This window comes from Heterodontus francisci, chromosome 10, assembly GCF_036365525.1.
Source record: "Heterodontus francisci isolate sHetFra1 chromosome 10, sHetFra1.hap1, whole genome shotgun sequence".
Classification (NCBI taxonomy): domain Eukaryota; kingdom Metazoa; phylum Chordata; class Chondrichthyes; order Heterodontiformes; family Heterodontidae; genus Heterodontus; species Heterodontus francisci.
In genome coordinates, this window is record NC_090380.1 from 95,141,283 (window position 1) to 95,193,710 (window position 52,428).

Consider the following 52,428-nt stretch of genomic DNA (forward strand, 5'->3'; position numbering starts at 1 on the left):
TCCCACTCCCCCTACTACCCCTTCCCTAATGTTATCTGTACTTGCAAGGTTTAACAGTCTCTTAGATTAATACAAAGGTAAAACAAAACATATACATGTGTACAGGTATTCTTAGCATTACAGGGTAGCAGTATTCTAACAGATACATTTCTAATTAATCAGTTTTCCTAGTAAACTACCAGAGAATATACAGGAGGATCTCCAGATATCCTAGCAGCAGGGAGAAACACCAAAACCCCGGACTCACATCAGGAATGACGCTGATAGAGGTATAGTATCGGATCTGCTGCAGTCCTTCACAGCTGGAAAATTATGCAACTGTCTTCGGCGACTTAAAGAGGGAGAAAACTTAAAATAAAAGCAGCCGGTTAAAAATGTGGAAAGTGTTCAATATGACTTTAGCCTGGATTTTTTTTTTATTGCAGTAGCTCGAAATCCTTTCTGAAGTTGCTGCCTTTGTCTATGGTATTGTTTTTCAGGACAGAGTCTGTTCCAGGAACAGTCAAACACATACCGCTCTGAAAGCACAATTTTGCATGCACCTTGGTGTTGACCTTACGGTTGATTTGAATTGCATCGAATATGAGTTAAAGATATTTTAAAGCACAAAGTTCGCGATGCAATAGCAGTAATATCGCTGGCACAGGCGAACGGCCTCCTTTGCTGCATCATTCTCTGAACAATAATATCAGTTCTGTCTTTAAACCTCCAGTAGATGATTTACCTAGTTTTTCCACAGCTATTTCTGTATTTAAATTAGCTGTGGCTTTCTGTGTTCCAGCAATTAGCTAACAAATGCATGAGCCAAAGGGCAGACTGTCATTGCATAATTCTGGGAAGTGCCATTGCAGACTGTTCCAGGTAATCTCCGCCCAGTATTGTAACCCTTGTTCCACGTTTAGTACCTGGTTTGAAAGAATGAGGAAACACTGATGTCAGTAATCGAGACAGAGCGAACAGAGAGAGAGAGAGAGAGATGGCTGTGGACAGAATCTTGCTTCATTCCGTGTTCACATCAGCTTTAATTGTCACAGGTTAGTTACTCTATATGTCATTTCAGGAACTATAGACCGGGGAGAGTTTTAACCAGCCTGGCGTTGTATCAGACTTGTACTGGCAAACGAAATCTCGGGAATCAACAAAGCTGGGGAATTAGTTTCAATTTTCCAAACCTTGTTTCGAGTTGGATGGTTTTATTTTGTTTACGGATTTGTGATGGAAAGGCACCGAATAAACAAATTCAAGGCTGTGAACCATTTAGGAGTAGGAATGGTAACTTCCCGTTTACTACTTTTCAATCCGATCCACAACGAATCCTTCGAAATGGCCTGTTAGGATGTTTGGAAAGCTTATTTAAAGATCTGACGAAATACCCCAAATGATATGGCAATCTACACACAAGTGCTCTGCATTCGTGATAGATGCGATAGTTGCCTAAAGTTGCCACTGAGGGCCCCACATTTATTTTTTAACCAAAACCGGTGAATATCCACTTATCTCCTTAAGTAATCCACCTACTAAATCGTGGGACCCTCCCGTTTCTATGAACATGACACTTTCTATTTCACAATAATCATTAACGTTATTTTGATAATGCCCAAAGCATGGAGTCTGATGGCCTTTTCGGTTTTACCTCTCTGATATGGAACATTTACCACCTTGGGGAGAAACAGCAGACTACTCAAATAAAATGGTCACGACCTGCAACGTTAACCCTGTTTCTCTCCCAATATATGCTGCCAGACCTGCTGAGTCTTTCCAGCATTTCCTGTGTTTTTTTATTTGTTTATTTTATTTTTATTTAGAGATACAGCACTGAAACAGGCCCTTCGGCCCACCGAGTCTGTGCCGACCAACAACCACCCATTTATACTAACCCTACGGTAATCCCATATTCCCTATCACTTCCCTACACTAGGGGCAATTTACAAAGGCCAATTTACCTATCACCTGCAAGTCTTTGGATGTGGGAGGAAACCGGAGCACCCGGCGAAAACCCACGCAGACACAGGGAGAACTTGCAAACTCCGCACAGGCAGTACCCAGAATCGAACCCAGGTCTGATAAAAGGCCATGCAGTCCATTTAATTCTATCCCTTTAGTAGCTTAATGTTCCCAACCTAGCATCCAACTGTATTTTGAACGTTTGTGTCTTTACTATCCTAACGGGAACCTTATTCCACAAATTTATTATCCTGTGTGTAAAATGTTTCCCTAATATAAGCCTTTAATGAACTTATGCTGAAAATGGTCTCTGTTCCAATCATTGCCCCACTATTAATCATTGCTTAATCCTAAATACAGTATCAGATTTAACATAAGAAAATATATTTATCACAAGATTTTATTGATTTAAATATATAATCATCAGGCTCGCACATGTCCTTGGGATTGCTTATATCTACTTAACACTGCAGCAATACTTGTTGCTTTGTGTATAGTTACTGAATAAAGCTATGTCTAGAAAACTGACAGCATAGTATCACCTAACTAATAGACACATCACATGCAGGGAACAATGATAACTTATTGATGAGTGCCAAACGTACATGTGATTTGAGAATGAGAGGAAGTGCACTTGAACAAAATAGCTGCAGTATTCAAATGCTGTATGAAATTTGACTTTGAAATGTTGAAATGTATTTTGATAATTAGCTGAGCTTAGTTAACAGTGTTTTCGTTATAGTCTGGCTTAATACATGTTCCATAGTTCCTATTTATAAATGTGGTTCTCTTTTCCTTCCTATTTTCTCTTCTGTTTTTAACCATAAACAGGATATTCCATTCTGGTTGACTGTTGATTCATTTTGAGCTTTAATCCTGTTATTCTTTCACTGTTGCATTTTCGGCATTTCTCCCAATGCTTTTAATTCACCTTCACAGTGAAAAGGAGGTTTCTATAAACTGAGTCTCCTGTCAGCCAAAACCTGCATGCTTATGTGAATTAGATCATTACCCCATTACCATGCTTTAATACACATGGGGTATGCTCACCAGAAAATACAGAATATCAGACCAATATATTCATGTTAAAATTAGCATTTTCAATTTATTTACAAGCATAATATTACATAGAAGCAGGAGACATAGTAAGAACCTATTATAATATCTGGCTGACACAAAGTTCCCAATTGCTAAAAAAAGAAAGTAATATCTTTGTAGTTCGCTTCAGTTGCTTTCAACTGACCCTCAGTTGGAATGTTGAGAGTTCACTCCACAGACCCCTTTTGGGTGGCTCCCATGGGATAAGCAATATGAAATAGAAAACTGGGGACCACAAGGCTTTTCCCCAGTTGCATGTTTGTTAAAGCAGGCTCAATTGATAATCAAACTAATTTTCTCTGTGACAAGCCAAGCAAAATATTTACCATTTCTAACATTTTAAATAAATAACAGTAAGTGTCCTGGGCATATAATCATTTGCTTTCCTTTGACATTTGACAGCAATTGAAATATCATCTCTTGTATCAGTTCTCCCGTACCCATCAATGCTTTTACATTTTTAAATATATTTTCCCTAGAACAAAGTCTCTTGATTGTTCATCCATATGAGATTTAATGTAGTTGGCTGTAATCTTTCATAATTGACACTTCCCAGCAATTGAAACCAGTCATATCCCTTCATCTAAAAATTTCCCAAAGTGTTGCACACAGGTTTGCTGCTTTATGCAAGTTCATGAATAAAAGGGAATCAAAGAACCTCCCGTTCGTCTTTTTCTTTACAAATAAAGATGATTATTTACTGCAGACCATTATGTTATGTTAAAATACAAACTGCAAATGACTTGCATGGCACATCATGAGGGAGACACTATTTCTCACCACAAAAGCAAAACACTGCGGGTGTTGGAAATCTGAAATAAAAACAGAAAGTGCTGGAAATACTCACCAGGTCAGGCAGCATCTGTGGAGAGAGAAACAGAGTTAATGTTCAAGTCAATGACCTTTCCTCAGAACCGGAAAAAGTTAGAGATGTTGCAGATTTTAAACAAGTACAGAGCAGGCAAAATGGAGATTGTGGGCAGTTGGGGGGAGTGGGGGGGGGGGTGGCGGTGGGAAGGGTAAAACAAAAGGGAAGGTCTGTGATAGGGTAAAAGGCAGGAGCGATTAAATGACAAAAGGGATGATGGTGCAAGACAAAGGGAGTTGGTAATGGAACAAGTAAGGGAACAAAAGATGGGTCAAGAGGAGATGTACCTGGCAATAGCCGAATCATACCAGCAGTTGCTGTCTGAAATAATGGGGGCAGAGATTGTGCTGTGAAATTGTTGAATTCATTGTTGGGACTGGAAGGTTGTAAAGTGCCTAATTGAAAGATAGGGTGCTGTTCCTCAAGCTTACATAGAGATTCATGGGAACAGTGTAGGAGCCTGAGGACAGAGAGATCAGAGTGGGAGTGGGGCAGAGAATTAAAATGGCAGGCTATCGGAAGCTCAGGGTTATGCTTGTGGGCTGAACAGAGGTGTTGCACAAAGCAATCACCCAATTTGCGTTTGCTCTCCCCAATGTAGAGCAGCGAATACAATATATCAAACTGAAAGAAGTACAAGTAAATCACTGTTTGACCTGGAAAAGTGTTTGGTGCCCTGGATGGTGGGAAGGAAGGAGGTAAAAAAGGCAGGTGTTGCATCTCCTGCACTTGCAAGGGAAAGTGCCATGGGAAGGGAAGGGGTGTTGTGGAGCGTGACTGAGGAGTGAACCAGGGCGCCACAGTGAAAGCAGCCCCTTTGGAATGCTGAAAAGCAAGAGGAGGGGAAGATGTATTTGGTGGTGGCATCATGCTGAGGGTGGCGCAAATGGTGGAGGATGATCTGTTAAATACAGAGCCTGGTAGATTGGAAGGTGAGGACAAGGAGAGCCCTATGTGGTTCTGGGAGGGAGGAGAAGGGATGAGAGCAGAAGTGTGGGAAATGGACACAGTTGAGGGCCCTGTCAACCACAGTGAAGGGGAATCCTTGGTCAAGAAAAAAGGAAGACATATCCGAAGCACAGTTATCACTATCCCCTCTCTGCCCCACACAATCAGCATAATCCCCTTACATCCCCGGCTCAATGAACTTTAAGCTCAGTACACTGTTGAGCTTTTCTTCTGTGCCCATTACTTTGACTAGTAGTCTTCCCTCTGCACAGCCCCTGTCTTCAGAATTTTCATTCCACTTGGACCCCTCCTTGTGGCCTCTTACCCTTTTCACATCTTTTCATTGGGGACTCCACCTAAGATTAGTGACTCAACACAGGTCTGAACCTGAGATTGCCCTCAGCTATATGGCTCAGCTACTCACTTGCTTAACCACCTGAGTTTTCCTTTATGATGGACGGTAGGACAGACATTAACAGTCACTGATAAAACTTCATATTTATGATATTTCAAATTTAAAAATGGAATTCTGCACAAGATTCACCATTGTTCAATGAAATATGTCCAACTGTCATTATATTTTTAATGAAGAGCTGGAAGAATAGTTGGCATTTTGCCATCATTAAAACCTTAAAATTAAGTTCAAAACACAATCTAGAAAGTTTTCAAACATTACTTTACACCTATTGGAACTTTACTGGCGCAACGTCAAAGTAGTCAGGGTGTACCTCCTTAAGGCACTCTCACACCGCCTTCCTTAAACTCAATTTGAGTAACTTTACATTGGACCAACTATACAATTTGCCTCAGGACAAAGCTGCAACCACTACCCAATGACACAAGGTGTGTTGTAAAGCAGCCCATTACATAAACCAAAAACAAGGAGGTGGTTTATGGGTGAATTCTTATCATTAATTGAGTCATCTCTACTTTTAAGTGTGAGCTTCTGAGGAACTGGGGTGTCTTTTTTGAGTATTTTGGCACTAAAAGTGACTGGGTTATTGTTGCTTTTATGCCAGGCTACAGAACACTGCAAAATAGTGAGGAAAATTGTAGACGGCTTGAGGGGCAGGGAGGGTGGGTGGTGCTGGTGTGGGGGGCATTGCATGTCCATAATGGAGTCCACTCAATTTTCCATCCATTAAGCTAAATATATGAAAAATCCCAGCAGGGGTCAACTATAAGCATGCAATCCTTTTTGCCTGATTTCCTTTCTGCACTCCGAGGGGAAAAGCTGAGGAAATATAAAGCATTTTCTATAGTAAAATAACAAAAAATGTTTGACCTTATGTCAGTTGACCAAATATATAACAATAGAAGACTCTTGTTTGACATGAAATCCAGAACAATACTCCCTGTAGTAAACATACACATAAAACCTTTGTTTTGTCATCAATATAGTTTTTGGAAAGCTACCTGCACCACAGAATGTAAGAATGTATTCTATCAACTTTAAGAATCTACTTCAATGGAACCCAGTCAGTTACCACAAAGGCAATGTCCATTATTCAGTTGAGTATCAAAGGTGAGTGATATTACATAGCAAATGTACATTATAATGATAGTATTAATTGGCTACTGTCTCCAAATCCAAAACTGTTGGCTATGAGTGGCTAACAAGTGAGAAGTGGGCAGATGGAATAAATAAAGAAGATGCTTCCTGAATGCTTACTGTTCATATTAAAACTACAATGAGGCCATATAGCTGTCAATATTGAATGAAAAAGCATGCTAACTGGTGTTAATCTACTGTTGCCTCTAAGTGTCAGCCTTGGCTCAAGGGTAGCACTTTCACCTCTGAATTAGAAGGTTGATCCCATAATCTAGGTTGACATTTCAGCACTGAGCAGGCACTGCACTGTCAGCTGAGACGTAAGCTGCTTTCTCAGGTGAATGTAAAAGATTCCATTGCACGATTTGAACATCAGGGGTGTTCTTCCCAGTGTCCTGGACAATATTTATCCCTCAACCGACATCACTAAAACAAATTATCTGGTCATTATCACATTGCTGTTTGTGGGGCCTTGCTGTGTGAAAATTGGCTGCCATGTTTCCCATTACAACAGTGGTGACACTTCAAAATCAGCAACAACAACTACTTGCATTTATGTAGCAGCTTTCACCTGGTAAAACGTCCCAAGGTGCTTCACAGGAGCATTATCAAGCAAAATTTGACACTGATCTACATAAGGAGATATTAGGGAAGCTCTTTCAAAGCAGTAGGCTTTAAGAAGTGTTTAAAAGGAGGAGAGAAGGGTAGAGAGGTGGAACGGTTTAGGAAGGGAATTCCAAAGCTTAGACCATTGGCAGCTGAAGGCATGGCCACCAATGGGGGAGCAGTAAAAATTGGGGATGTGCAAGAGGTCAGAATTGGAGGAATGCCGAGATCTCAGAGGATTATGGGGCTGGAGGAGGTTACAGAGACAGGGGTGGCATAAATGTATTTATAAATTAAATGTTAAGTATTCAAGCACTTACATTTCTGGCTTCTCTATTTACTCTTCTAACTGTGATGTGCTCATCATGTCAAGGAAGCTCAATACTGAGACGCTAAAGCTGTAACATGAAAAATAACAAGTGTGATAAGAATAAAGATAACATGCTTTGCATTTGTACTCAAAGCCCACTTCGCTTTATGAAATTAATCTAAAGGGAAGCATGCAAGTGCCATAGCTCTCCAATCTGCTTTCACAAAGTTACTTATTCACCAAAAAAAGGAATAGGTTGTTACTGAATTATGATTTACAGCTGGTCACTGCTAATCAGTGCTTGGTGAGAAGGGGAATTGTCCACATATTTAATTTGCTGAGATACGTAAATAGGAATTGAGAAAACATACACCACAATTGTATAACATGTCTGCACTGTCCATCTAGAACTATTTCTTTCTTTTGGGCCTCCTTATCTCGAGAGACAATGGATACGCGCCTGGAGGTGGTCAGTGGTTTGTGAAGCAGCGCCTGGAGTGGCTATAAAGGCCAATTCTGGAGTGACAGGCTCTTCCACAGGTGCTGCAGAGAAATTTGTTTGTTGGGGCTGTTGCACAGTTGGCTCTCCCCTTGCGCCTCTGTCTTTTTTCCTGCCAACTACTAAGTCTCTTCGACTCGCCACAATTTAACCCTGTCTTTATGGCTGCCCGCCAGCTCTGGCGAATGCTGGCAACTGACTCCCACGACTTGTGAACTATAATGAACATCAAAACACTAAAGTATTGAACTATCAAGTTCGCTGCACTGTTGATATTCAGTTGTATTATATTATTGATTAATCAGGTTTCATGAGAAGATATGGTTTTGTACTGATTTTGTCTATATTATTCTCAGTCTTCCATCTCTAGCACACATTTGTCACAAATCGAAATATCACACATCGTACTTTATCACACATACAAAATATATATCGCACTCACCTGATTGGTTTAAATATAATATTTGTAAAATAGTAACGTCACAACTGAACATTTCTTTAAAGATATTATGAAAAGAAAGAAAGCAAGTAATTTCCCTTTGGCTTGTAATGACCCCAAGGGAAAGGAGTCATGGATTTGCAAGCAGCTGCCAAATTAGAGAAAGGACGGGCAGCAACAAAAAGTAGCTTCTGTTTTCTTTATTTTGTTATGACCAGGTGAGAAAGGGGTCTAGAGATTCCCTCTCAGCCTTTGACTAGTTTAACCATAACAGGGTTTAATTTTAAAAACACTGTGTTTTAGCTCCCCTCTCAGTGAATCCTCGTTCACTGCTTTCTAATTGTAAAGCACAGAAATCAATCAGACAGATTTCCTTAGATTTAAATATGAAAGGTGGAAGTTTATTAACCTTAAACTCTAATCCGGTTAACAACTGTGAATGCGCGACACGACCACACTAGCATGCATACGCGATAACACACATGCAGATAGAGACAGAAAAAGTAGAAAGAATAAAGGGGAAAAGTTTGAGGCAATAGTTGGGTTGTAATTACAGTCCTTTAAGTTTGATGTGGAGTCTTTGGTTGCCGGTAAGTTTTGCCGTTTGTTGGGGCCGAGTGTACGCTTTAACTTGTTTTGACGTAGGAGTCTTCTCTCTTTTGATGTTTAAACGACTTCAGTGGGTCCGGAGGCTTGTGAGAAAGCAAGAGAGAGGCAGCCAGGAGAAAGGCTCTCTTGTTCCAGGTTCAGTTGCAATCTGCAGTCTGTCTTCAAACTTTCCTGTGTCTAGTTCAAAAAAGTCTGGACCAGCAGGTTAGTCACGTGACCAGCTGGTTTAACCACTCCTGCGTTTGTGGAATTTTATCATCTTGGCAGACACTGGAATGCGAGCTTTCTTTACACCTTCAGTGTCTGGTGATCAAAATCCATTTGGGTTAATTGAACCAGGGAGTAGTTGCTTTGTCTCCACAAGCACCCTATCTTAGTATGCAAATGTCCTCCAGCCAAATGTCTGGTGATAGTTTTAAACAAGTCATTTCTTCACTCCAGCAACAGTTTAAAATTCATGTTCATATGATGAAATTAATATGCCTCATTCTTGGCAGGTGGAGTCTTCATGACAATTTATTCATTCATGGGATTTGAGCATTTATTTCCCATCCTCAATTGCCCTTAGAATGTGGTAGTGAGGCACCTTCTTGAACTGCTGCAGTCCCTGTGGTGTAGATACACCCATTGTGCTGTTAGGAAAAGAGTTCCAGGATTTTGACCCAGTGACAATAAAGGAATGGTGATATACTTCCAAGTCAGGATGATATGTAACTTGGAGGGGCATATGCACATGGTGGTGTTTCCATCTACCTGCTGCCCTTGTTCTTCTAGGTGGGAGAGGTTGCGGGTTTGGAAGGCACTGCCAAAGGAGCCGTGGCAAGTTGCTGCAGTCCATCTTGTAGATGCTATGCACTGCTGCCACTGTGCACCATTGCTGGAGGGAGTGAATGTTTAAGATGGTGGATGGAGTGCCAATCAGCGGGGCTGCTTTGTCCTGGATGATGTGAGCTTCTTGAGTATTGTTGGAGCTGCACCCATCCAGGCAAGTGAAGAGTACTCCATTACACTGCTGACTTGTGCCTTGTGTTAGATAGGCTTTGGGAAGCCAGAAGGTGAATTACTCACTGCAGAATTCCCAGCCTCTGAGATCTCAGGATGTGCCTATTTAGACAACTTCCTCAGCGAGTTGCAAAGCAAGGTCTTCTAGAGACACGCCAAGGTAACCACACCTCCACAAAGCCAACAAACATCACAGCCTTACTCCACACCCCAGACTGCAGTCTGGATATTGCTGAGTTAATCGGGACATCCGACGTCATACTCAGTTCCGAGTCAGGAACCCAGAGGTGGTCGTGACAGAACGTTTGTCACAATCTTCCCGGAGACAGCTAATTAAGAAACCACCTCCGGCAGCCCAGTCCAATTTCAAGTGGCCAGCAGACCAGACAGGCCCAATGGAAGGGCCCACAGCGATGTACAGCCAGCAGCCACACTGGGAGGTGTGGGTGCTGCCATTATAGGTAGGAGATTGCGAGGACGCCTCTGAAGATTTTTAAATGTATACAAAGTAAGTGTGGCCACAGCTGACAGGCCATCAATGTTGAGGGGGAGTCACTCCAAAGGATGGTCTGCAGCCCCCTGATACAGCTGTGTGATGGGGGATTTTAAAAGAGGCCTTGCTCCAGGCGAGGGCCAGGATTCAGCCTCTGCAGGGAGCTCATCCGCTATCAGGAAGTCCCAGCAGCAGCACCAATGTGACCCCAAGTGGGGACTTGAGGAAGCCTAATTATCTGCCCTCCATTACCAGGCAGGTAACTGGTGCTGGTCAGACCCCGCCTCCAGCAAGATCACTTGGACGCAGGATTGTGTCGGGGAGACGCCATAACATCAGATTTTCTAATTTTGCTCCTGGTCCTGTCACCAAACCTGTCTCAGCAGGACCAGAAAATTCAGACATACTTATGAGCAACACCATGGGAAATCAGGCAGTACTTCATTGCATATTGACCAAATCATTATCATATGTTAGCAATACAGACTATTGCTGCGGTGGAAGAACAAAAGTGCAGATTTTCTGATTGTACACATTATGCATGACATAACTCATAGAGTTAGCATTGAGGTCCTGCTCAGAGTTTGTGAATCTGGTAAAAGCTGGAAGAATGTGAGCTTGTTACGAACATTGCAGAGTATAGGAACAGAAAGAGCTATTTTAATCCATTTGACCGGCCCCAAAGTTAAGTCAAGGCTAATTGAAAGAATTTATTCCTGCTTTTCATCTATTGTACACTGCTAGAGCTGGCGCAGGTGATGTCAGAGGCAACACTGCATATTTGACATCACTTTTACCAGGTCATCTTGGAATTTTTCCAGTTCCTGTGTGTTTCACTGAAAATGCGCACATGGTTTTGTCTGCCTAACTGTTTTTTCAGAATGTTGTGGACAGTAAGGGACACGTTTGTTGATTATCCTTTTACCTCTTATGGAAGCAAAGAACAAAGAACAGTACAGCACAGGAACAGGCCATTCGGCCCTCCAAGCCTGCGCCGATCTTGTTGATTGATTTATAAATTCTGTGAGGTTGAAATGTCTCAACTGAAGCTACCCAACAACTGGGTGCTGTAGTGGAAGCTCAGAATGATACCATCATGGCTGCAACGTCTGATGGCCGATGTCTCAGCTTCCATTGCAACACAAGCAGAAGCAACCCAACATCTGGGTGCTGTAGGGGAAACTCAGACTTCTGTCCTATCAGGTCAGCTTGCTTCCAGGCACGTTCAGACCGCTGCCATCATGGCTGCAGATACTGGTTTTCAAAGGAGCTTGCAGGGTGTCACAGCAGTTCAGCAATCTGTCCTCCAACAAATTTCTAGGATTGCTGAGGCACTGCCCCAGGGAAGTAGCAGTGACTCTGTGGAACATAAGCCTGCTTTCCTCTCTCCGGGTGACAATATTTGTCCTCTCACCACCGCCGCTCCGCCACTGCCCTTGCTGTTGCCTGTCAGCCAGCCAGCCAGCCCATACTGCTGCCGCCCATAGTGAGATGGTGCAGTCCGAAGTCAGGCCTTATAGGCCCAGAGCTGCTCAAGGTCATGCTGCAAGGTCATCAGTAGTCTCCTCCACTGCAAGTCAAGAGCCTTCCACCAACCATGCTGCAGCCACTGGAGAGTGCTGTATCGGAGCAATTGGAAAGGCAAAGACAGGCACTAAAGCAATGCACAAGGGTGATTAGTTGACTTTTATATGCAATGTGGTATAATTTGATGTAGAAATTTGGGTTGGAACATTTATTCTGTGTTCGCCAATTACAGTTATGCCTTGTTTTACATTCAGAGTTGTTGCTGAATGTTGAAGTAACTTATCCCTCCAAGTCACCACCACCTTCTCAAGGGCAATTAGGGATGGGCAACAAATGTTGGCCTTGTCAACGATGCTCACATCTCATGAAACAAATAAAATAAGTCACACCCCATCCCAACTTGGACATGTATCACTGGGTCAAACTTCTGGAACTCCCTACCTGATAGTGCTGCTAGAGTTTCAGCAGCACATAGACTACAACAGTTCAGGAAATGGCCTTATCTTAGTGATGGGAAATAAATGCTGGACTCGGTAGCAAAGCCCATATCCTAAGAATGATTTTTTTTATTAAACATAGCAAGAGGTATGCTTTGTTACACCTAACATAGACTAGTACCATGTTATTGGCATATTGAGCATAATAATTGTCATTCTCTTCTTAATGAATAGAAACCTATTGCAAGTATACTAGTATCTAACAAAAAGAAGAAAAAGAAAGATTTGCATTTATATAGCACCTTTCCTGACCATCGGCTATCCCAAAATGCTTTACAACCAATGAAGTACTTATAAAGTTACGTCACTGTTGTAATGTAGGACACATGGCAGCCAATTTGCACACAGCAAGCTCCCAAAAACAGCAATGTGATAATGAACAGAAAATCTGTCTTTGTGATGTTGATTGAGGGATAAATAAGGACCAGGACACCAGGGATAACTCCCCTGCTCTTCTTCAAAATAGTAAGACCTGGAGGAGGCCATTTAGCACCAGGAATCTATTCTGCCATTTAATGAGATCATGGCTGATCTGTGGCCTAACTCTATATAATCACCTTTGCCCTGTATCCTTTAGTACCTTTGGCTCACAATAATCTATGAATCTCAGTTCTAAAATTAACAATTAATCCAGTATCAACTGTCATTTATGGAAGATAGTTTCAAACTTCTACCACCCTTGGCATGAAGAGGTGGGGCTATGGAATCTTTTACATCCACCTGAAAGGGCAGACTGTCATTCTTAAGACAAGCATCTCTGACAGTGCAGCACACCCTCAGTACTGCACTGAAGTGTCAGCCTTGAATCTTGTGTTCAGGTCCTGGAGTGAAACTTGATCCCAGAAATTGCTAACTCAGAGGCAGGAGTGCTATCAATTGAGCCTCTGCTGACACTTATACACAATGCATGCGATGATGACTAACTTTATTACTCATTTTCTTTATAGTTACTATGACATCTATTATAAAGAACAGGAGCCTTTTGAGAAAGGCTGCACAAGCATCAGAATCACAGAATGTGATTTGTCAAATGTACTAGCCAAGATGGTTGGTTATTGTCTTCGTGTAAGGGCTGAATACGAGAATGAAACATCTGAATGGGCCGAAATCAAGGAGTTTGAACCTTTTGCAGACAGTAAGGTTGATTTTTTTCAGTTAATTTGCCTTGAAATTAAGTATTTGTCATGATTTTCTAAACACAGTACCAATGCAATGTGTCTTTACAGCTGAAATTGGACCTCCTTTAGCAGTGGTTGTGAAGCCAAGGTTGGATATGCTCGATATTGACATCTCTGAGCCTGTAAATGAAAATGATAATACATCAATGCATGAATATTTTTTGGACTTGACTTACAAGGTGTCCTACTGGAAAGTTGGAGGGGAAGAAAAGGTAAAATTCACAGGACTGAGAAAAGGAGATAAATATATTTTTTTGTTTGCTTTAAAGGACAGCTTCCTTGTAATTGTAAATTCTGGTGAGCTAGAAAGCCATTACAGCAGTCTGGTCAGTTTATCTTCGGGTGCAGTTCAGTTGAAGTGTCAAGACTGGCAAGTGTGCACAATCTGCCTAATATCCAAAAGTCATTTTACAGTCAATGACTATTGTGTAAAAGGTAATTTACTGGTATCCATTGGTAAAAATTCTTATTACAATGTTAAATAATGTCATCTTCCTGCAGGCTTTTTATCATTTTTAGGCATTTTCTCTAATGTCATGTCACCTTAAGGACAATTTCCCTATAAGAAGTAAAATGCCTATATGACAGAACACAATAGTATCTGAATTTAAAGCCTCATTCTACTAATGATTGTGAACTGCCGATAGTTCATTTTCATAGAATTATATAATGGTTACAGCAAAGAATGAGGACATTCATCAATATTTTGCTTTTATTATAAGGAGGACATTCAGCCTGTCGTGTCCATGCTGGTTCTCTTCAAGAGCAACCCGGCTAGTCCCACACCCCAGCCTCTTCCCTGTCGCTCTGCATATTTTTTCTCTTCAGATAATTATCCAGTTCCCTTTTGAAAGCCGTGCATTCAAGATCCTAACAACTCACTGCATAATAAGTTTTTCCTCATGTCGCCTTTGACTCCTTTACCATTCACCTTAAATCTGCGTCCTCTGGTTCTCGACCTTTCTGCCAATGGGAACAGTTTCTCGCTATCTGCTCTGTCCAGACCCCTCAGGATTTTGAACATAGCTATGAGATCTCCTCTCAAACTTCTCTTCTCTAAGGAGAACAGCACCAGCTTCTCCACTCTATCCTCGTAACTTTTTAAAATTCATTCAAGGTATGTGAGCATCGCTGGCAAGGTCAGCAACTATTGCCCATCCCTAATTGCCCTTGAGAAGGTGGTGGTGAGCCACCTTCTCGACTGCTGCAGTCCATGCAGTATAGGTACACCCACAGTGATGTTAGGGAGGGAGTTCCGGGATTTTGATCCAGTGACAGTGAAGGAACAGCGATATAGTTGCAAGTAAGGATAGTGTGTGACCAGGTGCGAAACTTACAAATAGTGGTTTTCCCATGTGTCCGCTGCCCTTGTTCTTCTAGGTGTTAGAGGATGTGGGTTTGGAAGGTTCTGTCAAAGGAGCCTTGGTTAGTTGCAGCAGTTAATCTTGTCAATGAGATACATGGCAGCCATGGTGCACCAGTGGTGGAGGGAGTGAATGTTTAAAGTGGTGAACAGGAACCTCATCAAACGGGCTGGATGGTGTCAAGCTACTTGAGTGTTGTTGCACTCATCCAGGCAAATGGGGAGTATTCCATTACACTCTTGACTTGTGCCTTGTAGATGGTGGACAAGCTTTGAGGAGTCTGGAGGCGAGTTCCTCGCAAAATTCCCAGTCTCTGACCTGCTCTTGTAGCTTCTCTTTCCACAGATGCTGCCAGACCTGCTGAGTGGTTCCAGCATTTCTTGTTTTTATTTATGGTTAGAATCTCTCTTGTTGGAGGTAGTCCATCACCACTTCTGACCTTATGTTGAAGGGAAAGTCATTGATGAAGCAGCTAAAGATGATTGGACCTAGGATACTACCCTGAGGAACTCCTGCAGTGATGTCCTGGGACTGAGATGATTGGCTTCCAACAACCATCACCATCTTCCTTTGTGCAGGGTAAGACTCCAACCAGCAGAGAGTTTTCTCCCTGATTCCCATTGCCTTCAATTTTGCTAGGACTCCTTAATGCCACATTCAGTCAAATACTGCCTTGAAGTCAAGGGCAGTCAATCTCACCTGATGTCTGGAATTCAGTTCTTTTGCCCTTGTTTGGACCAAGGCTTCAATGGGGTCTGGAGCCGAGTGCCCCTGCAGAACCCAATATAAGCATCAGTGAGCAGGTTATTACTGAGTAAGTGCTACTTAATAGCACTGTGGACGACACCTGCCATCACTTTGCTGATGATTGAGAGTAGACTGATGGGCCAGTGGTAATCAGTAGGAGGTTTCCTTGCCCATGTTTGACCTGATGCCATGAAACTTCATGGGGTCCAGTGTCAATGTTGAGGACTCACAGGGCAACTGTATGCCACTGTGCTGCTGCTCTGGTGGGTCTGTCCTGCCGGTGGGCCAGGACATACCCAGGGATAGTGATGGTGGTGTCTGGGACATTGCCTGTAAGGTATGATTCCGTGAGTATAACTATGTCAGGCTGTTACTTGACTAGTCTGTGGAATAGCTCTCCTAGTTTTGGCACAAGCCCCCAGCTGTTAGTAGGGAAGACTTTGCAGGGTCGACGGGGCTGGGTTTGCCATTGTCATTTCCAGTGCCTAGGTTGATGCTGGGTAGTCCGTCCAGTTTCATTCCTTTTCTTAGACTTCATAGCAGTTTGAAGCAACTGAGTAGCATTTTAAGAGTCATTGCTTTGGGTCTGGAGTCACATGTAGGCCAGACCAGGTAAGGATGGCAGATGTCCTTCCCTAAAGGACATTAGTGAACCAGATGGGTTTTTCATAGTTTCATAGCACCATTACTGAGACTAGCTTTCAATTCCAGATTTTTTATCAATTAATTGATTTTAAATTCCACCAGCTGCCATGGTTTAATTTGAACCCCTGTCCCCAGGGTGTTAGCCTGGGTCTCTGTATTTCTAGTCCAGTGACATGACCACGACACCACCATCTCGCCAGCAGTGGTTTCATGGTCACCATTGGACTAACTTTTTAATTCCAGATTTATTAATTGAATTCAAACTTCACCATGCGCCATGGTAGGATTCGAACCCATGTCCCCACAGCATTAGCCTGGGCTCTGGATTACTAGTCCAGTGACATTACCACTATGCCACTGCCTCCCCATTCAATACAATCATGGCTGATCTTAGGCTTCAATTCCACTTTCCCACCTGTAGCCATATCTCTTGATTCTCTGAGAGACCAAAAATCTGTCTATCCCAGATGTATTCAATGTATTCAATGATGGAGCATCCACAACCCTCTGGAGTAGACAATTCAAAAGATTCACAACCCTTTGAGTGAAGTAATTTCTCTCCTCATCTCAGTCCTAAATGATCTCTCCCTCATCCTAAGACTGTGCCTGTTTATACACAGATTAATTGCACCCATATCTGTGACTGAGTCAATAATTTTGTCAAATGTCCATGGTGCAACATGTTGGTGCCTATTCCTTCTGGGGATGTATGTGCACAAATCATTGAAGGTGGCAGGGTAGGTTGAGAAAATGGTTAATAAGGCAAATGAGATCTAGGGCTTTATAAATAGAGGCATAGAGTACAAAAGCAAGGAAGTTATGGTGAACCTTTATAGAGCACTGGTTCGGCCTCATCTGGAGTATTGTGTCTAATTCTGGGCACCGCACTTTAGATTAGGATGTGAAAGCATTAGAGAGGGTGCAAAAAACATTTATGAGAATAGATCCAGGGATGAGAGAGTTCAGCTTTGCCACACCCAGTCGTGAATGGTGATGGACAATTAAATATTAACCAGAGGAAGAGGTATGTCAGTACAAAAGACAAGGCTGAAGCATTTGTAATCATTTCAGCCAGAGGTACGGAGTGGATGATCCATTTCGGCCTGCTCTTGAGAACCCCAGCATCACCAATGCCAGTTTTCAGCCAATTCGATTCACTCCACGTGATCTCAAGAAATGGCTGAAGGCACTGGATACAGCAAAAGCTATGGGCCCTGACCACATTCTGGCTGTAGTACTGAAAATTTGTCCTTCAGAACTAGCCGTGCCCCTAGCCAAGCTGTTCCAGCACAGTTACAAAATTGGCATCAACCCGACAATGTGGAAACTTGACCAGGTAAGTCCTATCCTCAAAAAGCAGGACAAATCAAACCAGACCAATTACCGACCTATTAGTCTACTCTCAATCATCAGCAAAGTGATGGAAGGGGTCGTCTACAGTGCTATCAAGCAACACTTGCTCAGCAATATCCTGCTCACTGACTCTAAGTTTGGGTTCCCCCAGGGCCACTCAGCTCCTGACCTCCTTACAGCCTTGGTCCAAACATGGACAAAAGAGGTGAACTCCAAAGGTGAGGTGAGAGTGACTGCCCTTGACATCAAAGTAGCATTTGACCGAGTATGGCATCAAGGAGCCCGAGCAAAACTGGAGTCAATGGGAATCAGGGGGAAAACTCTCCGCCGGTTGGAGTCATACCTAGCACAAAAGAAGATGGTTGTGGTTGTTGGAAGTAAATTATCTCAGTCCCAGGACATCACTGCAGGAGTTCCTCAGGGTAATGTCCTAGGCCCAACCATCTTCAGCTGCTTCACCTTCCCTCCATCATAAAGTCAGAAGTGAGGATGTTTGCTGATGATTGCACAATGTTCAGCACCATTCGCGACTCCTCAGATACTGAAGCAGCCCATGTCCAGATGCAGCATGACCTGGACAACATCCAGTCTTGGGCCGATAAGTTGTAAGTAGCATTCAGTCCATACAAGTGCCAGACAATGACCATCACCAACAAGAGAGAATCTAACCATCTCTCCTTGATGTTCAATGGCATTACCATCACTGAATCCCCCACTATCAACATCCTGGGGGCTACCATTGACCAGAAACTGAACTAGACCAGACACATAAATGCTGCAGCTACAAGAGCAGGTCAGAGGCTGGGAATTCTGCAGCAAGTAACTCACCTCCTGTCTCCTCAATGCCTGTCCACCATCTACAAGGCACGTCAGGAGTGTGATGGAATACTCTCTACTTGCCTGGATGGGTGCAGCTCCAACAACACTCAAGAAGCTCAAAACCATCCAGGACAAAGCAGCCCGCTTGATTGGCACCCCATCCACCACCTTCACCATTCACTCCCTCCACCACAGCTGCACAGTGTGTACCATCTACACGACGCACTGCAGCAACTCACCAAGGCTCCTTCGACAGCACCTTCTAAACCCGCGACCTCTAACACCTAGAAGGACAAGGGCAGCAGATACATGGGAATACCACCACCTCCAAGTTCCCCTCCAAGCCACACACCATCCTGACTTGGAACTATTTCGCTGTTCCTTCACTGTCGCTGGGTCAAAATCCTGGAACTCCCTTCCTAACAGCACTGTTGGTGTACCTATACCCCAAGGACTCCAGCATTTCAAGAAGGCAGCTCACCACCTTCACGAGGGCAATTAGGGATGGGCAATAAATGCTGGCCTAGCCAGCGACACCCACATCCCATGAATGAATTTTAAAAAGCAGGCACGATGGGCCATGTGGTCTACTCCTGCTCCTATTTCTTGTGGTCTTGTGTTCTCCCTTTTTAGTGAGATACCGGGCATTGTTTTTGTTTGCACAAGTAGTCAATGTCTGCCCGCACACTTGAGCTGGAATTTGTGTTCATCGCAACCATGGGTTACATGCCGGGGGGAGCCGGAGAATCGGAGCAGAATTGCCCGCCACAGAACCCAATGCAGGGAATCCCGGTTCCGATTCACCCCGGGACGGGAGAGGCCAAAGACAGCCTTCCTGCCCAAATAAGGGCCTCTTCCTGCCACCGTTGGGATCATACCAGCAGCGGCGGGAGGCCTCAATCGCGCAGGGAGGACACCTAAGATAATAAGGCACCCTCCCTGCAGCCTTTGGGAGGGGTGTCCCTCCTTTGTGGGCAATCTGTGGCCCACAGAGGACCCTCACTGGGAACAAATGTACCCCCCAGGACCTCTCACCCGCGGGACCGAACGTCCACTCTGCTTCGCTGGGGCTTTCCGGACTGGCTGCAGCAACCCCGGCTCACTTACCTGAGGTCTAGGGCCAAGGCCTGTGCGGTACCAGCTGTATCCACCACTCCCAGTGACACTGCTGAGCTGCCAGCACTGTGATTGGCCGCCATCTTGATTAAGTGTTTAAAGGGACAGGATCCTGCCTCCTTAAACTTTGACCCCAAAAGACTGGAGGATCTCTTCGGGGTTCAGAAAAAATGTAGAGGTGGGGATCCCCCGACTTTTTGGCCCAGCACCGGGAGCCCCGCCTTCTGCATAAAATTTGCCCTCGATGTAGGGATGTTGAGAATTCCATCTGTCAGTAGTGATCTTGATCTCCTTCTCTCTCAACATCCCTCTCCCCTCTCCCTCTTTCCTCCCCGTGTCCATCTCTCTGTCCCTCTCTGTGTCCATCGCTCTCCTTTTCTGTGACCATCTCTCTCTGCTCTGTGTCCCCTCTCTCCCCTCTCTGTCCCACCTCTCTCCTCCCACTCTACCCGTGTGCCTCCCCCATCTCTCCCCACTCTGTCCCCCTTCCCCCCTCTGTCCCCCTTTCCTCCTCTCACTCTCTCCTCCTGCCCCCATCCTCTCCCCCTCTTCCCCCCTCTGTCCCCCCACTCCCCATCTGTCCCCTCCCCCTCCCTCAGGTCCCTCACTCTCTTCCTTCTCTCCCCCTCTCTCTCCCCTCTCCCTCTCTCGCGCCCTCTCTCCCTCCCACCCCCCCCCACCCTCACCATGCACCAGAAGCGGAAACACATTGGGTTCAGCACTGGCCCCACATTCTGAGAGAAACCAGGACCTTTGGAGAGCTGAGAAAGTTGACTGTCTGCCTTAAAAAAAAGCTTGCTCTGGCTCAAAGAAGTCTTGCCTTTCCAGTTCTATCATTGCTTTCCTGTGCGCTATCCTATCTGTTCTACTCACACCAACGCACTCCATGGTTGATTCTGCAGGTCAGACATGAGCAGGAAGCACTTGATTGATGGCACCAATCTTCCCAGCTAGTCCCGTCTCCCCCGCACTCCAATTTGACGGAGGTCTAAGCAGGCAAACCATTCATACTTTTGATTGGCGGGCCAGATACAAAACTTCAGTGGGCTGTAGGACCTAGCCCGATGCCCCAATGATCCCAATTCTTTGTAATTGCTTTCGTTGCTGATAATTTTAAATGTCTTGCTTCAAGCCTTTAAACTTGTGTTTTAAAACACAGGTTTAAAAGCTTGGAGCAAGACATTGAAAATTACCAGGGACCTCAAAATTTTTACCACGGACATTGATGTCCTTGTACGGACACGTTGCCGACCCCTGACTCCCAGGTCCCTCTGCTGCTGCACCCCATTTAGAATTGTATCCTTAATTTTATATTTCATCTCCTCGTTCTTCTGACCAAAATGTATCACTTAACATTTCTCTACATTAAATTTCATCTGCCATGTTTCTGCCCATTCCTCCAACCTGTTTATGTCCTCTTGAATTCTATCACTATCTCCCTCACAGTTCACAATAATTCCAAACATTGTGTCATCAGCAAATTTTGAATTTGTGCCCTGCACACACAAGTCTAGGTCATTAATATAAATCAAGAAAAGCAGTGGTCCTAGTACCAACCCCTGGGAAACACCACCTATATACCTTACTCCAGTCTGAAAAACAACCATTCACCACTCCTCTCTGTTTATTGTCGCACTGTCAACTTCATATCTATGCTACCACCGTCATTTTATTCCATGGTCTTTAACTTTGCTGTCAAGCTGGTTATGTGGCACTTTATCAAATGCCTTTGGAAGTCCATGTACATCACATCAACCACATTATCCTCATGAATTCATTCTGTTACCTCATCAAAAATCTCAATCAATTAGTAATTTCACATTACAATAACTTGATTGGATTACAGTATAACAGCTGGCTGTTTGTTATTTATTGCCATTTTATGTGACTATTATTAATAGTTTTACTGTTCACAATTCTGACAATTTACATGTGCAAAATAATGTTCAGTGTTTCAGAACTTTGTAATATACCCTGGTTTATTGCATATTCATAAGCAGAATATATCGACAGTAATAAGGACGAGAAAAAAAGGGACAAAAAATTGAAATTTTATTCATCAAGGCTACTCTTTTCAATGAATCATAAACAATTTGCACTTATTCCACTGGTTCAGGAAGGTAATTATTCACAGCTACAATTTTGAATACAGGAAATTCTGAAAATTTTCTTTCCTTAGCCTCGAAGGATAATTGAGCAAAACTTCAAAAATTCTATAAACTGGATATTAAAATCATCTATGTAAAATGGATAACGATCCAATAGGTCAGTTCTTATACCACCTTTGTGAAACAGTTTCAGATGTGCACCAACACAAAACTGGAGTATAACTGAGAAAATAGTATTTTGTTCTGTTTACTGAGGATTTATTAAACTGGTCAGCCCAATGAAACAAGGTCTCCATGAATTCATCAGTAGTGTTAGGGAGGTATATTGAGAAGAATTACGTATGTTGTGTGAGTCTACAGGTAGCTTTTTGAAAATATTGGCAGTACTCCCTCATGATTCCGTTTAATATGTTTCATTTTATCTGCCTTGCTCCTGCTATTTGGCTCCTGTAACTATTTAACAGACCTTTTGAATTCCACATAGATTGAGAGTGTTAACACTAATCAGAAGATGACAACCCTCGTCAACCTTGAACCCTGGACCACCTACTGCCTGAAAGTTGAACCTGTCTTGCCTAACAGAAAAACTCATCCTAGTTCAATTGTCTGTGAAAAAACAAAGGATAACGGTATTACTATTTTATGCTACTTGCACATGTACCAGATTTACACTAATACAGGTAGCTCCTCTTAAAGGAATGCTGTGGGATAAAACATTTGGGTGCATTTTTTTCTGTTCACAGAGGCTGAGTCTACCAAGTACTGATGTTGTATTGCTAAGTCACACATTCCCATTATGTGTTCTGGTAGTTTAAGTGGACCTCTGGCATGATTCAAAATAAAAATTAAAAGGTTATCTGTGTTCTAGCAAAGATTTTATCACGGAACCAAGAAATTCATAAACAGAATTAATTAGAAATTGATTTCATTTGCTGTTGGTGGGACCTTGCTTTGTGCAAATTAGATAAAAACAAAGGAAATAGGAGCAGGAATAGGTCTTATTGCCCCTTGAGCCTGTTCTGTCATTTGATAAGATCATGGCTGATCTTCTACATCAATTCCCCTATCCTATCCCCATATCCCTCTTGGTGCCCAAAAATCTGTTAATCTCAGTCTTGAATATACTCAACAACTGAGCATTCACAGCCTCTGGAGTAGAGAATTCCAAAGATTCAAAACTCTCTGAATGAAGAAATTTCTCATCTCTGTCCTAAATGATTGGATAGGCTGGGATTGTTTTCTTTGGAATTGAGGCTGTGGGGAGATTTAATTGAGGTGTATAAAATTATAAGAGGACTAGTTAGAGTGGATAGGAAAGATCTATTTTCCTTAGCAAGGAGGGCAATAACCAGAGGCATAGATTTAAAGTAATTGGCAGAAGGATTAGACAGGAATTGAGGAGAAATAGTTTCACCCAGAGGGTGGTGGGGGTCTGGGATTCATTGCCTGAAAGGGATGTGGAAGCAGAAACCTTTGGCACACTTAAAATATACTTGGATATGCACTTGAAGTGCTGTAATCTACAGAGCTATAGACCGAGAGCTGCAAAGTGGAATTAGGCTAGATCGCTCTTTTTCGGCTGGCATAGACATGATGGGCCTCCTTCTGTGGTGCAAATTTTCTATGTTTCAATGTTTCTAAATGGCCAACCCCTTATCCTGAAGCTATGATTCCTTGTTCTAGACTCACCAGCCAGGGAAACCGGCCCTCAGCATCTATCCTGTCAAACCATCTAAGAATTTTATACATTTTAATGAGATGGCCTCTTACTCTTCTAAACTTCACAGGTTATAGACACATTCTACTCAATTTCTCCTCATAGGACAGCCCTCTCAACCCAGGAATAAATCTAGTGAACATTTGTTGCACCCCCTCTAAGGCAACTATACCCTTCCTTAGGTAAGGAGAATAAAATTGTACACACCTAGGCTACGGGCCAAGTGCTGGAAAATGAGATTAGAATAGTTAGGTGCTTGATGGCTGGCACAGACACAATGGGCCGAAGGGCCTGTTTCTGTGCTGTATAACTCTCTGACTCTATGACTCTACCAGGATTGGCCTCACTAATTCCCTATATAAATGCAGCAAGATTTCCTTGCTCTTATACTCCAACCTCCTTGCAATAAAAGCTAACATTTTATTTCTTCCAACCCCGTGAACTCTAGCACCTAGAAGGACAAGGGCAGCAGATGCATGGGAACACCACTACCTGCAAGTTCCTCTCTAAGCCACACACCATCCTGACTTGGAACTATATCGCCATTCCTTCACTGTTGTGGGTTAAAATCCTGGAACTCCCTCCCTAACAGTACTATGGGTGTACCTACACCCCACGGACTGCAGCGGTTCAATAAGGCAGCTCACCACCACCTTCTCAAGGGCAATTAAGGATGGGCAATAAATGCTGGTCTAGCCAGTGATTCGCACATTCCCCGAACAAATAAAAAAAAAATTGCCTTCCTAATTGCTTGCTGTACCTGCATGTTTACTTTCTGTGATTTGTGTACGAGCACACCCAAATCCCTCTGAATACTTATATTTACTAGTCTCCCATCTTTTTAAAAATATTCTACTATCCACTCTTCATACCAAATGGATAATTTCGCATTTCCCCACATTATACGCCATCTGCCATCTTCTTGTTCAATCACTTAATCGGTCTATATCCCTTTGCAACCTTTTTGTATCCTCTTCACCACTTACATTCCCACCTAGCTTTGTATATCAGCAAACTAGGTTATATTATACTTAGTCCCCTCATATAACTGATTGATGTAGATGACAAATAGCTAAGATTCAAGCAATGATCCTTGCAGCACTCCACTAGTTACAACCTGTCGACTCACAAATTACCCATTTATTCCCATTCTCTGGTTTCTGTCCGTTCACCCAATCCACAATCCATGCTAATATATTATCAACAATCCCATTAGCTCTAATCGTATGCAACAGCCTCTTGTGTGGCACCTTATTGAATGGCTTCTGAAAACCCAAATGCACTGGATCTACTGGTTCCTCCTCATTAACCCTGTCCATTACCTACTCAAAAAACTAATAGATTTGTCAAACATGTTGTATGACCAGGTGAGAAATGTGTATAGGGGTCTGTTACTTTCTTCACCTGGTCTTATTGTAACAGGGTTTAATTTTTAAACACACTCTGTTTTGAGCTCCCCTTTTGAGAATCCTTGTTCACAACTTTCCAATTATAAGGCAAAGAAACGGGCACAAACAGGCTTTCTTTGGTTTAAAGAAGAATGAAGTTCATTAAACCTTAAACTTAAACTCTAATATGGTTACCGCCTATGGATATAGGATGCGCCCAAGCTAGCATGCACACACGATACACACATGCAAATAGGGACAGAAAAGAGCAGAAGAAAAGATAATTAGAACAGTTTGAGGCAATATCTTGTTACTGTTTTTCGAGCTCGTTGTAGATCTTGATTGAAGATATGGTCTTGCGTTTCATTGGGGCCTAGTATTCTTTGTAAACCTTGTTCACGTAGGAGATTTTTGTCTCTCAGTTCCATGGGAAAGAGATGGAGCAGGCATACAGGAGAGAGTTCTGCTTCAGTTCCAACCGGGAGCACATGGCTTTCTCAGTTCAAATTCTGTTTTTCCAGTTTAAAATTCCCCTAGTTGGCCAGCAGGTGGTCACGTGACCGACTGGTTTGACCAGGTCTCTTCTGTGTTTTGGAGCGGGGACTGGTTCCTTTGTTTCAACATTGTCTGGTACTATGGAAATGTCTTTCCAGTCAGAGCTTACAATATTAAGTTTTTGTTCATGTGGTGAAATCAGATGTGCCTCAGTCTTGGCAGGTGAGGGAGTTTGCCTGACACGTGACTTTCCTTTCATAAAACTTCTGTTGGCTCTGCCTAATCATATTACGATTTTCTAAGCGCCCTGTTAACATGTCCCTAATAATAGATTCCAGCATTTTCTCTACCATTGATATCAGGCTACCTAGCCTATATTTCTCTGTTTTCTTTCTCCCTCCTTTTTTGAACAACAGTGTTACATTTGCTATCTTCCAATCCATGGGAACCGTTCTAGAATCTAGGGAATTCTGGAAAATCAAAATCAATGCAATCATTATCTGCAACCACCTCTTTTAAAACCCTAGGATATAGGCCATCAGGACCAAGAGATTTTTCAGCTTTTAGTCCCATTAATTTCTCCAGTACTTTTTCTTCACTGATATTAATTACTTTAAGTTTCTCACTCTCATTAGACCCTTGGTTCTTCACTATTTCCACTATATTTTTATGTCTTCTACTGTAAAGACAGTTATAAAATATTTGTTTGACATCTCTACCATTTCCTTATTCCCCATTATAATTTCACCTATGTCTGCCTCTAAGGGACCCAAGTTCGCTTTAGCTAATAACTTCCTTTTTACATACTTATGGAAGCTCTTACAATTTGACTATCCTCACTTGGTAATATATCGCCACTCCTTCGCTGTCACTGGATCAAAATCCTAAAACTCCCTCCCTAACACCACATGGACTGCAGCGGTTCAATAAAGCAGCTCACTACCACCTTCTCAAAGACAATTAGGGATGGGCAATAAATGCTGGCCTTGTCAGCATCCCCATCACCAACAGCCACCACCCCCACCCCCCAACTCCCATGAACGAATTAAAAAAACATTGTGAGCTGGATTTTGTTGTGCTCCCAACGTCAGGCTCCATGTTGTGGGGGGGGTGACTGAAGGATCGCAGTGGCAGCGACCTAACAAAGAGCCCAATGCTGGGATTGCCGGGCCTGATCTTCCTGGTGGCAGCGAGGCTCTGTGTCGGTTTCTCGCCACTTGGCAATGGAACCCAACTTTAAATATTTAAATGAAGGAGAGGCATACATTTACATACCTTTCACAGCGATGTTGCTGGCTGTCCGCGATCTTCCGAGCGACGGCCGGCACTCCTGCGCCTTCACTTTGCCATCCAGGAAAGGGAGGTGGGGAAGGGGGGATCTTAGGATTTCTAGTGCAGTTGTGGGGGGAGGCGTGAAACGGGGTCAACTCTGCATTTCTAGTGTGGGGGGGATGGGGTGACCTCTGCACTTTGTGCAGTTAGTTGGGGACGGTCAGATATTAAATGTAAGTGTTTTGGTTGGGGGGCGGTGGGGGGGTGGTTACAGACCAGAAATCAATTTACAATGTATTGGTTGTTGGGGGAGGGGAGTACAGGCTTCAACTGTGCAGGTCTGGCAGCCCTTAGCCCTTTAAAAATGGTGCCAGCGCCTGCGTAGAGGCAGCTGACACCGTTACCAGCGTCACAGAGCCCACCCCTGCCATGTGATTGGAGGGCGCAGACTGCCCTGCATATGTAGTTGAGCCGCCGTGTGCTAGAATATGGTGGCGTGGACCCCGCACGTGTGGGCTGCTATGTTTTCTCATCTGCCGCTGCTCTTGGCGACGGGAGAATAAAATCCAATCCTGTATTTCTTGTTAGTTTGCTTGCATATTCTATTTTCTCCTTTATCAATTTCTAGCTCATCCTTTTCTGATTTTTAAAACCCTCCTCTTGCTAACTACACTTTTTGGCAACATTGTAAGTCTTTCCTTTTAATCTAATATTGATGGTGCATTTGGTTTTAAATCAGAAACCAAAGACTACACTCCAAAAATAATTGATTGGTTGTTAAGCACACCACAATGATCTGAGAATGTGCTACAGTGCTATAAGAACTAGGAGGGAAGTCCAGGTTAATGCCCTGGGCACATGGGTTTAAATCCTATCATGGCAACTGGTGGAATTTAAGTTCAATGAATTAATCAAATCTGGAATTGAAAGCTAGTCCCAGTAATGGTACCATGAAACTATCATTGATTGTCGTAAAAACCCATCTGGTTCACTAATCTGCTTTAGGGAAAGGAAATCTGCCATCCTTACCTGGTCTGGCCTACATGTGTTGCCACAGCAATGTGTTGACTCTTATTTAACTGCCCTCTGAAATGGCTTAGCAAGTCATTCAGTTGCCAAGAGCAATTAGGGATGGGCAACAAATGCTGGCCATGCCAGCGACACCACATCCCATGAAAGAATAAAAAAAAGAACAGGAGTAGGCCATTCGGCCCCACGAGATTATTCTGTCATTCAATAAGATCATGACTGATTGTGGCCTTAACTCCACTTTCCTGCCTGCCCCCCATTACCCTTGACTCCCTTGTCAGTCAAAAACCTGTCTAACCAGACCTTGAATATATTCAATGACCCAGCCTTCACTGCTCGCTGGGGAAGAGAATTCCAAACACAATAAACGGGAGGATATTGAGAAAGATAGAAGAGTGAGAGACCTTGGAGTGCATGTCCACACGTCTCTGAAGGTGGCAGGACAGATAGATAGAGTGGTGAAGAGGGTATATGGAATGCTTTTCTTTATTGGCTGAGGTATAGAATTCAAAAGTGGGAATATAATGCTGAATCTGTATAAAACGCTGTTGGCCACAGTTGGAGTATTGCATACAGTTCTGGTCACCACATTACAGAAAGGGCATAATTGCTCTGGAGAGAGTACAGATGAAATTTACAAGAATGTTGCCAGAGCTCGAAAGTTGCAGCTATGAAGAAAGATTGGATAGGCTAAGGTTGTTTTCCTTAGAACAGAGGAGGCTGAGGGGTGACTTAATTGAGGCGTACAAAATTATGAGGGGCCTAGATAGAGTAGACAGAAAGGACCTGTTTCCCCTAGTGGAGAGGTCAATTACCAGAGGGCACAGATTTAAAGTGATTGGTAGAAGGATTAGGGTGGACATGAGGAAAAACTTTTTCTCCCAGAGGGTGGTGGGTGTCTGGAATTCACTGCCAGGAACAGTGGTGGAGGCAGAGATACTCAATTCTTTTAAAAGGTACCTGGACAAGCACCTGAAGTGCTGCAAGCTGCAAGGCTATGGACCAGGTGTTGGAAGGTGCAATTAGATTGGGCAGCTAGTTTCTATTTTTTTTCTTCTTCTCAGACACGACAGGCTGACTGGCCTCCTTCAGTCCCTAATTTTTCTATGGTTCTAATGACTCTCTGGGAGAAGAAATGCCTCCTCATCTCCGTCTTAAATGGAAGACCCCTTAATTTGAAACTATGGCCCCAGTTCTAGATTCCCCCATGAGGGGAAACATCCTCTTAGCATCTACCCTGTTAAGCCCCCTCAGAATCTTATATGTTTCAATAAGATCCTCTCAATCTTCTAAACTCCAGTGAGTATAGGCCCAACCTGCTCAACCTTTTCTCATACGACAAACCCCTCATCCCAGGAATCAGCCTAGTGAACCTTCTCTGAACTGCTTCCAATGCAAGTATGTCCCTCCTTAAATAAGGTGACCAAAACTGTATATAGTACTCTAGGTGCAGTCTCACCAATGCCCTGTACAGTTCTATCAAGACTTCCCTACTTTTATACTCTATCCCCCTTGCAATTCCATTTGCCTTCCTAATTACTTGCTGTACTTGCATGATGACTTTTCGTGATTCATTTACAAGGACATCCAGCTCCCTCTGTACCACAGCATTCTGCAGTCTCCATGGAAATGATATTCTGCTTTTCTATTCTTCCTGCCAAAGACAACAACCTCACATTTTCCCACATTATACTCCATCTGCCAAATTTTTGCCAACTCACTCAACCTATCCATGTCACTTTGCAGACCTTGTATCTTCCTCACAACTTGCTTTCCTACCTATCTTCATATCATCAGTAAATTTGGCTACAATACACTCGGTTCCTTCATCCAAATCATTAATATAGATTGTCAGTAGTTGAGGCCCCAGCACTGATCCCTGTAGCACTCCACTGGTTACAGTTCACCAGACTGAAAATGACCCATTTATCCCGACTCTCTGTTTCCTGTTAGTTAGCCAGTCCTCTATCCATGCTAATATATCACTCCCAACACCATGAACTCTTATTTTGTTTAGTAGCCTTTTATGTAGCACCTTATCAAATGCCTTTCGAAAATCCAAATACACTACATCTACTGGTTCCCTTTATCCACCCTGCTTATTACATCCTCAAAGAAATCTCATAAATTTGTCAAACATGATTTCCCTTTCACAAAACCATGTTGGGACTGCCTGATTGTATTGTGATTTTCTAGATGTCCTGCTCTTTAATAATGGATTCTAGCATTTTCCCAATGACAGATGTTAGGCTAATTGGCCTATAGTTTCCAGCTTTCTGTCTCCCTTCTTTCTTCAACAGAGGTGTCACATTTGCAGTTTTCCAGTCCGCTAGGACCTTTCCAGAACCTAGGAAATTTTGGAAGATTACAATCAATGCATCCACTATCTCTGCAGCCACTTCCTTTAAGACCCTGAGATACAGGCTATCAGGTCGAAGGGACTTGTCAGTCTTTAGTCCCATTAGTATTCCCATTACTTTTACTCTAGTGTTTCGACCAGGTGAGAAAGGTGTCTTGGGATCTGTAACTGTCTTCTACTGGTCCTATTGTAACAGGGTTTAATTTTAAACACACTGTGTTCTGAGCTCCCCCTTTGTGAATCCTTGTTCACAGCTTTCCAATTATAAGGCAAAGAAATGAGCATAAACAGGCTTTCTTCAGTTTAAAGAAGGAAAGTGAAATTTATTAAACCTTAAACAAACTCTAATATGGTTAACACCTACGGATATATGATGTGCCCAGGCTAGCATGCACACGTGATACACACATGCAAATAGGGACAGAAAAGAGCAGAAGAAAATGTTTCTGTGTTTCCAGCTTGCCGTAAAGTCCTTGATTGTAGACAGCTCTTACTTTTCGTTGGGGCCCAGTATGGAGAGTTTTCTCTCTTGGTGTTCATATGTCTTCAATGGTTTCCGAAGCTGGTGAAAACGAAATGAGAGCAGACAGGAGAGAGATGTTCTCAGTCCAGGAGAAAAGTGCCTTCTCATTTCTTTCCCTGTTGGAAGTTCAAATTCAAAAAAACTCCAACAGTCAGTCAGTCATGTGACTAAAACTGGTATGACCACTTCTTCTGTGTATTGGGGAAGCAACGACTGGGTCCCCATTGTTCGAACTCTCTGTTACTATGCAATCGTCTTGCCAGTCAGGGGCTTGCAATTTTAAATTTTAATGTTCATGTGGCGAAATAATGTATGTCTCAGTCCTGGCAGGTGAGGAGTTTGCCTGACACTAGTGATTGTTCTAAGTTCCTCTCTCCCTTTTGCCTCCTGATTTTGCAAATTATTTTTTCTTTCTCATTGTACCCCATGACATAAAATGCCAAAATAGCAATCTGTGGTGCAAAAGGATGTAAGAATAACGAGAATAACGACTTGCATTTATACCTTTAACATAAACAAACATCTCAAGGGGCTTCGCAGAGGCATAATCTGAAAAATAGATATCAAAGCAAGGAAAGAAATATTTGGCAGAGGGCGGCATTGGTGGGGTGACCAAAAGTTACTTGAAACTGATGGATTTTAAAGGGAATCATAAAGGGGGAAAAACAGGTGGAAAGATTTAGGGAGACAATTATACTGTGAGAGAGAGGGGATTGGGGTGAGAGAGAGAGAGAGAGAGAGGGATTGGACATTTATACTGTGAATCTTAGACAGCAGAAGAGATGACCACCAATGGTTGAGTAAAGGGAGAGGGATGAACAAGAGGCCAGAGTCAGAGGAATGTAGAGGTGCTGGGAGAAGTTGTAGGGCTAGATTAGGTTACAGAGATGGTGAAGCCATGAAGGGATTTAAACACAAAAATTATAAGTTTAATAGTAGGTATTGGGGTACTGAGAGTCAATGTAGGTTAAAAAGGACATGAGTGATTGGTGAACAGGATAGGATATGGTCCCAGAAAATCCTTTTTGATTTCTCTCAAGCTCACCTACTGGCCTTCAGCTTAATTAAAAGTGTGTATTTGGATCTGATCAAGCAGTGCAACATACAGGTTAACTGTAAGGGAGCTGAAGCAATATTGATGTGTTACTAGAAGAACAATTAATGCAATTCTAGTGATTTTAATGGACGCATCAATCTCGCCATGATATCATAGCAGCACCATCAGCCAGTTAAGTTCTTTTTCTAAACTCATTAAAAAAAAGTAGTCTTTCTGCTGCTTGCTTTCATATTGCGTGTTGTGTATTTTCATTTAGTTTTCTGATGAAATTCACCATGTGAAATCATCCACCTATTCTTCCCTGGCCCTTCCCTCTTAATCAGTGCAAAGCTAAACCTTGTGCCAACTAATAGAATCCAGTCTTGCAACACAGTTTGTACAATATGTCTTTGGCCTCATAACTTTTATCTTCATTACTGTAGTTTCAGTTTCTATCAAAAGTGTGTGGCCAAATGATACTTTCTACTTACAATTGTTCTGTACCTGTTTGTGCTTGCAGGTAGAGTTCCAGTGTGGCAGGTGATTGTGCTTCTACTCGTGTCAGGTTTTGGTGTCTTCACTGTGACAATGGGAATTTTCTATACATCACTTCATGTTTACACAACAGTCAAATATACTTTCTTTCCTTCCTTCAACCTCCCCGAACATATAAAAGAGGTATGTATTACTCCAATAATCCTGATTTACAAGCTATCAAATTTAACTTCATGCAACTTAGCAAATGTAAGCAAATTCCAGCTATCTTTTTCCAGGTGTGAGGTAAACATGAGAATACAAGGATGTGATTTGGTAACACAGTGGTAGAGGCTGGGGAATTGCTCTGAGCTACTCCCACTTCACTGCCGTAACTTTGCCAGAAGCCCCATTTACACAATGCACTTCCCAAAACATTATGATAACAACTCCATGGAAATTCACCTCCAAATTGCCTTGGTAGCCACTAGTAAATGTTGTCTCCATTATAATAAGATTTAAAATTTAAAGGTAATATGGTTGCAATATAAATGTTGCCACAGTCATCACTGTAGTACAACAGTAGAGTTGTCCAGACTCTGGGTGTGGGGTTGGTGGGGTGGGGGGGGGGGGAGGGGTGGGCGGAGGGGGTGGCAGGGTGGGGTGTGCTGGGGGTACCTGGCTGCCACAGGACACTTCCCCATGAAACCGTTGGATAAAACTAAGTAATCCTTACCAGATTACAAACTGCTATTACTTTCCAGTCATCAGATGGCAACAACAGAGTTGTTAATTGCATCCTTTCTAAGCAAGCCCTCCACTTTTCAACCTTCAGTTTGTGTTACTTGGACAATGGCCCCTATATTTGTTATTCAGGAGTGTTTTTTAAAATTTATTCATGGGATGTGGGCGTCGCTGGCTAGGCCAGCATTTATTGCCCATCGCTAATTGTCCTTGAGAAGGTGGTGGTGAGCTGCTTTCTTAAACTGCTGCAGTCCATGTGGGGTAGGTACACCCACAGTGCTGTTAGGAAGAGAGTTCCAGGATTTTGACCCAGCGACAGTGAAGGAATGGCGAGATAGTTCCAAGTCAGGATGGTGTTGACTTGGACGGGAACTTGCAGGTGGTGGTGTTCCCAAGCATTTGCTGCCCTTGTCCTTCTAGTTGGTAGAAGTCGCAGTTTTGGAAGATGCTGTCAAAGGAGCCTTGGTGAGTTGCTGCAGTGCATCTTGTAGATGGTACACACTGCTGCCATTGTGTGTCAGTGGTGGAGGGAGTGAATGTTTGTGGATGGCATCTGTGATGCTGCCTTATCTTTTGCACTGATGTGCTGGGCTCCCCCATCCTCAATGATGGGGATATTTGTGGAGCCACCTCCTCCAGTTAGTTGTTTAATTGTCCACCACCATTCACGGCTGGATGTGGCAGGACTGCAGAGCTTAGATCTGATCTGTTGGTTATGGGATCTCTTAGCTCTGTCTATCGCATGCTGCTTACGCTGTTTGGCACGCAGATAGTCCTGTAGCTTCACCAAGTTGACACCTCATTTTGAGGTATGCCTGGTGCTGCTCCTGGCATGCCCCCCTGCACTCTTCATTGAACCAGGGTTGGTCTCCTGGTTTGATGGTAATGGTAGAGTAGGGGATATACCAGGCCATGAGGTTACAGATTGTGGTTGAGTACAATTCTGCTGCTGCTGATGGCCCACAGCGTCTCATGGATGCCTAGTTTTGCATTGCTAGATCTGTTCGAAATCTATCCCATTTAGCACAGTGATAGTGCCACACAACACAATGGACGGTATCCTCAATGTGAAGGCGGGACTTCGTCTCCACAAGGACTGTGCGGTGGTCACGCCTAACAATACTGTCATGGACAGATCCATCTGCAGCAGGCAGATTGGTGAGGACGAGGTCAAGTATGTTTTTCCCTCGTGTTGGTTCCCTCACCTCCTGCCGCATACGCAGTCTAGCAGCTATGTCCTTTAGGACTGGGCCAGCTCGGTCAGTAGTGGTGCTACCGAGCCAATCTTCGTGATGAACATTGAAGTCCCCCACCCAGAGTACATTCTGTGCCCTTGCCACCCTCAGTGCTTCCTCCAAGTGCTGTTCAACATGAAGGAGTACTGACTCATCAGCTGAGGGAGGGCGGCAGGTGGTAATCAGCAGGAGGTTTCCTTGTCCATGTTTGACGATGCCATGAGACTTCATGGGGTCCAGAGTCGATGTTGATGACTCCCAGGGTAACTCCCTCCCGACTGTATACCACTGTGCCACCACCTCTGGTGGGTCTGTCCTGCTGGTGGGACAGGACATACCCGGGGATGGCGATGGCAGTGTCTGGGACATTGTCTGTCAGGTATGATTGAGTGAGTATGACTATGTCAGGCTGTTGCTTGGCTTGTCTGTGGGACAACTCTCCCAATTTTGGCACAAGCCCCCAGATGTTAGTAATGAGGACTTTGCAGGGTTGGGTTTGCCATTGTCGTTTCCGGTGCCTAGGTCGATGCCGGGTGGTCTGTCCAGTTTCATTCTGTTTTTTTTAAATTTCATGGTGGTTGCAACTGAGTGGCTTGCTAGGCCATTTCAGAGGATAGTTAAGAATCAACCACATTGCTGTGGGTCTGCAGTCACATGTAGGCCAGCAGATTTCCTTTTTATTGACTTCGTACAGTTAGATACAACTGAGTGGCTCGGTAGGCCATTTCAGAGAGCATGTAAGAGTCAGCAACATTGCTGTGGGTCTGGAGTCACTTGTAGGCCAGACCAGGTAAGGACAGCAGATTTCCTTCCCTCAAGGACATTAGTGAGCCAGATGGGTTTTTACAACAATCGACAATGGTTTCATGTCCATCATTAGATTAGCTTTTTAATTCCAGATTTATTAATTGAATTCAAATTCCACCTTCTGCTGTGGTGGGATTTGAACCCATGTCCCCAGAGCAATACCCTGGGTCTCTGAGTTACTAGTCCAGTGACAATACCACGACGCCACTGCCTCCCCGTATTTAAATTCCTCCTTTGTGCATCATCTTTTCTGTGGATGCATGATGTTTCAACACATCAGCGATAGGGCAGGATTTGAGGTTTTAGGTTGGGACCCCAAGATCAGGGGATCCCAACTTAAAACCCAAAATCGTGATTTAAAAATAACCACAACTGTAAGGCCATTGTGGAGGGGGAGCACCGCCACAGGGTGTTCTGCAGTCGCAGCTGAAGCCAGGTTGGCTGGAAGGATCTCAAAGCCTCTGCCTCCAGGCAGCTGGCCTGTTGCCAATGCCACATTGACCTTAATTGGCCTTTTACTTACCTTAATTGGCTTCAGGGGTTGGCAACGTGTCCATACACAGACACCAGTGTCCGTGATGAAAATTTTGAGGGGGGTCCATGGTAATTTTAAATGTCTTGCTCCAAGCCTTTAAACTTGTGTTTTAAAATAACCGAGCAACTAGCATATTTTAAACACAAGTTTAAAGACATGGAGCAAGACATTTCAAATTACCAGGAGCGAAAGTAATTAGAAAGGATCGGGATCATCGGAGTATCGGGCCAGGTCCTGCGGGCCGCAGGCCAGAATCCAGCCCACCAATCCACCAATCAAAAGCGCAAATAGTTTGCTTATGCATGGACCCCCGTCGAATAGGAGCGTGGGGGAGGCGGGACTCACTGGGTAGACTGGTGCCGTCAATCAGGGAGCACTGACCAATGGGAGTAGGGCAGGGGCAGTGCTAGTGGAGCCGCGGAGGGAGGTGATTGTCAAACTAACTCTGTAGTCGATGCACCCAGTGCAGAGGAGTGCATGCAGAGAGAGCTGGTTGAGACATCTGCATGATTTTCTGTCCATGCAGTTACATTGATGGGATGGCAGGCAATGGAGCCTGTGATTTCCTGGCCCATGTCTTATTTTTTTTTTTATTTATTTAGAGATACAGCACTGAAATATGCCCTTCGGCCCACCGAGTCTGTGCTGACCATCAACCACCCATTTATACTAATCCTACATTAATCCCATTACCCTCTCACATCCCTACGTTCCCTCAATTCCCCTACCACCTACCCATACTAGGGGCAATTTATAATGGCCAATTTACCTATCAACCTGCAAGTCTTTGGTTGTGGGAGGAAACCGGAGCACCCGGCAAAAACCCACGCGGTCACAGGGAGAACTTGCAAACTCTGCACAGGCAGTACCCAGAATCGAACCCAGGTCACTGGAGCTGTGAGGCTGCGGTGCTAACCACTGCAGAATCAGCCCTGGAGAGTGTTGGTGGGAGTAGAATAGATAGGGTAGCGCACAGGAAAGCAATGATGGAACTGGAAAAGGAAGACAGCTTTGAGCCAGAGCAAGCTGGTTTTTTTAAGGCAGGTAGTCCACATTCTCAGCTCTCCCAAACCCTGGTTTCTCTCAGAGTGTGGGGCTGGCACCGCGGGAAATGTGTTTTTGCTCCTGGTGCATGGTGGTGAAGGTGGGGGGGGGGGCGGTGGAGAACACAGAGCAGGAGAGAGAGATGGGAGAGAGAGGGACACAGAGAGGAGAAAGATGGGGGAGGAAGAGGGGGAAAGAGAGGGGGGACACGGTGGGGGGAGAGAGAGAGTGAGGGAGAGAGGGACACAGAGAGGGGAGTGGGATGGTGCCAGCAAACCGGCATGCTAGCTAGCAGTGCGTAATTACATGCTCACCCTCCTCCGTTCTTGTCGCCATATCAGGGTGAAAATTCTGCCCAGAGTGTGTAATACTTTGTGTGCATTAATTGATCTTTGGGGCTCCTTCAGGAACGTAGATAAGGAGGTAAATCAGCTGTTCTGTACCAGCAACATCCCAAAAACAGCATCAGATCCCTGTCTCCTACTTCATTTAGCTCATCCATTTAAATGGAGCTCTATTCATGTGCTTAAAATAAATGAATAGACAAAAATTAAATAACTGCCCTGGAAATTTTCTTAAGTGTATACCATCCTATAATATTTGAATACTAGTCTTCACTTGAGTTGAGGACATATGATTGCTTTCTGGACTCCCAGCTTCCAATTTGTTGACAGGGCTTCACTATTTTTGTAATCTCAGCAAAAATCTTTGCATCCCAGTATCTCATCACAAAAAAATAGGTGACACGCTCGGTATATTTTATGAGAAACTCACATTTACACTGAATTGAGAATGACTAATCTTAAATGCTTAATTTTTATTGTACAGTACCTGAAAGATCCTTCATTGAATTCTCAATTCCTGCTGCCTCAGATTAAGAACCTGCATGAAGAATCATTTGACAAGCTAAGTATTATTTCGTGCGTCGAAGATTCTTTTGATAACACAAATGTTGACAAGAATGTAAATATGGAAATTCTTGGGAAACAGCCCATTAAGGAGGAAAATAAGGCAATAGAGGATGCAGAGGAAGAGAAAGAGCTGCAAAATAATAACAACAACAACCTTTATGGAAGAATGCAGACACTACTGGATAGTGCTGCTTGAGTGAGTCAAAGCTGGAGAGGTGCGTGAAGGAGATGCCACCCACACATCTTCCTCTCTATTTTCTGGGATTTTTGTGACACTCATAGGTTCTAGTTCTGTATGTCTCTTTCAGTTGTATTTGGGGATACCATCCAGTGTGACTTGCATTGTTTACTCTCACTTCCTCTTCTGCACACCATGAACCATTATTGCTGATCTGAATACAACTGGAAAATTGAATAATTTATTATATTTTAGAAGTAAAGTGATGATGCGAATGATTTTGAAAAAGGTGAGTTTTTTTGCAGCTTCTAAATTTTCTCCCTAGTTTTCTCTGAGAAATATGTTTTATAATAAATATTCATTTGGATTTAAACTGTTTAAAAACAATGGAAAATTCCCAATATTTAAAAGAAGTGGAAAGCAAAGGACCTCAAATGTATCTACTAATATATTACAATTCTTATATCTGTGCACACTTCCTGTCAACCTAAGGGGACCAAAAGTATACAGTATCCCAAGTGTGGTCTTACCAAAGGCCCATACAACTGCAGTAAGACATCTTTACTCAATTCCTTTGTAATACAGGCCAACATATCACTTACTTTCCTAATTACTTGCTCTACCTGCATGCTAACTTTCTGTGATTTGTGTACAGGGACACCCAGATCCCTCTAAATACCAACGTTTCCCAATCTTATGTAACTTTTTCCATTATAAATTCCTCTGCCTACATTGGTAATGTAAAACTGCCTGTGAAAACTTGTCTTGCTGTAAATATATCCTTCCCCCGCAAGTGGAGGTGCTGCACAAGCAGTAGTGTGCAACTAAAGTGTAAAGGTTTATGCGGGCAGTTTCTATTATAGATGTGAATTTGGAATTTATAATGTAAAATGAAAATAAAAACAGAATCTATCTGTTTAAAATGTGGACTGAATTATCTGGAAGTTACAACACAGAAACAGTCAATTCAGCCTGACCAGTCCTTGTTGGCATTTACCCTCCATGTAAGCAAATAGCCCTGATGATGTTCCTATATCCCTTATCCTTCATCCAACTATCCATTCTAATCCAGAGTGTTGGAGACGGAAACAGAGACGGGGGCAGATGGCAAACAAAATAGCAAGGAGTGCCGTTCCTGACATTGTCCAGGCCTCCTGCCACTTTGTCCAGGGTGGGGAACGCCAAAGACGCCCCAGGCTAATTGAGGCCCTTTAAGGGCCACTTTCCGCCTCCACTCCAATTTTGTGGAGGATGGTGGGGACCGCCGCCACATGGAGATGCCGCCAGGTGAGACCTGGCAGCCTCCTAGCGGGGTTGTGGTGTCCCCTCTTTGGGGGAAATCCATGGACCCAGAGGCACCACCAGTGGCAATGGCCACCGCCCCCCCACCCCCCATGAAGACCACCCCCACCCTCACCAACTCTTCCCACCCAACCTGTCACTGGGGCCTACCTGACTGACCCTGGCAAACCTGACCCATCTGACCCAGGGTCTCCGGCGTCCTCGGTACTGCAGGCCTCATGCAGTACCAGCAGTGGCCACCGCTCTGGCAGCTCTGGAGGCAAGACCCCCATCATCGGAATAAAATCCAGCCCATATTTCTACCTCAATAAATAGTTCTGGAAGTGAATTCCACAACTTTCTGTTTAAAGAAGTTTCTCCTCTCTGTTCTAAATTTCTTGCATTTAATCTTGTCCTTTGCTCTAGACCCCTAATCACGTGAAAGTGTCTGCTTTTATCAACCCCATTCCATTCTTTCACAATTTTAAACGCTGTTGTTCTAACAAAAAAAGACATATATATATATATGTGTGTGTGTGGTTGTGTGTGTGTGAGTGTGACTGGTCCAGTTATCCTTTGCCTCTAACTCCACTTCACCTGAAGACTCTACTTGCTCTTGACTCTCTGCATTGCCATAGAAGATTGACTAATGTTTTAATATATGTGCTACATCCAGGACACCAGAAGATGCAAATTTAAGGTGATTGACAGATGAACCAGAGGGGAGATGTGGAGAATTTTTTTACACAAGTTGTTAGTATCCGGAATGCACTACATGAAAGGCTGATGGAAGCATATTCAACAGTAACTCTCAAAAGTGAGTTGGATGAAGTGGGAAAAATTTCAGGGCTATGGAGAAAAAGTAGGGGAGTGGGACTAATTGGATAACTCTTTCAAAGAGTTGGCAAAGGCATGATGGATTGAGTGGTCTCCTCTGTGTTATATTATTCTTTATCATGGATTGACTTATGCAAACATTTCAATACTAGCATATTCCTCTGTCAAATTACAGGATGTATCAATGGAACTGTACAAAAAACAAATAGAATCATAGAATGGTTACAGCTCAAAAGGAGGTCATTCAGCCCATCATATCCATGCTGGCTCTCTGCTACAGCAATTCACCTAGTCCCACTCCCCCACCTTTTCCCTGTAGCCCTGCAAATTTTTTCTCTTCAGATAATTATCCAGTTCTCTTTGGAAGGCTTCAGTTGAATCTGCCTCCACTACAGTCTCAGGCAGATTCTAACCACTCACTGCATGAAAGATTTTTCCTCGTGTCACCATTGCTTTTTCTTCCAATCACCTTAAGTCGATGTCCTCTGGTTTTCGATCCTTCCACCAACAGGAACTGTTTCTCCCCATCTACTCTATCCAGATCCCTCATGATTTTGAACACCTCAAATCTCCTCTTAACCTTCTCTTCTCCAAGAAGAACAGCCCCAGCTTTTCTAATCTATCCATGTAACTGAAGTTCCTCATCCCTGGAAGAGTTCTCGTGAATCTTTTCCGCACCCTCCCTAATGCCTACACATCCTTCCTGAAGTGTGGTACCCAGAATTGGACACAATACTCCAGTTGAAGCCGAACCAGTGTTTTATACAAGTTTATCATTATCCTTGCTTTTGTACTTTATTCACCCATTTATAAAGCCCAGGGACCCTTGTGTTTTATTAACTGCTTAGTAGCTTATATTTATTGTGTTATTCCATGCTGACTTTTCCCAGTACATTTTTATCATGCCTGGCTAACATAGAGTATATGTTTTACACCTCTGTGTGTGGCACAATTGGGACTTTCCAATGTACTAAGAACATAAAAAATAGGAGCAAGAGTAGGCCATTCAGCTCTTGGAGCCTGCTCTACCATTCAGTATGAACATGGCTGATCATGGCTGTTGCAAGCAGCAAGATAGGACATTTTTGAGACTGTGTTAGAAGGAAATGCAAGAGAGAGAAACCAAGATTTGAGAAAAAATAAATAAAAGAGAAATATTCAGACCCCTTCATCAGAAGAAACTACAAGAAAAAAAAGCAGATAATGCTAAGCAAACTAGAATATTTTGCATGCAGCTTGTTAGAGAGGAAAAATGCTCACATTTTTCGATGAACATTTAGCAATGTGATCTTTACATGTAGAAGGTGGAAAGAGGTGTAGGATTGTCTCTTACTTGTCATCCCTTCCTTTTTTATTTATACATTTGCACAGTCTGTCTCAGTATAAATATATTGTAAATGTGAATAATAAAACTCATGCCTAATGTGCATTTAATGATTTGGTTTATTTATCTTTCGCTCTCTTACTACACATATACGAGCAAAAAGTATAAACTTGGTTTAGTGATGAATCTTGCTTCCAGTCACAAGATTGTGGGTTCAAGTACCAATGGGATTTGGGCCTATAATATAGGTTGATACCCAGCTGCAGCAATGAAGGAGTTCTACATTGTTGAAGATACCATCCTTCACCAACATTAAACAGAGGCCTCATCTGCCATTTCTGCAGCTATTGAAAGAACAGCAGAAAGTTTAACAATTTGGTTGATTGCTTCCTCAACCAACACTACCAAAAAAAACCAAATTAACTGGTTATTTGTCTCATTGCTATTTGTGGAATATTGTTATGTGTAAAATTCTTGCTGTATTTTCCTATGTAACAAAAGTCACCGTATTTCAAAATACTTTGTTGCATTTGATGTGTATTGAGATGTTTCTGAAAAATAGGATGAGGCAATATATAAATGCATATCTTATTATTCCTAACCCAAGATTTTGGAAGGCAGCTTCTCTTATTGCTATTCTATAGCCAGTCACTAGGAAGTGCATGACAAGTTAAGTCTCCTTAATTTTGTATTTTCTTATGGAGAGGTGCTTTGTCTTCTCCAATCTGCCATTCCTTTACTAAAGGTGCTGACTGCTTGTTGGGACATGGTTCCATGGGCACCAGTAGCCATATTGAAAGAAAATAGAAAGATTCAGGGCACCCCAAAGCACTTTATTACAATGAAGTGCTGTCTTTATTGTAGGAAACACAGCAGCCAAGATGAGCACAACAAACTCTCACAAACAGCAATGTGATAATGACCAGATAATCTCTTTTTTTAGTGATGTTGATTGAGGGATAAATATTGGCCAGAACACCAGGGGGAACTCCTTTGCTCTTCTTTGAAATAGTGCCACAGGATCTTTTCCATCCACCTGAGATGTCCACCATTCAGAAGGTAGCACCTCCAACAGCAGAGCACTCCCTAAGTATTGCACTGACATGTCAGCCTAGATTTTTTGGGCTTAAGTATATGGAGTGGGGAGTGAACCTACAAAATTCTGTGCTGCCAACTAAGCCACATCTGGCACCATTGTACCGTGACTACATAGCCATTCTTCATGTGTGAGCTTGGTCATTGACCATTAACAGCCAAGCCCAACCCTATCCTTAGACAATGGCCAAACACATACACTTTCAGCAACAGTTGCAGAAAGTCTGGCTTATATTCTGGAAGCCCAGTTGTAGTGACCCTACAGTAGCCCCACTTGAGATCAACAAACTTAATACAGACCAGGGATTGAACTTAAGATCTTTCTTGTCTGTATGGCCAGTTTAAAAAGGAAAGATGCCTCATCCCCATCACTGCTCCAACCTGAAGACATTTTCATGAAGGTGAAGATGTGAGCTGCTGCTGAAGCCATGAGATGTATTCAAATTATTCAGACATTTAGGAACTGTGTTAGGCCCCAAAAAGCTTTAGATATAATCTAAGGCATACATTGAATTCTGAAATGCTATTTACTCTTTGCACAGCAGTTAATACACACAGAGCTGCTGTCACCAACACAATGTTGTCCAACTCTGCATAGCCTTTTTCACATGCAGTGTAATGAATTGATATTTTGTGCCCTCTCTCAGTAATGTGCTTGTGGCTTATTGTTTGAACACTGTACCTTGTAACATGATAATGTTTTAAAAATTGTGATTTTTAAAATATTCAAGATGGAGTCTGGAAGATCAGGTGACCTCACCTCCATTCTGTAAAAGGTTACCAGGACAATAGAAAACACATATCAAAGACTTTCTTCTGAAAAACATAGACTGGAGGGATAACAGCTGAAGAACAATGTGTCTCACCCTCCCAGACTTTTGGGTCATAAATCAAGGCAACAATAATTCGGAAGATGTAAATGTACCAGGCAGCTGTTAGCTCCTGAGAACAATGGAAAGGCCCAAGTGGCTTTGTGAAACCAGACTTCTTGACTCTGCATGTTTGGAACAATACAATAAGCTATTGACTTCTGAGTTCAGATACATTTAATATACTTTCTGAAGGCAAACAGGCTGTAAGAGAAGAATCAGATGGTTGTGGCCTCGAAGCAGGCTGGAAGAAGGGAACTCACAGCCTCACAGCAGGCTATAAGAGAAGAATCAAGCTCTTGGAAGCTTGTTACAGTAAAAGGCTGTGAAGACTTGAACCTGTTTTGAAAGTTGAAGCTTGCGGAGAGGTAGAAGACCAGCAGGATCACCAGGAATCACCTTATTCACGGATGTCCAGGTCGGAGATACTCGGAAAAGTGAGAGAAGAGGACTTTTTTGTTAAATAGTCTGGGAGATCCAACCCATTGCTACTGGAAGTAGTTTGGGACTTTTAACCACAAAGGATTTCATCATCAAAAAGGACTGTGTAACATATAAGTGTAGTGTGAGGTTGTCAATTATTTTAATAAGTAAAGAAAATACCTTTCTTTGTATTTTTGGGGTATCAGATACTTACAAAGTACAATTCAGTTAATTGGGGATTTCTTTTAGTTTAGTTGTTGTAATAAAAGAAAACATGAAGTTTTGCCTCGTAATTCTTGAAATTGGTCTGGGGGTTCACATCTCGTATTTTCACGTTTACGTTCTCACTGAGGTTGTAGCACCAAAGATCATGAGGCCAGTGGTCCATATTCTTCATTTTACCAGCACTAAACAAACTCAAGACTCCAAATATTCCGTATAGTTTTTGATGTAAAATGTATCCACTACTGAAGAAGTGCATATATTTTTTTAAAGGGTAACATTCAATAGTATAAGGATATAACACAGCTATTGGCAAAATCACTTGATATATTTTACAACTGACATATTCAAAATGTAATCTTTAGGTTTAATTACAGCAACCTCATTCATCTATTATTCAGTCAACTGCACAGTGACCATACCCTATTTATAGCAGCGTGTATGTAGTACCGTACATAGTGGGTTTGGCATTGGAGTGGTAACCCAGACAATATGGGCTGAATTTTTCATCACTGCCTGCGGTCCCACTTCTGGGACTAGAAGCAGGCGTCAGTGCCGCTTGTGCAGGTGGCCAGGGCGGGGGTGGGCGGTGCACGCGTTGTGAAGTGCGATTATATAGCGGTTAGCCAATTAATGCCAGCAGGCAGAGGAGACGCCCAGGAGGGCACTGATGGCGGTGTGAGGTCACGTCGCTGGGAGTGCCAGTGCCATTTTTAAAGGGTTTCCAGCACTCTTTTCAATTGTTGCAGCAGCAAAGACTGAAAGGGACAGCAACAGAAAGCAGGCCAGTGCAGCAATGGCAGAGGCAAGAGCTCAGATGGCCCCATGGTTCAGCAATGCTTCCCTGCAGGTTCTCCTAAAGGCTGCTCAGGTAAGGTGGGAGGTCCTCTTCGCTGGGGATGGGAGGAGGAGATCTGCCCACAAGGCCAAGGAAGCATGGATGTAGATTGCGGAGGAGGTGACCAGCCATGGGGCCATCCCTAGAACCTGGTTGCAGTGCTGCAAGAGGGTGAATGACTTCATGAGAGCCGCCGTGTTAGCTGCACCATAATGTGCTCACCTTAGGATCTTACATGTGGCAAGGCGGGAGGGTGAGCCTGTTACAGAAGGAATGCCAACCCAGTTCCTGGCAATGGGGCCAGGCATTGGCTGTGACAGGCAATGGAAGCATATTGATTAATTTGCCCTGGCCTGTCTCAGGTGACTCCTGTCCTTCTGGTTCTGAGTGGCCGCATGTAGAAGGCATCCCTGTGGAACTATCATGGACAGTCAGACGCCCAGTATCACCGGCAATGTGTATGTCTTTGTCAGGTGACTGACAATGTTTGTCTGTGTGCTTGCAGAAAAAGACAGGCCACAACACCTGGGAAAGGGCGAAGACTGGCACTGGTGACCCATACCTGTTAATCCTGACCCCGGTGAGGTGCTCAGCTGAAGTGGTCAGCAAGGCAGCAGATGCTGGAGCTCCAGTGGGAGGGGAGGAAACTTCAGTTCTCGCACTCCTCAGGTGAGCAGGGAAGTACAGGTGTGCCTTGAATGGGAGGAGAAGTGTCTGTCTGAAGCATCTGAGGGCTCCTCTCAGGGCACTCCTGGTGTGGACAGTGGCTCATCAACCCCTCTGTCAGTTACACTAGCATCTCACAGAGCTTCGATGACAGAGGATCCTCCTGCACTTCCGTATGAGGCCCTTAATGTGCTGGGGCCCTCCAGGCCTCAGGCTGCCAGAGGATGACAGCCAAGGTCAACCCAAGGTCAGCAACCTGCCTCCATCTCAGCTGACAGTGCACCATATCGGAGCACATGGAAGAGATTTAAGATCATCTAGCTGCACTCAGGGTTCACAGGTACTGTTTTATGGTTTCTTGAAGTCTTGAAAATATTCTTAATGCCATTAAATTTCTGATGTGGCAAGGCCTGAGTTATCCTTGCATCTCTTGGCAAAGGGGCTCCTTCAAAGATTTTGAAGGGTGGGAACACACCGAGTGAGGTCAGAGCATTCCCATGCCACAGTGTCCAGTCTAACTAGGGCAAGGTAAATGAACAAGGCAGCACCAGGGCTGAAGCTTTATTAGATGGTATAGTTCTGTCAGTAAGGCTCATGTGAACTGTTCCTGTATGAGTGCGTCGGGAGCATCCCTTATGCATATAGCATGGCATCTTGCCTGTGCTCCCTGGGGCTCTGCAGCATCCTGGGCCTGGTCATCATCTTCCTCTATCTCCTCATCGTTGGAGGAGGCATCATGCTCACCGATATCCTCAGTGTTCAATTGCTGTCCCGTCTGGAGCACCATGTTGTGTAAGGCACAGCGTACCACAATGAAATAGAGACCCTTTTTGGGGCATGTGTAGAGCTCCACCAGATCTGTATTTTTTAATTCTTTCATGGGATGTGGGCGACGCTGGCAAAGCCAGCATTTGTGGCCCATCCCTAATTGCCCTTGACAACTGAATGGCTTGCTAGGCCATTTCAGAGGAAGTTAAGAATCAACCACATTGCTACCGGTCTAGAGTCACATGTAGGCCAGACCAGATAAGGATGGCAGATCTCCTTCCCTAAAGGACATAAGCGAATTAGATGGGGTATTTTTACAACAATCAATGATAGTTTCATCACACCATTACTAAGACTAGCTTTCAATTCCAAATTTTTATTAATTGAATTTGTTAATTAATTGAATTTAAATTCCACCAGCTGCCGTGGTGGGGTTTGAAACCATGTCCCCAGAACATTAGCTTGGGTCTCTGGATTATTAGTTCAGTGACATTACCACTATGCCACCTTCTCCCCCAAAGCATCAGAACCGCATCATCAGAAGCCCTATGGCCTGCTCAATGGTAGCCCGAGTTGTGCCGTGGCATGTGTTGTGCCTCTCCTCTGCATCAGCGCTTGTATTCCTCACAGGCGTCAGCAACCACATCTTCAATGGGTATCCCTTGTCACTCAGTATCCATCCTTAAAGACACACTGGGGGTTGGAAGAGGTCTGGCACCTGGGACTGCCTTAGTGTCTGCCTTAGTAATCATCTCAATCTCAGGACATCACTGCAGGAGTCCCTCAGGATAGTGTCCTAGGCCCAACCATCTTTAGCTGCTTCATCAATGACCTTCCCACCATCATAAGGTCAGAAGTGGAGATGTTCACTGATGTTTGCACAATGTTCAGCACCATTCGCAACTCCTCAGATACTGAAGCTGTCTGTGCCCATATGCACCATGACCTGGACAACATTTAGTCTTGGGCTGATAAGTGGAAAGTAGCATTCACGCCAAACAAATGCCAGGCAATGACCAAATCAAACAGGAGAGAATCTGACCATCTCCCTTTGATGTTCAATGTCATTACCATCGCTGAATCCCCCACTATCAACATCCTGGGGTTACCATTGACCAGAAACTGAACTGGACTAGACCAGCCCTATAAATATTTACTGTTGGTGCAACAGCAGGTCAGAGGCTAGGAATCCTGCGGCAAGTACCTCACCTCCTGACGTCCCAATGCCTGTCCATCATCTACAAGGCACAAGTCAGGAGTGTGATGGAATACTCTCCACTTGCCTGGTGGGTGCAGCTCCAATAACACTCAAGAAGCTCGACACTATTCTGGACAAAGCAGCCCTCTTGATTGGCACCCCATCTACTACCTCCAACATTCACTCCCTCCACCACTGACACACAGTGGCAGCAGTGTGTACCATCTACAAGATGCACTGCAGCATCACACCAAGGCTCCTTTGACAGCTCCCTCCAAACCCGTGTCCTCTACCACCTAGAAGGACAAGGGCAACAGATGCATGGCAACACCACCACCTGCAAGTTCCCCTCCAAGGCACACATCATCCTGACTTGGAACTATATCGCCATTCTTTCACTGTCACTGGGTCAAAATCCTGGAACTCCCTTCCTAACAGCACTGTTGGTGTACTTACACCCCAAGGCCTGCAGCAATTCAAGAAGATGCCTCACCACCACCTTCTCAAGGGCAATTAGAGATGGGCAATAAATGCTGGCATTGCCACCAATGCCCACATCCCTTGAACAAATAAAATAAAATGTAGGCATTGTGGCTGCTTCCCAGGAACCATGCACGCACTTATGGGAACCGTTTGCGGTGGTCATGGACCAGTTGTACATTGAGCAAGTGGAAACACTTCCTGCTAATGAAGGCTACTGCCTGGTCAGTGGGAGCCTTAGTGGCCGCATTGATGACAACCTGCACCTTGGGGAATCCAGCAATGGCCCTGAATCCTACAGTCCTCTCAGCCTCACTGTCCAGATTGGTGCGAAGGTGCAAGTATTTGCTGTCCTTCTCAAATGTTGCATTGGTGACCAGCTTGGAGTTGCAAAGTGGGAGATCTCACATATATTTCCTCCAGTGGATTCCTGGGATGATCCAGAGGTATAGAAGTTCAACGCCACGATGATGTTCAGTGCCACCGGCACTGGGTAGTCACCACTTCCCATTGGTTCAGTTCGTCCTCCAGCACGGCACACATCACTGTGAGACCCTCCCTGGTGAGGTGTTGCGCTGCTACTCTGACATCTTAAGGTAGCTGAGACGAGGTCTGTAGACCCTCTCTGGTACATAACTTCTTCTCCATGCAGGAGGCTGGTTGCATTCCCCTCTGCGCCCTTCCCCTCCATCCCACCTCGAGGATGGTGCTCCTGATGCCTGTCTGGTTGTTGCTGCTTTGCTATGCATCGCTGAAGCTCTCTCTCTCTCTCTCTCTCTCTGCTGCTCCTCCTCATTGGAGGAGCCAAAACTTGAATGAATGAGAGCCATGGTCTGTAGATTCGTTCAGTGTCAGAGGCCTCCTTCCATCCACAGAAGTGCCAGCGTCGATATGCCACTCTGACACTATGTCCCCACAGCTCTGGCGCCTTTTCCCCTTCTCCCCACTGTATATGCCAATGCCCGTGCTGTTCCGCCCTCCCTGCCAAGGCTCGCCAGCGCTCACGTTAACTGCTGTTTGCAGCCAGAACTGATCTCCCATAATGACTGCCTCATTATACCTGGCAAGGCTCTGAAGCCCCTGCAGGCCTGGAAAAATCTGAAAACCCTCATAAAATACAAGTTTTATTTTATGCCTTTTCAACAAGCTTAATTACTTGCCCACTTCATGGAAGTAAGGTACTGGCTGGAATGTAGGCTGCAAATGTAGGAAGAAATATGTCATTGAAAGATTTAAAAATGTGGGCACAAATGTTAAATTTGGTGTACTGATCAAAGTTGCTAAGGACAGGGGGATGGGAACACTGTTACCAGTAGCTGGCTAGAGCCCATGCAATTCCTGCATCACTAAGGGTAGTGTGGTTGTGAATGTTGGTGGCACAGTGTCACTAGGGACAGTGCGACTGGGAGGGTTCATGGCACAGTATCTCCGTTGCGTCACTAGAGACAGTAAAATTGGGTAGAATGGTGGTGGGGTGGGGGGGGGTTGGGCTATTTGCCCGGTACCATCCCGTCTCCGCCAAAATTTAGTCCGGGCCCGTTGAGGCCCTTAACTGGACAATTAACACCAACTAATGGCCTCATCTGCAATTAGCCATGCAGCGAATGGCCTTGTCGCTGCACGGAGAAGCACGGCATGACAAACCATACGGGCTGCTTCCTGACTCCAGTGGGGGGGTGGGTTGGGGGGGGGGGAATCCAGCAGTAAAAGGCACATAGTGCCTGAACGAGGGACCTGGCATTGGGAAGGGGGGGGCCCACTGAGAACCACCCCCCCTGCACTTGCTCGCGACCCCTCTACACCCCTCTCCCCCACAAATCCCCTCCAGCCCTGACCTACCTGTGGTCTGGGTCCAGCGCTGCTCCTGGGCATCTGGTAGCTGCTCCTCCAGCAGCAGCCACCACATCCTTGGTGGCACTTCTCAGTGGAAGAGCTGCCGGCCAGCAACTCTCCAAGGACGTAACTTACGGTGATGGGATCCTTGATCCTGTGGTAGGTCCTCTGCTGTCCAGTTAAGTGTCTGATTGGCACTAGATTCAGAGGGCCTTCCAGAAAAGAGGCAAAGCGGGGTTCTCTGCGTCGCTTTTACCAGACGTTGAGAACCCCATTGTCAGCATAAAATCCCAGCCAGGGTGTCTGTTGGGCTGCTGGGGGAAGTGTTGCTGCAAGTGTTAATGGTGCAGTATCTCTGTTGCATCACTAGGGGAAGTATGGCTGCAGGTATTGGTGGTGCAGTGCCTCCATTGTGTAGCTCATGACTGCGTGGCTGTGAGTTTTTTTTATTCGTCCATTGGGGTTTAAGCATCGATGGCATTTATTGCCCATCCCGAATTGCCCTTGAGAAGGTGGTGTTGAGCTGCCTTCTTGAAACACTGCAGTCCATCTAGTGTAGGTACACCCACAATGCTGTTAAGGAGGGAGTTCCAGGATTTTGACCCAGTGACAGTGAAGGAACGACGATATAGTTCCAAGTCTCGGCTGAGTCTCTAGTGGTAGTGTGACTGGGAGTGGCGGTGCCGTAGAGTCTTGGCTGAGTCTCCAGGAGCGGTGTAACTGGGAGTGGCGGTGCCGCAGAGTCTCGGCTGAGTCTCTAGGGGTGGTGTGACTGGGAGTGGCGTTGCCGCAGAGTCTCGGCTGGGTCGCTAGGGGCGGTGTGACTGGGAGTGGCGATGCCACAGTGTCTTGGCTGAGTCTCTAGGGGCGGTGTGACTGGGAGTGGCATTGCCGCAGTCTCTCGGCTGGGTCGCTAGGGGCAGTGACTGGGAGTGGCGGTGCCGCAGTGTCTCGGCCAAGTCTCTAGGGGCAGTGTGACTGGGAGTGGCGGTGCCGCAGTGTCTCGGCTGGGTCACTAGGGGCAGTGACTGGGAGTGGTGGTGCCGCAGTGTCTCAGCTCAGCCTCTCGGGACAGTGTAACTGGGAGTGGCGGTGCCGTAGTGTCTTAGCAGAGTCGCTAGTGGCAGTGTGACTGGGAGTGGCGGTGCCGCAGTGTCTCGGCTGGGTCACTAGGGGCAGTAACTGGGAGTGACGGTGCCGCTGTGTCTTGGCTGGGTCACTAGGGGCAGTAACTGGGAGTGACGGTGCCGCAGTGTCTCGGCTGGGTCACTCGGGGCAGTAACTGGGAGTGGCGGTGCCGCAGTGTCTTGGTTAAGTCTCTAGGGGCGGTGTGACTGGGAGTGGCGGTGCTGCAGTGTCTCGGCTGGGTCACTAGGGGCAGTGACTGGGAGTGGCGGTGCCGCAGTGTCTTGGCTCAGTCGCTAGGGGCCGTGTGACTGGGAGTGGCGGTGCCGCAGTGTCTCGGCTGGGTCACTAGGGGCAGTGACTGGGAGTGTATGTGCCGCAGTGTCTCGGCAGGGTCGCTAGCGGCGGTGTGACTGGGAGTGGCGGTGCCGCAGTGTCTTGGCTCAGTCGCTAGGGGCCGTGTGACTGGGAGTGGTGGTGCCGCAGTGTCTTGGCTCAGTCGCTGGGGGCCGTGTGACTAGGAGTGGCGGTGCCGCTGTGTCTTAGCTTAGTCGCTAGGGGCAGTGTGACTGGGAGTGGCGGTGCCGCAGTGTCTTGGCTCAGTCGCTAGGGGCCGTGTGACTGGGAGTGGCGGTGCCGCTGTGTTTCAGATGAGTCTCTAGGGGCAGTGTGATTGGGAGTTTCGATGCAGCAGTGGCACGGCTAGGTCACTAGGGGCAATGACTGGGAGTGTCGGTGCCGCAGTGTCTCGGCTGGGTCGCTAGCGGCGGTGTGACTGGGAGTGGCGGTGCCGCAGTGTCTCGGCTCAGTCGCTAGGGGCGGTGTGACTGGGGGTGGCGGTGCCGCAGTGTCTTGGCTCAGTCGCTGGGGGCGGTGTGACTGGGAGTGCCGGTGCCGCAGTGTCTTGGCTCAGTCGCTAGGGGCGGTGTGACTGGGAGTGGCGGTGCCGCAGTGTCTAGGCTCAGTCGCTAGGGGCCGTGTGACTGGGAGTGGCGGTGCCGCTGTGTCTTAGCTTAGTCACTAGGGGCCGTGTGACTGGGAGTGGCGGTGCCGCTGTGTTTCAGATGAGTCTCTAGGGGCAGTGTGATTGGGAGTTTCGATGCAGCAGTGGCACGGCTAGGTCACTAGGGGCAATGACTGGGAGTGTCGGTGCCGCAGTGTCTCGGCTGGGTTGCTAGCGGCGGTGTGACTGGGAGTGGCGGTGCCGCAGTGTCTTGGCTCAGTCGCTAGGGGCGGTGTGACTGGGAGTGGCGGTGCCGCAGTGTCTTGGCTCAGTCGCTAGGGGCCGTGTGACTGGGAGTGGTGGTGCCGCAGTGTCTTGGCTCAGTCGCTGGGGGCCGTGTGACTGGGAGTGGCGGTGCCGCTGTGTTTCAGATGAGTCTCTAGGGGCAGTGTGATTGGGAGTTTCGATGCAGCAGTGGCACGGCTAGGTCACTAGGGGCAATGACTGGGAGTGTCGGTGCCGCAGTGTCTCGGCTGGGTCGCTAGCGGCGGTGTGACTGGGAGTGGCGGTGCCGCAGTGTCTCGGCTCAGTCGCTAGGGGCGGTGTGACTGGGGGTGGCGGTGCCGCAGTGTCTTGGCTCAGTCGCTGGGGGCGGTGTGACTGGGAGTGCCGGTGCCGCAGTGTCTTGGCTCAGTCGCTAGGGGCGGTGTGACTGGGAGTGGCGGTGCCGCAGTGTCTTGGCTCAGTCGCTAGGGGCCGTGTGACTGGGAGTGGCGGTGCCGCTGTGTCTTAGCTTAGTCACTAGGGGCCGTGTGACTGGGAGTGGCGGTGCCGCTGTGTTTCAGATGAGTCTCTAGGGGCAGTGTGATTGGGAGTTTCGATGCAGCAGTGGCACGGCTAGGTCACTAGGGGCAATGACTGGGAGTGTCGGTGCCGCAGTGTCTCGGCTGGGTTGCTAGCGGCGGTGTGACTGGGAGTGGCGGTGCCGCAGTGTCTTGGCTCAGTCGCTAGGGGCGGTGTGACTGGGAGTGGCGGTGCCGCAGTGTCTTGGCTCAGT

At 45.0% G+C, this 52,428-nt stretch overlaps 1 protein-coding gene across 1 annotated transcript; it reads left to right on the plus strand.

The window, feature by feature from the left end:
* Positions 1–235: 235 nt before the first annotated feature.
* LOC137374646 (interleukin-10 receptor subunit beta-like) lies at positions 236–41,000 on the plus strand. Its single transcript, XM_068041097.1, has 8 exons — positions 236–269; positions 903–1,034; positions 6,260–6,383; positions 13,340–13,527; positions 13,619–13,782; positions 22,207–22,351; positions 32,062–32,219; positions 37,209–41,000. The coding sequence occupies exons 2-8, from the start codon at positions 977–979 to the stop codon at positions 37,485–37,487; spliced, it is 1,116 nt and encodes a 371-aa protein (XP_067897198.1). The 5' UTR covers positions 236–269; positions 903–976; the 3' UTR covers positions 37,488–41,000.
* Positions 41,001–52,428: the final 11,428 nt, after the last annotated feature.

What these genes read in the sequence shown, in the direction of transcription:
- LOC137374646 (XM_068041097.1), top strand. Translation starts at nt 977, where the DNA reads ATGGCTGTGGACAGAATCTTGCTTCATTCCGTGTTCACATCAGCTTTA. An exon ending in ATCAGCTTTAATTGTCACAG is followed by an intron (nt 1,035 to 6,259) that starts GTTAGTTACTCT and finishes TCATCAATATAG; the next exon opens with TTTTTGGAAAGCTACCTGCA. An exon ending in GTTTGAACCTTTTGCAGACA is followed by an intron (nt 13,528 to 13,618) that starts GTAAGGTTGATT and finishes GTGTCTTTACAG; the next exon opens with CTGAAATTGGACCTCCTTTA.